This window comes from Hyla sarda, chromosome 4 (genome assembly GCF_029499605.1).
Source record: "Hyla sarda isolate aHylSar1 chromosome 4, aHylSar1.hap1, whole genome shotgun sequence".
Lineage (NCBI taxonomy): Eukaryota > Metazoa > Chordata > Amphibia > Anura > Hylidae > Hyla > Hyla sarda.
In genome coordinates this window covers 16,834,267-16,906,355 of record NC_079192.1, presented here as the reverse complement: position 1 = coordinate 16,906,355, position 72,089 = coordinate 16,834,267, and the positions used below count along the sequence as shown (strand labels likewise).

General features: G+C 47.5%; 1 protein-coding gene across 1 annotated transcript; it reads left to right on the top strand.

Annotated features, from left to right (window-relative positions):
- Positions 1–41,860: 41,860 nt before the first annotated feature.
- Positions 41,861–57,162, top strand: LOC130367291 (extracellular calcium-sensing receptor-like). Its single transcript, XM_056569697.1, has 6 exons — positions 41,861–41,949; positions 48,051–48,342; positions 49,261–50,088; positions 52,806–53,033; positions 54,889–55,012; positions 56,240–57,162. Exons 1-6 carry the CDS (start codon positions 41,861–41,863, stop codon positions 57,160–57,162), a joined length of 2,484 nt encoding a protein of 827 aa, XP_056425672.1.
- The last annotated feature ends 14,927 nt before the right edge of the window (positions 57,163–72,089 follow it).

Here is a 72,089-nt window from a genome sequence, read left to right as displayed (position 1 = left end):
GAAGCGCATGCGCGCGACACGGCCTTTTACCTGAGTCTCCACTACACGTCTGCTCCCCCGCACGCCATGCCCCTGTGGACAAAGAAATAAAGACACCAACTTTACCGGTTAGTGCTCCGCTCCTTTCTTTCTTACTATTGTGTAATGTACTGTGCTGACAAGCGTAGAGCACTGTAATACCATCTAGGTTTCTCAATAGATACGGCTGCAGGATTCACACTGCTGTATGACTGCAAAAGAAGATTGAATGCAGGAAGGTGCAGGTTTAACCTTTTCATTGCCGAATACATTATTATGTAATATGTCTTCTCAGAGCACAAGAAATATATATATATATATATATATATATATATACCACACAAAAAAAACTGGTACACCATACACAAGTGCAGCAGTGATTGTTGGAGCTCTAAAAACCCACTATTAGGCCCCTTTCACACTGCCATTGCTCCCCGTCGAGAACGGCCATCAAAGTCTCTTTTCTTTTTCTGTCTTTAACGGCCGTTCTCTTGATGGGGAGCAACCAGTAACAATGGGTCCCGGTGGCTCCCATTTACTATTATTGGGGCCGCCAGGTGCCGTTATGAAGAGCGGGAGAAAAATATGGCACGAGCAGTAATTTTTCTCCCTCTATTCTGCCCGGCTCTCCCGATGGCCGTCACACTGCTGTGTACTAACGGCAGAGTGAAAGAAGTCTTAATGAATCTGTCTGTCTTCTTCTGACTCGGACCTGAGATAGCGTATGTAGCTCACAAGCCAACACCACCACACTGCAACTGCTATAGTAGAGTGGTCCCTCAAGTTACAATATTAATTGGTTCCAGGACAACCATTGTATGTTGAGACTATACCTCTATGGAAACCTGGTAATTGGTTCTGAAGCCACCAAAATGTCATCCAGAAATAGGAAAAAGTGAGGATTAAACAAAAATAAGTAGATAACTAATATAGATAAAGCAAGTCCTTACATTTAAAAGTAAGAAAGATCTACTGGGAGCTGTAACTCTTTTTATTATGAAAATGCAAAACAAATCTGACACAAAACATTAAACAAAAACAAGCTTAACCAGCTATAACAAACATAACATAAATAAAATTGCAAAAACAAATTCTGCCTAACCGGCCAGCCCAAATTTACTCAAAAACACTTTTACTTTTCCCCCATACCAAAATAACACACACAAACACGCATTCAAAAGAAAAACATAAAAAAAAAAAAAAAAGAGCCCAACTTGGCTTATAAAAATAAAAAAATATATATATAAACATAAAATTCAGCACAACTTGGCTATAAAAACAAACCAAATGAAAAGGAACATAAAAGTAGCACAACTTGGCTATAACATAAAAATTACCCTTACCACGGGGGGGAAGAAAAAAAAAATAAAAATAAATAAATAAATAAATAAAAAAATAAAAATTTAATATATAAATAAATTGCTCAGCACAACTTGCGAAAAAAAAAAAAAAAAAAACACGCTCTGCCTCCCAGCCAGAGATCCACCGGTGAAAGAAGGGCAAGGAAAAGCAGCACGGAGACGCGGCCGGAGAGAGGGCCCAAAGAGCCCAGTCCCACGCACTGCCCCCGCACAGCCGCAAGGCCCGCAAAGCACGCCCAGCACGGCAAGGAGCAGAGGACGGCCAGAGAGGATCCGCGCGCAACCCAGAAACCGGCGAGCGCCGGAGCCAAAAAGAGCAAGCCAGAACTGAAGAAAAGGACAACACCACCGAAAAGCGAAACCGCGACGCTAGAGGCGAGGAGAGCAGAGACACCGGAGGGGAGCAGCTCCCCGAAGGAGGGAAAAAATAAAATAAAATAAAAAAAAATACACAAACATGTGTACATGCATATACACAATCAAACACACACACACATGTATATATATATATATATATATATACATATACACATACATACACATATGACACCCCTTTTTTTCCTTTTTACTGGCCCGACTGCCACTATACACTATATAATATAAAACAATATAAATACAAAACACAATATATACAAAACACAATATATACAAAATCACAGAAAATGTACAAAAATATAGTAAATACACTACAAAAAACAACAGAAAAACACCTACACTAAAACTGTCCCCTCACCCACACCACCCCTCCTGTACATGAGTCAGAGTCCATACCGTCCATACAGTTCTCAAAGTCCAGTCCTTAACTGACCCATGTCAGGTCCCCAAAACACCACAAAACCACCACCCACAAATACACCCTCCCCACCTAACACTCCTCCCAACCAACTTATATATAAACTTATACACTCTTAACCACAACCCCTTTTAGGCCCAAGTTTGGTTGCCTGTAAGCCCTTCATACCATGTCTACTAAAAACAAAACAAAAAGCTAATGTGCGCATGCATCATCCCACCACCAGGGAGAAGGATGGCAGACCTGATACATAAATCATTTTATACTCTTTCCCTAACTCCCCCTACAATTCTCCCTAATTCTATCCCTACAATAAATCTGACCCTGCCCTCACCCTATCTCTACCCCTATAACACTGCCCCTGACCAAAAATAAAAGGTACTCTACCCAAAAGGTTTAGTACCTAGGGCACATGAAATGAGAAACCTCTCCACAGGAGAGATGCCCTACTGGTACCAAGACTGCCATACTCCAAAGACCTGATCTTCCCGAGGTCACCGGTGATGTTCCTACAGACCTCCACCTCGGAGAGGATTTTCTGTTGGGTCGACACTAAGCACCGTGCGTTCCACGTGTAGTACCTAACCACTAAACTGACTAAGAATAAAGTGCCCCGATCTCGGCCACCCAGGTTCCTGAATGCCCCATAAGCCCACTCCGGATAGGCAAGGCCGGCAAGTTGACTCCAGCCGATGGAAGCGCCCACCCTGTTATAGACCCCTATATTAAAGGGACAATGAAGCAGGAAGTGGTCCATGCTTTCCAGCGTGTCCCCGCACTCTTCTCGGGGACATCCCCGGTCATCAGAGTTCCTGCACTTCAGGTTGTCCCTTACATATAGCTTCCCCTGAAAGCAGCGCCAGGCCAAGTCCCAAAACTTCTGGGGGATCCTTTTCATGTTTAAAAGATACAACCCCACCCTCAGATCCCGACCTGGGCAGTCCCTGAGCGCCAGAGGCTTCTGGAAGCGGGTCAACAGAACCCGTTTGTCAAGGAACTGCCTTGACTGGGTCCTGATCTCCCACACTCCCAGACCCCACCGACGTATCGCCTTCAGAGTCGGGGTAGCGTAAGCCGGAAGATATCCATGGGGCGTACGGAGGTCCTTCACTTGCCCTCCTGTCTCCCATTCCTGGAAGAAAGGCCGAAACCACTCCCTGCAGGAGAGTACCCACGGAGGAGCCCTCTATTTCCAGAGGTTTGCAATGTTGGCCTTCAAGAAGGTGTTCGTTAAGAAACACCACGGGGTTTACCATAGATAAGCCCCCTAGTCTCCTCGTGCGGTACGTAACCTCCCTCTTGACTAGGTTCAACCTGCTTCCCCATAACAGTTGGAAAAACAGGCTGTAGACCCTAGTGTAGTAAGCCTCTGGTAAGATACATACACTGCCCAGATAGATAAACAAGGGGAGCAGGTACGATTTGATCAGGTGTACCCTTTCCCTGAGGGTCATAGACCAACCCTTCCACTGGTTCACCCTCTGAGTGGCATCCTGGAGCTTACCGTCCCAGTTTTTGGTGGGATAATCATCCTGGCCGAATGTGATGCCCAGAATTTTTGCTGAATCTTGGAGCCCTGGAAGGGTGTCCGGGAGATCAAACGTGGGATCTCCCCCTCCCAGCCAGAGACTTTCACACTTATCCCGGTTGATCTTGGACCCGGATGCCTCCGAGTAGCGGTCCACCTCTGACATCACCACATCGACCTCCTCCCGTGAGGAGACGAAAATAGTGACATCATCAGCGTACGCCACCACTCTCTGGGCGACATCCGGCTCCGCCAGAGTCATCCCGACTCCCGCCAACGGCCCACAATCTACCCTCCGGACGAAGGGATCGATTGCGAACACGTATAACAGCGGGCTCAAAGGACAACCCTGACGGACTCCGGACCCCACCTCAAAAGAGCGGCCAGACCAACCGTTCACCAGCGGGAAACTCTCTGCCCCTGCATATAAGGTGACAAGCCAATTCACAAAAGTACTCGGTAAGCCATATCTCAGGAGGACGGACCAGAGGTACTCGTGGTTCACCCGATCAAATGCTTTGGCCTGATCCAAGGACAGCATGTACCCCTTCCAGAGACCCGCACTACTCCGCTCGACTGCCTCCCTGACACTGAGGACAGCACTTAAGGTGCTTCGGCCTGGAACAGAGCAGTGCTGGGCCCCCGAAAGGAGCCGGGGTGCAAACTTCACCAACCGATTAAACAGTATCTTGGCCAGAAGCTTCCTGTCCGTATTGAGAAGAGCTATGGGCCTCCAATTCTCAATCCGGCTAGGATCTTTACCCTTTGACAGAAGAATCAGGGCTGACCTCCTCATTGACTTTGGTAGAGTGCCCGAGGAGAGACACTCATTGAATACCTCAGTCAAGAGGGGAGCTAAAGACTCCTTAAAGGTCCTGTACCACTCGGATGTTAAGCCATCCGGGCCTGGCGACTTCTTGGGGGCGAGCCCCTCGATCGCCAGTCTCACTTCCTCTTCCCTGATTTCTTCTGCCAAAACATCAAGAGAGGGGTCTACCCCTGGCTCAGGAATAGTTTCAGCCAGGAAAGCCGACATCCCGTCTCAATTTAGATCCTTCCTTCCCAAGAGGTGCGAGTAGAAGGATCTGACGACCTCCAGGATCCCTGATCTGGACCGATTCAGAGATCCCGTACTATCAATCAGTCCTGAGACCACTTTACTACTCACTGACATCTTACAGTTCTTGTAAGGGTCGGGCGAGCGGTACCTCCCGTAATCCCTCTCAAAAACCAAAGATGCGTGCCTATCGTACTGACACCTCATCAGCAAGGATTTCACTCTGGAGATATCCTCCCGGTTACCTCCAGTCGAGACAAGGAGCTCGAGTTTCCTCCTCAGACCCCGATACAGGCGGTACCTATTCAGGGACCTGAGGCTCGAGAGCTGGCGGAAGAACCCCGCAACCCGCTTCTTGAATATCTCCCACCACTCTGACTTACTACTACAAAAGTCCAGTAAAGGTACCTGACTCTGAAGAAAGTCCTCAAAGGACTGTCTTGTCTCCGCTTCCTCCAGGAGGGACGAATTCAGCTTCCAATAACCTTTACCCATCCGGGGGGGTCTCTGAAACATTCAAGGAAAACAAAATCATACAGTGATCGGAGAATTCCACCTCAACCACGGACACTGCGGAAGAGACGGCTTCCTCCTTTAAATAAAACCTGTCTATCCTAGACCTGCAGCTACCTCGATGATAGGTGAAACCCACGTGGCCTGAGGGGCTCCGGATGTGGGCGTCCTCTAGGCGAGCTTCCCTAACTATATTATTTAGGGCCACGCTATCGTAAGCCAGCGGACCATTGGAACCTCTCCTATCTTGGGACCTCGTGACATTATTGAAGTCCCCTCCAAAAATCACTTGCCGGCTAGTAAAAAGGAAGGGCTTAATCCTCATAAAGAGATCTTTGCGGCCCCACTTGGTTTGTGGGGCGTAGATGTTAATGAGCCGGAGCTCTTGCCCCTTCATGAGGACATCTAAGATCAGGAACCTCCCCATTTCTAACTCAATAACCCGTCGGCATTCAACCGGAGCGGTAAAAAGGACCGCCACCCCACTATACGGCTCAGCCGCAAGAGACCAGTGGGAGGGCCCGCGCCTCCACTCTCTTCTGGCTTTTACCAGGGAGGCTAGATCTGACAACCTGGTCTCTTGCAGATACAAAATGTCGGCTTCAACACGGCCAAGAAAATCAAAGGCTGCGAATCTAGCCGTATCCGACTTTATGCTGGCACAGTTAATGGATGCCAGCGTCAATGGGGTGAGTGCCGCCATCATGGGTGATTAAGTTAGACGGCCTCACCTTTATTTCTTCTTCCCCTTCTTCTTCGTGCCCTCATCCCCAGAAGAAGAAGAAAGGGCAGGACCACTTTTAACCCTTTTTTTGGATTCGCTCTGATCCATATGGTCCCCGTCTCCGTCCGACCCCGGTCTAGCCCTGCACTCCGAGGAAGGTGCCTCAACAGGACAGGGCCCAGTTCCCCCCAGAGGCTCTCTCTCCCTAGGCACCCCGCCCTCACCTTCCCCCTCCAAGGAGGGGGAGGAGATGTTATCAAGGACGAGGTACCGGTTTGACAGGTCAACCAGAGGGGGGGCAGTCAGGCTTCCGCTTTGGACCCGGCCCGCAGTACGAGGGAGAGAGGGCTTGGACCTCTTCTTTCTCCCTTTCCTTTTGCCCTTGTCTTTCTTTTTGGCCTTCTCTACACTCTCCTCATCCACACTTTCATAGTGGGAGGAATCGGAAGAGTCGGCCATATTGCCTTCCTCTTCGCCCAGTCTCCTGACCTCCTCATCCAGCACGTCCTCCTCCAGGGCTTCAGTCATTTCAGGGCCAGCTTCAGGAGCAGGGGCCGGAGCTACCCCCGTCACTTGGGCACTCTCCTGCTCCCTACTCCTCCTCCGATTTTCCTCCCGCCTTAGTTTGGCGGGGCCCTTCTTCCTCACTAGCCCTGGTGCGCCCCCATCCCTGCTCGTACCCTCTCCAGCCGAGGCAACCTCACAGCTCTCCCCAGCTGGAGCGGCCGCCGCACGGGCGAAGGCGCTAGGACAACGGCTGAAAGGGTGCCCGAGGACACCACACAGATGGCAGCGGATCTGCCTACAGGATGCGGCCAGATGACCCACCCCACCACACAAAGCACAGACCTGTACAGTACAGGCTGCGCTAAAATGGGTGGGGCTACCGCACCTGTGACAGACCTTAGGCTGCCCCTGGTAGAAGACCTGGATCCTGTCACGTCCAAGGAAGGCGGCTGACGGAATGTGGGCAACCGTGTTCCCTGAACGCCTGAGTTTGACGGAAAACGTCCAGGCCCCGGACCAGATCCCGTGCTCATCAATGTTTTTCTTGGGCATGTCCGTCACATCCCCATACCGACCGAGCCAGGTCATGATGTCGTAACAAGAAATTGACTCGTTACGGGTCAAAACGGTCACCTTCTTGACCGAGTTCTGACGGGAAATTGCCTTTACGGCAAAATCCCGCCAGCCGGGCTCGTTCTTCGCCACCTCGTAGTTTGACCAGAAGAGTTCGAGACCCTCTGGCCGAACGAAACTGACGTCAAACTCAGACGTACCGTAGGGGTGGATCAGGGCAAAGATGTCACTCGCCCTGAATTCCATCTGGAGGAGGAGCTCAACCACTTTAGCGCGAGGTGGGCACGCATCCTCACCCCTCCAAATCAGACGGACCACATTCCTGCGGTTATTGTCCTGCCCGGTTGTCGGGAGGGACCAGACCACCTCCCCATTCTGCTCTCGGAAAGCCCCCAAACCGTGCCTCTCTATCCAGAAAGACAGGTCGACCTCACCCCTTCCCTCTACCTGGATCGACCTGTCTCCCCTACGCAGAGCCTCCAGGAGGCGCTGTTGCAAGTAACCCCCGGGGACGGACGGAGACGGGGACCCCCCTGGACCCCCGGCAGCGACATTAGCATAGCTCCTAGGAGCAGTCACTGCCGGGGGGGCAGCCGGGCCAGACCCAGACCCAGAACCACCATTTACACCACCACTCACATCATCCTTTTTTCCATCCATACCACTACTCCCACCAACATTCACTCCACTGACACTCCTCTCATCCACAACACTACTACACTCAGCATTCTCACTCATACCCTGCCTGACTGATTCTGGGCTTGCTGGGAATTGTAGTACCTGTCACGATGCCGGCTGGCAGGAGGTGGATCCTCTGTGCCAGAGAGGGATAGCGAGGACCGTGCTAGTGGACCGGTTCTAAGACACTACAGGTTTTCACCAGAGCCCGCCGCAAAGCGGGATGGTCTTGCTGCGGCGGTAGTGACCAGGTCGTATCCACTAGCAACGGCTCACCTCTCTGGCTGCTGAAGATAGGCGAGGTACAAGGGAGTAGGCAGAAGCAAAGTCGGACGTAGCAGAAGGTCGGGGGCAGGCGGCAAGGTTCGTAGTCAGGGGAGATAGCAAAGTTCTGGTACACAGGGTATAAACACACAAAAACGCTTTCACTAGGCTCTAGGGCAACAAGATCCGGCCAGGAAGTGCAAGGGAGGAGACTAGATATAGCCAGGAAACAGATGGGAACCAATTAAGCTAATTGGGCCAGGCACCAATCATTGGTGCACTGGCCCTTTAAGTCTCAGGGAGCTGGCGCGCGCGCGCCCTAGAGAGCGGAGCCGCGCGCGCCAGCACATGACCGCAGGAGACGGGAACGGGTAAGTGACCTGGGATGCGATTCGCGAGCGGGCGCGTCCCGCTGTGCGAATCGCATCCCCAACGGCCATGACAGGGCAGCGCTCCCGGTCAGCGCTGACCGGGGAGCTGCAGGGAGAAAGGCGCCGTGAGCGCTCCGGGGAGGAGCGGGGACCCGGAGCGCTAGGCGTAACAGTACCCCCCCCCCTTAGGTCTCCCCTTCTCTTTATCGGGTAACTGCCTCCCCTGGGATGAGGACACCGGGAAAGGAAGGAGGGATTCCTCAACGGCAGGCAGAACCGCAGGAGTAGGAATGGGGAGAGAGGGCAGAGGGCGAGACCTGGCACGGGGCAGTGTGACACCAGGACGAGGGCCATGAGGGGACACAGAAGCTTGCCTGGGAGGGGGGGAGGGGCATTTCCTGTGGCAGGCAGAGTCCTTAATGACCTTAGGGGGACCGGATACAGGAGGAACCACAGAGTTACGGCAAGGGTTACTGGGAACCGGTTTTAGACAGTTCTTGGCACAAGAGGACCCCCAACTCTTGATCTCCCCAGTGGACCAATCCAGGGTTGGGGAATGAAGTTGAAGCCAGGGAAGTCCAAGGAGAATTTCCGAGGTGCAATTGGGGAGGACCAAAAGTTCAATCCTCTCGTGATGAGATCCGATGCTCATAAGAAGGGGCTCCGTGCGGAAACGTATGGTACAGTCCAACCTGGCTCCGTTGACCGCGGAGATGCGGAGTGGCTTGACAAGACGGGTCACCGGAATATGGAATTTATTCACAAAGGACTCCCGAATAAAATTCCCAGAAGCTCCAGAGTCCAGACAGGCCACGGCTGAGAGGGGAGAGCTGGCTGAAGTGGAAATCCGAACAGGTACCGTGAGACGTGGAGAAGCCGACTTGGCATCAAGAGACGCCACACCCACGAGAGCTGAGTGTGAGCGTGCGTTTCCCAGACGTGGAGGACGGATTGGGCAATCCACCAGAAAATGTTCAGTACTGGCACAGTACAAACAAAGATTCTCTTCCTTACGGCGATTCCTCTCTTCCAGGGTCAGGCGAGACCGATCCACTTGCATGGCCTCCTCGGCGGGAGGCCTAGGCGCAGATTGCAGTGGAGACTGTGGGAGAGGTGGCCAGAGATCTAAGTCTTTTTCCTGGCGGAGCTCTTGATGCCTCTCAGAAAAACGCATGTCAATGCGAGTGGCTAGATGAATGAGTTCATGCAGGCTAGCAGGAGTCTCTCGTGCGGCCAGAACATCTTTAATGTTGCTGGATAGGCCTTTTTTAAAGGTCGCGCAGAGAGCCTCATTATTCCAGGAAAGTTCAGAAGCAAGAGTACGGAATTGTATGGCGTACTCGCCAACGGAGGAATTACCCTGGACCAGGTTCAGCAGGGCAGTCTCAGCAGAAGAGGCTCGGGCAGGTTCCTCAAAGACACTTCGAATTTCCGAGAAGAAGGAGTGTACAGAGGCAGTGACGGGGTCATCACGGTCCCAGAGCGGTGTGGCCCATGACAGGGCTTTTCCAGACAGAAGGCTGACTACGAAAGCCACCTTAGACCTTTCAGTAGGAAACTGATCCGACATCATCTCCAGATGCAGGGAACATTGGGAAAGAAAGCCACGGCAAAACTTAGAGTCCCCATTAAATTTGTCCGGCAAAGACAGGCGGAGGCTAGGAGTGGCCACTCGCTGCGGAAGAGGTGCAGGAGCTGGCGGAGGAGATGGTTGCTGCTGCTGTAGCTGAGACTGAATCTGCTGTAGCTGCGACTGGAGTTGCTGAGTCATGGTGGTCAAGTACGACAGCTGGTGATCTTGTTGGGCAATCTGTCGGGCTTGCTGGGCGACCAGTGTGGGGAGGTCGGCGACAACAGGCAGAGGAACTTCAGCGGGATCCATGGCCGGATCTACTGTCACGATGCCGGCTGGCAGGAGGTGGATCCTCTGTGCCAGAGAGGGATAGCGAGGACCGTGCTAGTGGACCGGTTCTAAGACACTACAGGTTTTCACCAGAGCCCGCCGCAAAGCGGGATGGTCTTGCTGCGGCGGTAGTGACCAGGTCGTATCCACTAGCAACGGCTCACCTCTCTGGCTGCTGAAGATAGGCGAGGTACAAGGGAGTAGGCAGAAGCAAAGTCGGACGTAGCAGAAGGTCGGGGGCAGGCGGCAAGGTTCGTAGTCAGGGGAGATAGCAAAGTTCTGGTACACAGGGTATAAACACACAAAAACGCTTTCACTAGGCTCTAGGGCAACAAGATCCGGCCAGGAAGTGCAAGGGAGGAGACTAGATATAGCCAGGAAACAGATGGGAACCAATTAAGCTAATTGGGCCAGGCACCAATCATTGGTGCACTGGCCCTTTAAGTCTCAGGGAGCTGGCGCGCGCGCGCCCTAGAGAGCGGAGCCGCGCGCGCCAGCACATGACCGCAGGAGACGGGAACGGGTAAGTGACCTGGGATGCGATTCGCGAGCGGGCGCGTCCCGCTGTGCGAATCGCATCCCCAACGGCCATGACAGGGCAGCGCTCCCGGTCAGCGCTGACCGGGGAGCTGCAGGGAGAAAGGCGCCGTGAGCGCTCCGGGGAGGAGCGGGGACCCGGAGCGCTAGGCGTAACAGTACCGCTGGCTTAACTACAGTCTTTTTTTCTGGCTTGACTGCTGCTGACGATGGCTCCTCCTTCTGAATGGACACCGATCCCGGCACCGGGACACTCCCCCCCCTCACAGGGGAGTTCCCCGCAGTGCCCGCAGAACAAACTGTACTCGGGGGACCGCCCCCCGAGCACACGGACTCAACACTCTCTGGCACCCGGACACTCCCCCCCCTCACAGGGGAGTGCCCCGCGGCGCCAGTAGTGCCCACAGTACTCGGGGAACCGCCCCCCGAGCACACGGCAGCATAACTTGCCTCTGGCACTTGGACACGCCCCCTGCCACCCTGGGGCGGTCCTGCAGTGCCAGAGCTGCCCGGCATGAGCCCATCCTGCCCTTCCCTACCGACAGGATGGGTGGGCTTCACAACTATTGCGCCCTTAGCCGTTGCTGACGCCTTACTGTACTCCCCGTGCTGGCCCCGCTCCACCACAGGAACGGGGTCTGGCAGTTTGGGGGAGCCCGCAGCCTGAACCAGCTTTGCAGCTGGCCCAGACTGCTGGAAGGGGACAAATACATATTGTACCGTCTCCTTTGTCTTCCTTTTCTTGGACCTCTGCTTGACCACCACATCTTCACACTCCTCGTCCCCAAAGGTGAAATTCTGGAGGTGGGCTGGGGACTCCTGCATCACAATTGCCCTCAGCAGACCCCCAGCCTCACCCTCCACGTCATCCTCCTCACTCTCGCTTGGCGGAAGTGCCACCTGTCCAGCCTCAATGTAGCTGTCCTGGGTCTGGGTGTCAACTGGAGTAGCTACAACTCCCACACTTTCCTCCATCTTCTCCTCTTCACCACCATCCTCACTATCTTCGCCGCCACTACTCTCCCCATCATCCACCTCCACCTTACCTGGGGATTTCGTGGCGGCAAACCGATTGCTGTTGATCAGCTTCTCCTTGAAGAGACCGCTCCCCTCCAGTATCTCCGCTCTCCTCGCCTCCAGCTTCACAATCTCGCCTTTCAGTGATGTTATCCTCCTCTTCAGTTCTGGCTTGCTCTTTCTGGATCCTGTACTCATCAGACTCTGGGTCGCACGCAGATCCTCTCTGGCCATCCTCAGCTCCCTGCCGCGCTGCTTGTACTCCGCAAACCTTGCGGCCATGCGGGAGCAGTACGTGGAACTGGACTCGCCGGGCCCACTCTCCGACCACATCTCCACACTGCTTTTCCGTGCCCTTCTTCCACCAGTGGATCTCTGGCTGGCACCCGTAGCCTGGGTAGCAGAGCCTGCATTGCTGCAGACTCTGCCCGATCTTCTCCCGGCCGGAACAATGGCTGTCGAAGTTTTCACTCCACTTCCCGCCAGCCTGGAACGGGGAGTGGAGCCACGAGGCTCCATTGCAGGAGCTTCTTCCCCAGGAATCTGCCACAAACCTGGGGAAGGCTTGTTGGAAATCTCTGCTTGGCTCTGCTCTGCTGGAAGTCTCAGGAGACACACCCGCACACACCCTGCTGGGAGCTGTAACTCTTTTTATTATAAAAATGAAAAACAAATCTGATACAAAACATAAAACAAAAACAAGCTTAACCAGCTATAACAAACATAACATAAATAAAATTACAAAAACAAAATCTGCCTAACCGGCCAGCCCAAATTTACTAAAATATACTTTTACTTTTTTCACATACCAAAAAACTAAATATCACACTCAAACACGCATTCCAAAAAGAACATAAAAATAGCCCATCTTGGCTTATAAAAATATATAAAACATAAAATAAGCACTACTTGGCTATAAAACAAAAGAAAAGGAACATAAAGGTAGCACAACTTGGCTGTAACTCAAAAATGACCCTTACCCAGGGGAAAAAAAAAAAAAAAAAGTAAAAAAAAAAAATATTTCAGCACAACTTGCTAATAAATAACACTCTGCCTCACAGCCAGAGATCCACCGGTGAAAGAAGGGCAGGGAAAAGCAGCGCGGAGACGCGGCCGGAGAGAGGGCCCAAAGAGCCCAGCCCCACGCACCGCCCCCGCACGGCCGCAAGGCCCGCGAAGCACGCCCAGCACGGCAAGGAGCCAAGGACGGCCAGAGAGGATCTGCGCGCGGCCCAGAAACCGGCGAGAGCCGGACCCAAAAAGAGCAAGCCACAACCGAAGAAAAGGACAACACCGCCGAAAAGCGAGACCGCGAAGCCGGAGGCGAGGAGAACAGAGACACCGGAGGGGAGCAGCCCCCCCAAGGAGGAAAAAATAAAATATAAAATTTTATACACAAACATGTATACATGCATATACGCAAGCATACATATACATATATACATATATATATATATATATATATATATATACATACACATGTATATACACATAAACGCACACATATACATACACATAAACACATATGACATTACTTAACTACTGGCCCGACTGCACTATACACTATATAATATAAAACAATATAAATACAAAACCCAATATATACAAAACACAATATATACAAAACTTACTGAAAATACACAAAAATATACTACAGAAAACAACGGAAAACACCTACACTAAAACTGTCCCCTCACCCACACCACCCCTCCTGTACATGGGTCAGAGTCCATACCGTCCATACAGTTCTCAAAGTCCAGTCCTTAACTGACCCATGTCAGGACCCCAAAACACCACAAAACCACCACCCACAAATACACCCTCCCCACCTAACACTCCTCCCAACCAACTTATATACAAACTTATACATTCTGAACCACCACCCCCTTTAGGCCCAAGTTTGGTTGCCTGTAAGCCCTTCATACCATGTAAATTGAAAACAAAACAAAAAGCTAATGTGCACATGCATCAGCCCACCACCAGGGAGAAGGATGGCAGACCTGATACATAAATCATTTTATACTCTTTCCCTAACTCCCCCTACAATTCTCCCTAATTCTATCCCTACAATAAATCTGACCCTACCCTCACCCTATCTCTACCCCTATAACACTGCCCCTAACCAAAAATAAAAGGTACTCTACCCAAAAGGTTTAGTACCTAGGGCACATGAAATGAGAAACCTCTCCACAGGAGAGAAGCCCTACTGGTACCAAGACTGCCATACTCCAAAGACCTGATCTTCCCGAGGTCACCAGTGATGTTCCTACAGACCTCCACCTCGGAGAGGATTTTCTGTTGGGTCGACACTAAGCACCGTGCGTTCCACGTGTAGTACCTAACCACTAAACTGACTAAAAATAAAGTGCCCCGATCTCGGCCACCCAGGTTCCTGAATGCCCCATAAGCCCACTCCGGATAGGCAAGGCCGGCAAGTTGACTCCAGCCGATGGAAGCGCCCACCCTGTTGTAGACCCCTATGTTAAAGGGACAATGAAGCAGGAAGTGGTCCATGCTTTCCAGCGTGTCCCCGCACTCTTCTCGGGGACATCCCCGGTCATCAGAGTTCCTGTACTTCAGGTTGTCCCTCACATATAGCTTCCCCTGAAAGCAGCGCCAGGCCAAGTCCCAAAACTTCTGGGGGATCCTTTTCATGTTTAAAAGATACAACCCCTTCCTCAGATCCCGACCTGGGCAGTCCCTGAGCGCCAGAGGCTTCTGGAAGTGGGTCAACAGAACCCGTTTGTCAAGGAACTGCCTTGACTGGGTCCTGATCTCCCACACTCCCAGACCCCACCGACGTATCGCCTTCAGAGTCGGGGTAGCGTAAGCCAGAAGATATCCATGGGGCGTACGGAGGTCCTTCACTTGCCCTCCTGTCTCCCATTCCTGGAAGAAAGGCCGAAACCACTCCCTGCAGGAGAGTACCCACGGAGGAGCCCTCTCTGACCAGAGGTTCGAGATGTTAGCTTTCAAGAAGGTGTTCGTTAAGAACACCACGGGGTTTACCATAGATAAACCCCCTAGTCTCCTCGTGCGGTACGTAACCTCCCTCTTGACTAGGTTCAACCTGTTCCCCCATAACAGTTGGAAAAACAGGCTGTAGACCCTAGTGTAGTAAGCCTCTGGTAAGATACATACACTGCCCAGATAGATAAACAAGGGGAGCAGGTACGATTTGGTCAGGTGTACCCTTTCCCTGAGGGTCATAGACCAACCCTTCCACTGGTTCACCCTCTGAGTGGCATCCTGGAGCTTACCGTCCCAGTTTTTGGTGGGATAATCATCCTGGCCGAATGTGATGCCAAGAATTTTTGCTGACTCTTGGAGCTCTGGAAGGGTGTCCGGGAGATCAAACGTGGGATCTCCCCCTCCCAGCCAGAGACTTTCACACTTATCCCGGTTGATCTTGGACCCGGATGCCTCCGAGAAGCGGTCCACCTCTGACATCACCACATCGACCTCCTCTCGTGAGGAGACGAAAATAGTGACATCATCAGCGTACGCCACCACTCTCTGGGCGACATCCGGCTCCGCCAGAGTCATCCCGACTCCCGCCAACAGCCAACAATCTACCCTCCGGACGAAGGGATCGATTGCGAACACGTATAACAGCGGGCTCAAAGGACAACCCTGACGGACTCCGGACCCCACCTCAAAAGAGCGGCCAGACCAACCGTTCACCAGCGGGAAACTCTCTGCCCCTGCATATAAGGTGACAAGCCAATTCACAAAAGTACTCGGTAAGCCATATCTCAGGAGGACGGACCAGAGGTACTCGTGGTTCACCCGATCAAATGCTTTGGCCTGATCCAAGGACAGCATGTACCCCTTCCAGAGACCCGCACTACTCCGCTCCACTGCCTCCCTGACACTGAGGACAGCACTTAAGGTGCTTCGGCCTGGAACAGAGCAGTGCTGGGCCCCCGAAAGGAGCCGGGGTGCAAACTTCACCAACCGATTAAACAGTATCTTGGCCAGAAGCTTCCTGTCCGTATTGAGAAGAGCTATGGGCCTCCAATTCTCAATCCGGCTAGGATCTTTACCCTTTGACAGAAGAATCAGGGCTGACCTCCTCATTGACTTTGGCAGAGTGCCCGAGGAGAGACACTCATTGAATACCTCAGTCAAGAGGGGAGCTAAAGACTCCTTAAAGGTCCTGTACCACTCGGATGTTAAGCCATCCGGACCTGGCGACTTCTTGGGGGCGAGTCCCTCGATCGCCAGTCTCACTTCCTCTTCCCTGATTTCTTCTGCCAAAACATCAAGAGAGGGGTCTACCCCTGGCTCAGGAATAGTTTCAGCCAGGAAAGCCGACATCCCATTTCGATCTAGATCCTTCCTTCCCAAGAGGTGCGAGTAGAAGGATCTGACGACCTCCAGGATCCCTGATCTGGACCGATTCAGAGATCCCGTACTATCAATCAGTCCTGAGACCACTTTACTACTCACTGACATCTTACAGTTCTTGTAAGGGTCGGGCGAGCGGTACCTCCCGTAATCCCTCTCAAAAACCAAAGATGCGTGCCTATCGTACTGACACCCCATCAGCAAGGATTTCACTCTGGAGATATCCTCCCGGCTACCTCCAGTCGAGACAAGGAGCTCGAGTTTCCTCCTCAGACCCTGATACAGGTGGTACCTATTCAGGGACCTGAGGCTCGAGAGCTGGCGGAAGAACCCCGCAACCCGCTTCTTGAATATCTCCCACCACTCTGACTTACTACTACAAAAGTCCAGTAAAGGTACCTGACTCTGAAGAAAATCCTCAAAAGACTGTCTTATCTCTGCTTCCTCCAGGAGGGACGAATTCAGCTTCCAATAACCTTTACCCATCCGGGGGGTCTCTGAAACATTCAAGGAAAACAAAATCATACAGTGATCGGAGAATTCCACCTCAACCACGGACACTGCGGAAGAGACGGCTTCCTCCTTTAAATAAAACCTGTCTATCCTAGACCTGCAGCTACCTCGATGATAGGTGAAACCCACGTGGCCTGAGGGGCTCCGGATGTGGGCGTCCTCTAGGCGAGCTTCCCTAACTATATTATTGAGGGCCACGCTATCGTAAGCCAGCGGACCATTGGAACCTCTCCTATCTTGGGACCTCGTGACATTATTGAAGTCCCCTCCAAAAATCACTTGCCGGCTAGTAAAAAGGAAGGGCTTAATCCTCATAAAGAGATCTTTGCGGCCCCACTTGGTTTGTGGGGCGTAGATGTTAATGAGCCGGAGCTCTTGCCCCTTCATGAGGACATCTAAGATCAGGCACCTCCCCATTTCTAACTCAATAACCCGTCGGCATTCAACCGGAGCGGTAAAAAGGACCGCCACCCCACTATACGGCTCAGCCGCAAGAGACCAGTGGGAGGGCCCGCGCCTCCACTCTCTTCTGGCTTTTACCAGGGAGGCTAGATCTGACAACCTGGTCTCTTGCAGATACAAAATGTCGGCTTCAACACGGCCGAGAAAATCAAAGGCCGCGAATCTAGCCGTATCAGACTTTATGCTGGCACAGTTAATGGATGCCAGCGTCAATGGGGTGAGTGCCGCCATCATGGGTGATTAAGTTAGACGGCCTCACCTTTATTTCTTCTTCCCCTTCTTCTTCGTGCCCTCATCCCCAGAAGAAGAAGAAAGGGCATGACCGCTTTTACCCCTTTTTTGGACTCACTCTGGTCCATATGGTCCCCGTCTCCGTCCGACCCCGGTCTAGCCCTGGCCTCCGAGGAAGGTGCCTCAACAGGACAGGGCCCAGTTCCCCCCAGAGGCTCTCTCTCCCTAGGCACCTCGCCCTCACCTTCCCCCTCCAAGGAGGGGGAGGAGATGTTATCAAGGACGAGGTACCGGTTCGACAGGTCAACCAGAGGGGGGGCAGTCAGGCTTCCGCTTTGGACCCGGCCCGCAGCACGAGGGAGAGAGGGCTTGGACCTCTTCTTTCTCCCTTTTCTTTTGCCCTTTTCTTTCTTTTTGGCCTTCTCTACACTCTCCTCATCCACACTTTCATAGTGGGAGGAATCGGAAGAGTCGGCCATATTGCCCTCCTCTTCGCCCAGTCTCCTGACCTCCTCATCCAGCACGTCCTCCTCCAGGGCTTCAGTAATTTCAGGGCCAGCTTCAGGAGCAGGGGCCGGAGCTACCCCCGTCACTTGGGCACTCTCCTGCTCCCTACTCCTCCTCCGATTTTCCTCCCGCCTTAGTTTGGCGGGGCCCTTCTTCCTCACTAGCCCTGGTGCGCCCCCATCCCTGCTCGTACCCTCTCCAGCCGAGGCAACTTCACAGCTCTCCCCAGCCGGAGCGGCCGCCGCACGGGCGAAGGCGCTAGGACAACGGCTGAAAGGGTGCCCGAGGACACCACACAGATGGCAGCGGATCTGCCTACAGGATGCGGCCAGATGACCCACCCCACCACACAAAGCACAGACCTGTACAGTACAGGCTGCGCTAAAATGGGTGGGGCTACCGCACCTGTGACAGACCTTAGGCTGCCCCTGGTAGAAGACCTGGATCCTGTCACGTCCAAGGAAGGCGGCTGACGGAATGTGGGCAACCGTACTCCCTGAACGCCTGAGTTTGACGGAAAACGTCCAGGCCCCGGACCAGATCCCGTGCTCATCAATGTTTTTCTTGGGCATGTCCGTCACATCCCCATACCGACCGAGCCAGGTCATGATGTCGTAACAAGAAAGTGACTCGTTACGGGTCAAAACGGTCACCTTCTTGACTGAGTTCTGACGGGAAATTGCCTTTACGGCAAAATCCCGCCAGCCGGGCTCGTTCTTCGCCACCTCGTAGTTTGACCAGAAGAGTTCGAGACCCTCTGGCCGAACGAAACTGACGTCAAACTCGGACGTACCGTAGGGGTGGATCAGGGCAAAGATGTCACTCGCCCTGAATTCCATCTGGAGGAGGAGCTCAACCACTTTAGCGCGAGGTGGGCACGCATCCTCACCCCTCCAAATCAGACGGACCACATTCCTGCGGTTATTGTCCTGCCCGGTTGTCGGGAGGGACCAGACCACCTCCCCATTCTGCTCTCGGAAAGCCCCCAAACCGTGCCTCTCTATCCAAAAAGACAGGTCGACCTCACCCCTTCCCTCTACCTGGATCGACCTGTCTCCCCTACGCAGAGCCTCCAGGAGGCGCTGTTGCAAGTAACCCCCGGGGACGGACGGAGACGGGGACCCCCCTGGACCCCCAGCAGTGACATTAGCATAGCTCCTAGGAGCAGTCACTGCCGGGGGGGCAGCCGGGCCAGACCCAGACCCAGACCCAGAACCACCATTCACACCACCACTCATATCATCCTTTTTTCCATCCATACCACTACTCCCACCAACATTCACTCCACTGACACTCCTCTCATCCACAAAACTACTACACTCAGCATTCTCACTCATACCCTGCCTAACTGATTCTGGGCTGGCTGGGAATTGTAGTACTGCTGGCTTAACTACATTCTTTTTTTCCGGCTTGGTTGCTGCTGCTGATGATGGTTCCTCCTGACTGGGCAATGATCCAGGCACCGGGACACTCCCCCCCCTCACAGGGGAGTTCCCCGCAGTGCCCGCAGAACAAACTGTACTCGGGGGACCGCCCCCCGAGCACACGGACTCAACGCTCTCTGGCGCCCGGACACTCCCCCCCCCTCACAGGGGAGTGCCCCGCGGCGCCAGTAGTGCCCACAGTACTCGGGGAACCGCCCCCCGAGCACACGGCAGCGTAACTCTCCTCTGGCACTTGGACACGCCCCCTGCCACCCTGGGGCGGTCCTGCAGTGCCAGAGCTGCCCGGCATGAGCCCATCCTGCCCTTCCCTACCGACAGGATGGGTGGGCTTCACAACTATTGCGCCCTTAGCCTTTCCTGACGCCTTACTGTACTCCCCGTGCTGGCCCCGCTCCACCACAGGAACGGGGTCTGGCAGTTTGGGGGAGCCCGCAGCCTGAACCAGCTTTGCAGCTGGCCCAGACTGCTGGAAGGGGACAAATACATATTGTACCGTCTCCTTTGTCTTCCTTTTCTTGGACCTCTGCTTGACCACCACATCTTCACACTCCTCGTCCCCAAAGGTGAAATTCTGGAGGTGGGCTGGGGACTCCTGCATCACAATTGCCCTCAGCAGACCCCCAGCCTCACCCTCCACGTCATCCTCCTCACTCTCGCTTGGCGGAAGTGCCACCTGTCCAGCCTCAATGTAGCTGTCCTGGGTCTGGGTGTCACCTTGAGTAGCTACAACTCCCACACTTTCCTCCATCTTCTCCTCTTCACCACCATCCTCACTATCTTCGCAGCCACTACTCTCCCCATCATCCACCTCCACCTTACCTGGGGATTTCGTGGCGGCAAACCGATTGCTGTTGATCAGCTTCTCCTTGAAGAGACCGCTCCCCTCCAGTATCTCCGCTCTCCTCGCCTCCAGCCTCACAATCTCACCCTTCAGCGATGTTATCCTCTTCTTCAGTTCTGGCTTGCTCTTTCTGGATCCGGTACTCATCAGACTCTGGGTCGCACGCAGATCCTCTCTGGCCATCCTCAGCTCCTTGCCGCGCTGCTCGTACTCCGCAAACCTTGCGGCCATGCGGGAGCAGTACGTGGAACTGGACTCGCCGGGCCCACTCTCCGACCACATCTCCACACTGCTTTTCCTTGCCCTTCTTCCACCAGTGGATCTCTGGCTGGCACCCGTAGCCTGGGTAGCAGAGCCTGCATTGCTGCAGACTCTGCCCGATCTTCTCCCGGCCGGAACAATGGCTGTCGAAGTTTTCACTCCACTTCCCGCCAGCCTGGAACGGGGAGTGGAGCCACGAGGCTCCATTGCAGGAGCTTCTTCCCCAGGAATCTGCCACAAACCTGGGGAAGGCTTGTTGGAAATCTCTGCTTGGCTCTGCTCTGCTGGAAGTCTCAGGAGACACACCCGCACACACCCTGCTGGGAGCTGTAACTCTTTTTATTATAAAAATGAAAAACAAATCTGATACAAAACATAAAACAAAAACAAGCTCAACCAGCTATAACAAACATAACATAAATAAAATTACAAAAACAAAATCTGCCTAACCGGCCAGCCCAAATTTACTAAAATATACCTTTACTTTTTTCCTCATACCAAAAGACAAAAAACACACACAAACACTCATTCCAAAAAAAAAAAAGAACATAAAAATAGCCCAACTTGGCTTAAAAAAATTATAAAACATAAAATAAAGCACGACTTGGCTATAAAACAAAAGAAAAGGAACATAAAAGTAGCACAACTTGGCTGTAACTCAAAAATTACCCTTACCCAGGGAAAAAAAAAAAAAAAAAAAAAAAAAAAAAATTATTTTATAATATTTCGGCACAACTTGCTACTAAATAACACTCTGCCTCCCAGCCAGAGATCCACCGGTGAAAGAAGGGCAGGGAAAAACAGCGCGGAGACGCGGCCGGAGAGAGGGCCCAAAGAGCCCAGCCCCACGCACCGCCCCCGCACGGCCGCAAGGCCCGCGAAGCACGCCCAGCACGGCAAGAAGCCGAGGACGGCCAGAGAGGACCCGCGCACGGCCCAGAAACCGGCGAGCGCCGGACCCAAAAAGAGCAAGCCAGAAGCAAAGAAGAGGACAACACCGCCGAAAAGCGAGACCGCGAAGCCGGAGGCGAGGAGAGCAGAGACACCAGAGGGGAGCAGCCCCCCCAAGGAGGAAAAAATTAAATATAAAATTTTATACACAAACATGTATTTAACATGCATATACGCAAGCATACACATACACACATATATATATATATATATACATACACATGTATATACACATAAACGCACACATATATATACACATAAACACATATGACACCACTTAACTACTGACCCGACTGCCACTATACACTATATAATATAAAATAATATAAAACAATATAAATACAAAACACAATATATACAAAAATCACTGAAAATACACAAAAATATACTACAGAAAATAACGGAAAGCACCTACACTAAAACTGTCCCCTCACCCACACCACCCCTCCTGTACATGGGTCAGAGTCCATACCGTCCATACCGTTCTCAAAGTCCAGTCCTTCACTGACCCATGTCAGGACCCCAAAACACCACAAAACCACCACCCACAAATACACCCTCCCCACCTAACACTCCTCCCAACCAACTTATATACAAACTTATACATTCTGAACCACCACCCCTTTTAGGCCCAAGTTTGGTTGCCTGTAAGCCCTTCATACCATGTCCACTAAAAACAAAACAAAAAGCTAATGTGTACATGCATCAGCCCACCACCAGGGAGAAGGATGGCAGACCTGATACATAAATCATTTTATACTCTTTCCCTAACTCCCCCTACAATTCTCCCTAATTCTATCCCTACAAGAAATCTGACCCTGCCCTCACCCTATCTCTACCCCTATAACAACCCCTAACCAAAAATAAAAGGTACTCTACCCAAAAGGTTTAGTACCTAGGGCACATGAAATGAGAAACCTCTCCACAGGAGAGAAGCCCTACTGGTACCAAGACTGCCATACTCCAAAGACCTGATCTTCCCGAGGTCACCAGTGATGTTCCTACATACCTCCACCTCGGAGAGGATTTTCTGTTGGGTCGACACTAAGCACCGTGCGTTCCACGTGTAGTACCTAACCACTAAACTGACTAAGAATAAAGTGCCCCGATCTCGGCCACCCAGGTTCCTGAATGCCCCATAAGCCCACTCCGGATAGGCAAGGCCGGCAAGTTGACTCCAGCCGATGGAAGCGCCCACCCTGTTATAGACCCCTATGTTAAAGGGACAATGAAGCAGGAAGTGGTCCATGCTTTCCAGCGTGTCCCCGCACTCTTCTCGGGGACATCCCCGGTCATCAGAGTTCCTGTACTTCAGGTTGTCCTTTACACATAGCTTCCCCTGAAAGCAGCGCCAGGCCAAGTCCCAAAACTTCTGGGGGATCCTTTTCATGTTTAAAAGATACAACCCCACCCTCAGATCCCGACCTGGGCAGTCCCTGAGCGCCAGAGGCTTCTGGAAGTGGGTCAACAGAACCCGTTTGTCAAGGAACTGCCTTGACTGGGTCCTGATCTCCCACACTCCCAGACCCCACCGACGTATCGCCTTCAGAGTCGGGGTAGCGTAAGCCGGAAGATATCCATGTGGTGTACGGAGGTCCTTCACTTGCCCTCCTGTCCCCCATTCCTGGAAGAAAGGCCGAAACCACTCCTTGCAGGAGAGTACCCACGGAGGAGCCCTCTCTTTCCAGAGGTTTGCAATGTTGGCTTTCAAGAAGGTGTTCGTTAAGAACACCACGGGGTTTACCATAGATAAACCCCCTAGTCTCCTCGTGCGGTACGTAACCTCCCTCTTGACTAGGTTCAACCTGTTCCCCCATAACAGTTGGAAAAACAGGCTGTAGACCCTAGTGTAGTAAGCCTCTGGTAAGATACATACACTGCCCAGATAGATAAACAAGGGGAGCAGGTACGATTTGATCAGGTGTACCCTTTCCCTGAGGGTCATAGACCAACCCTTCCACTGGTTCACCCTCTGAGTGGCATCCTGGAGCTTACCATCCCAGTTTTTGGTGGGATAATCATCCTGGCCGAATGTGATGCCCAGAATTTTTGCTGACTCTTGGAGCCCTGGAAGGGTGTCAGGGAGATCAAACGTGGGATCTCCCCCTCCCAGCCAGAGACTTTCACACTTATCCCGGTTGATCTTGGACCCGGATGCCTCCGAGTAGCGGTCCACCTCTGACATCACCACATCGACCTCCTCCCGTGAGGAGACGAAAATAGTGACATCATCAGCGTACGCCACCACTCTCTGGGCGACATCCGGCTCCGCCAGAGTCATCCCGACTCCCGCCAACGGCCCACAATCTACCCTCCGGACGAAGGGATCGATTGCGAACACGTATAACAGCGGGCTCAAAGGACAACCCTGACGGACCCCGGACCCCACCTCAAAAGAGCGGCCAGACCAACCGTTCACCAGCGGGAAACTCTCTGCCCCTGCATATAAGGTGACAAGCCAATTCACAAAAGTACTCGGTAAGCCATATCTCAGGAGGACGGACCAGAGGTACTCGTGGTTCACCCGATCAAATGCTTTGGCCTGATCCAAGGACAGCATGTACCCCTTCCAGAGACCCGCACTACTCCGCTCCACTGCCTCCCTGACACTGAGGACAGCACTTAAGGTGCTTCGGCCCGGAACAGAGCAGTGCTGGGCCCCCGAAAGGAGCCGGGGTGCAAACTTCACCAACCGATTAAACAGTATCTTGGCCAGAAGCTTCCTGTCCGTATTGAGAAGAGCTATGGGCCTCCAATTCTCAATCCGGCTAGGATCTTTACCCTTTGACAGAAGAATCAGGGCTGACCTCCTCATTGACTTTGGTAGAGTGCCCGAGGAGAGACACTCATTGAATACCTCAGTCAAGAGGGGAGCTAAAGACTCCTTAAAGGTCCTGTACCACTCGGATGTTAAGCCATCCGGACCTGGTGACTTCTTGGGGGCAAGCCCCTCGATCGCCAGTCTCACTTCCTCTTCCCTGATTTCTTCTGCCAAAACATCAAGAGAGGGGTCTACCCCTGGCTCAGGAATAGTTTCAGCCAGGAAAGCCGACATCCCGTCTCGATTTAGATCCTTCCTTCCCAAGAGGTGCGAGTAGAAGGATCTGACGACCTCCAGGATCCCTGATCTGGACCGATTCAGAGATCCCGTACTATCAATCAGTCCTGAGACCACTTTACTACTCACTGACATCTTACAGTTCTTGTAAGGGTCGGGCGAGCGGTACCTCCCGTAATCCCTCTCAAAAACCAAAGATGCGTGCCTATCGTACTGACACCTCATCAGCAAGGATTTCACTCTGGAGATATCCTCCCGGCTACCTCCAGTCGAGACAAGGAGCTCGAGTTTCCTCCTCAGACCCCGATACAGGCGGTACCTATTCAGGGACCTGAGGCTCGAGAGCTGGCGGAAAAACCCCGCAACCCGCTTCTTGAATATCTCCCACCACTCTGACTTACTACTACAAAAGTCCAGTAAAGGTACCTGACTCTGAAGAAAGTCCTCAAAGGACTGTCTTATCTCCGCTTCCTCCAGGAGGGACGAATTCAGCTTCCAATAACCTTTACCCATCCGGGGGGTCTCTGAAACATTCAAGGAAAACAAAATCATACAGTGATCGGAGAATTCCACCTCAACCACGGACACTGCGGAAGAGACGGCTTCCTCCTTTAAATAAAACCTGTCTATCCTAGACCTGCAGCTACCTCGATGATAGGTGAAACCCACGTGGCCTGAGGGGCTCCGGATGTGGGCATCCTCTAGGCGAGCTTCCCTAACTATATTATTGAGGGCCACGCTATCGTAAGCCAGCGGACCATTGGAACCTCTCCTATCTTGGGACCTCGTGACATTATTGAAGTCCCCTCCAAAAATCACTTGCCGGCTAGTAAAAAGGAAGGGCTTAATCCTCATAAAGAGATCTTTGCGGCCCCACTTGGTTTGTGGGGCGTAGATGTTAATGAGCCGGAGCTCTTGCCCCTTCATGAGGACATCTAAGATCAGGCACCTCCCCATTTCTAACTCAATAACCCGTCGGCATTCAACCGGAGCGGTAAAAAGGACCGCCACCCCACTATACGGCTCAGCCGCAAGAGACCAGTGGGAGGGCCCGCGCCTCCACTCTCTTCTGGCTTTTACCAGGGAGGCTAGATCTGACAACCTGGTCTCTTGCAGATACAAAATGTCGGCTTCAACACGGCCGAGAAAATCAAAGGCTGCGAATCTAGCCGTATCCGACTTTATGCTGGCACAGTTAATGGATGCCAGCGTCAATGGGGTGAGTGCCGCCATCATGGGTGATTAAGTTAGACGGCCTCACCTTTATTTCTTCTTCCCCTTCTTCTTCGTGCCCTCATCCCCAGAAGAAGAAGAAAGGGCAGGACCACTTTTAACCCTTTTTTTGGATTCGCTCTGATCCATATGGTCCCCGTCTCCGTCCGACCCCGGTCTAGCCCTGCCCTCCGAGGAAGGTGCCTCAACAGGACAGGGCCCAGTTCCCCCCAGAGGCTCTCTCTCCCTAGGCACCCCGCCCTCACCTTCCCCCTCCAAGGAGGGGGAGGAGATGTTATCAAGGACGAGGTACCGGTTTGACAGGTCAACCAGAGGGGGGGCAGTCAGGCTTCCGCTTTGGACCCGGCCCGCAGTACGAGGGAGAGAGGGCTTGGACCTCTTCTTTCTCCCTTTCCTTTTGCCCTTGTCTTTCTTTTTGGCCTTCTCTACACTCTCCTCATCCACACTTTCATAGTGGGAGGAATCGGAAGAGTCGGCCATATTGCCTTCCTCTTCGCCCAGTCTCCTGACCTCCTCATTCAGCACGTCCTCCTCCAGGGCTTCAGTCATTTCAGGGCCAGCTTCAGGAGCAGGGGCCGGAGCTACCCCCGTCACTTGGGCACTCTCCTGCTCCCTACTCCTCCTCCGATTTTCCTCCCGCCTTAGTTTGGCGGGGCCCTTCTTCCTCACTAGCCCTGGTGCGCCCCCATCCCTGCTCGTACCCTCTCCAGCCGAGGCAACCTCACAGCTCTCCCCAGCCGGAGCGGCCGCCGCACGGGCGAAGGCGCTAGGACAACGGCTGAAAGGGTGCCCGAGGACACCACACAGATGGCAGCGGATCTGCCTACAGGATGCGGCCAGATGACCCACCCCACCACACAAAGCACAGACCTGTACAGTACAGGCTGCGCTAAAATGGGTGGGGCTACCGCACCTGTGACAGACCTTAGGCTGCCCCTGGTAGAAGACCTGGATCCTGTCACGTCCAAGGAAGGCGGCTGACGGAATGTGGGCAACCGTACTCCCTGAACGCCTGAGTTTGACGGAAAACGTCCAGGCCCCGGACCAGATCCCGTGCTCATCAATGTTTTTCTTGGGCATGTCCGTCACATCCCCATACCGACCGAGCCAGGTCATGATGTCGTAACAAGAAAGTGACTCGTTACGGGTCAAAACGGTCACCTTCTTGACCGAGTTCTGACGGGAAATTGCCTTTACGGCAAAATCCCGCCAGCCGGGCTCGTTCTTCGCCACCTCGTAGTTTGACCAGAAGAGTTCGAGACCCTCTGGCCGAACGAAGCTGACGTCAAACTCGGACGTACCGTAGGGGTGGATCAGGGCAAAGATGTCACTCGCCCTGAATTCCATCTGGAGGAGGAGCTCAACCACTTTAGCGCGAGGTGGGCATGCATCCTCACCCCTCCAAATCAGACGGACCACATTCCTGCGGTTATTGTCCTGCCCGGTTGTCGGGAGGGACCAGACCACCTCCCCATTCTGCTCTCGGAAAGCCCCCAAACCGTGCCTCTCTATCCAGAAAGACAGGTCGACCTCACCCCTTCCCTCTACCTGGATCGACCTGTCTCCCCTACGCAGAGCCTCCAGGAGGCGCTGTTGCAAGTAACCCCCGGGGATGGACGGAGACGGGGACCCCCCTGGACCCCCGGCAGCGACATTAGCATAGCTCCTAGGAGCAGTCACTGCCGGGGGGGCAGCCGGGCCAGACCCAGACCCAGAACCACCATTCACACCACCACTCACATCATCCTTTTTTCCATCCATACCACTACTCCCACCAACATTCACTCCACTGACACTCCTCTCATCCACAACACTACTACACTCAGCATTCTCACTCATACCCTGCCTGACTGATTCTGGGCTGGCTGGGAATTGTAGTACCGCTGGCTTAACTACAGACTTTTTTTCTGGCTTGACTGCTGCTGACGATGGCTCCTCCTTCTGAATGGACACCGATCTTGGCACCGGGACACTCCCCCCCCTCACAGGGGAGTGCCCCGCAGTGCCCACAGAACAAACTGTACTCGGGGGACCGCCCCCCGAGCACACGGACTCAACGCTCTCTGGCGCCCGGACACTCCCCCCCCTCACAGGGGAGTGCCCCGCGGCGCCAGTAGTGCCCACAGTACTCGGGGAACCGCCCCCCGAGCACACGGCAGCGTAACTCTCCTCTGGCACTTGGACACGCCCCCTGCCACCCTGGGGCGGTTCTGCAGTGCCAGAGCTGCCCGGCATGAGCCCATCCTGCCCTTCCCTACCGACAGGATGGGTGGGCTTCACAACTATTGCGCCCTTAGCCGTTGCTGACGCCTTACTGTACTCCCCGTGCTGGCCCCGCTCCACCTCAGGAACGGGGTCTGGCAGTTTGGGGGAGCCCGCAGCCTGAACCAGCTTTGCAGCTGGCCCAGACTGCTGGAAGGGGACAAATACATATTGTACCGTCTCCTTTGTCTTCCTTTTCTTGGACCTCTGCTTTACCACCACATCTTCACACTCCTCGTCCCCAAAGGTGAAATTCTGGAGGTGGGCTGGGGACTCCTGCATCACAATTGCCCTCAGCAGACCCCCAGCCTCACCCTCCACGTCATCCTCCTCACTCTCGCTTGGCGGAAGTGCCACCTGTCCAGCCTCAATGTAGCTGTCCTGGGTCTGGGTGTCACCTGGAGTAGCTACAACTCCCACACTTTCCTCCATCTTCTCCTCTTCACCACCATCCTCACTATCTTCACCGCCACTACTCTCCCCATCATCCACCTCCACCTTACCTGGGGATTTCGTGGCGGCAAACCGATCGCTGTTGATCAGCTTCTCCTTGAAGAGACCGCTCCCCTCCAGTATCTCCGCTCTCCTCGCCTCCAGCTTCACAATCTCGCCCTTCAGCGATGTTATCCTCTTCTTCAGTTCTGGCTTGCTCTTTCTGGATCCTGTACTCATCAGACTCTGGGTCGCACGCAGATCCTCTCTGGCCATCCTCAGCTCCTTGCCGCGCTGCTCGTACTCCGCAAACCTTGCGGCCATGCGGGAGCAGTACGTGGAACTGGACTCGCCGGGCCCACTCTCCGACCACATCTCCACACTGCTTTTCCGTGCCTTTCTTCCACCAGTGGATCTCTGGCTGGCACCCGTAGCCTGGGTAGCAGAGCCTGCATTGCTGCAGACTCTGCCCGATCTTCTCCCGGCCGGAACAATGGCTGTCGAAGTTTTCACTCCACTTCCCGCCAGCCTGGAACGGGGAGTGGAGCCACGAGGCTCCATTGCAGGAGCTTCTTCCCCAGGAATCTGCCACAAACCTGGGGAAGGCTTGTTGGAAATCTCTGCTTGGCTCTGCTCTGCTGGAAGTCTCAGGAGACACACCCGCACACACCCTGCTGGGAGCTGTAATCACTGTCTATGTAGAGGACAGGAGCTTCTTCAAGGTCCTGTACAGTACACACAATGTCCTAAAAAAAAGTAAAATGGAACAACCCTTACTTGGTGTCCAAAGGAGCAGCTAATTGTGGCACAGGTAAAGAATACAGAACATGTTATACCTCCCTGTAATGTTGGGGGCGCTACCAGGGGAGCTGAAGCATATGCTTCAGTAATACAGGTGTTTTACCAGTGAATGCCCATTGGTCAGATCTGGTCTGTCCCAGTCTGGTAGCATTGTATGTTGTGTATGGTTTCAAGTTACAATGGTCCAGAAAAGACCATTGTATGTGCAAAATATTGTAACCATAGGCCATTGTAAGTGCAGTACTCCTTTTCTGGCCTCTGAATACATACACTGCCCCCAACAGAGATGTTCTCTTATCAGCCACCCTTCCTAAAATGACCACTGTAGTTCCATGCATAGGTTTTTCTAGGGCCTCTTGTTGAGACACTGAGACATGGCCCTAGGAATTTTGTTCATTTCTGCATTGCTGTGTGATTATGTAATACTTGTTATGTAAATGTTCTTCATGTTGAGAAAATGTAATAGAGAGCTTTCTGTTTTGATTTTGCCATTTTTATTAACACTTTAATGATATGCCTTTTTATGGCAGCTCAGCGTGATTGCATATAGAGCGGGATCACAAGCTGAGTCCACTCTATATGTGGCAGGTATTGGCTTTTATATACCTGTAAGGCTGGGTTCACATATATCAGTCATCCGAAAGAGTTTCCCTCCGGCGTGCACCGGATGGAAACTGATGCTAGAACTGATCCCATTCATTTGAATGGGACAGTTCACAATCATCCAGCGTCTCAATTTTGACGCCGGATGGTTGGACATGCCGGAGGGCACCAGACAGGGGAAGGCAGCTTGCTGGGTTCCCCTGTCCATTGCCCAGAAAAAATGGACGCTGCATGCCATACAACTTGTGGCATCAGTTGCGTTGAGATTTAGGCTGAGTTCACCTATGCCGGATGCTAGACATATGTGAACCCAGCCTTAGTGATAAACCTGCAATTACCACATCGGACTTAAAGGGGTACTCCACCTCTAGACATCTTATCCCCTATCCGCCGCTGGGGACCCCCGCATTCTACCATGCAGCACCCACCTGTGACGGCTTCCGGAACCGCTGAAGGCCCTCAGGCTGATACCATCCCGACCACGAGAACGGAAGATCGTGACATCATGACTCCGCCCCCGTGTGACGTCATACCCGCTCCCTCAATGCAAGTCTATGGGAGGGTCTAAACCAGAAAAAGCCATCACTGATAAATTGTAGCACACCCAGTATGATTAATTGAAAATGTTTATTGATACAAAAAATACATTAGAACATGCAATTGCACACAAGAAAGAAATTAAAAGCAATAAAGTCTCTGGCTTACTAAAGCCAGCACACAACTTAGGGGAAGGGCCATGAACCCCCTCTCCTACCTGACACCTGTCCTCAGTAATGCAATAAACGACCTGAGTGTCGGGTCTGCGGATTATATACAAGAACAGTAATGCAGAAAGCAATGATATCAATATGGGGTATGTATCACAATAATAATATAGCCAACCATACACTAACTGACTGCAACATTGCACTGTGCTAGGTTACCACACAAACCAGACATCAAGGGCCAAATAAAGATGGAGGAGTAAAGGAGGACGGGGTCACCAGATCCCCACGTGTTCAGTTGCCACACAAGGGCAACTTCCTCAGGGGTGGTTGTATGAGAAGACATTTGAGTATTCATAGATACTTTAATTAATGAACATACCTGACTAGTGTTCCCAATCTGGCCTCCATCTAAAATGCCATCTAAGCTTCCGGTCTGAAGATGTAATCACTGCCCTTCCGGAAGTTGCTATGCTCCAAGTGAAGCGCACAGTGGAACGCACTGTCTTAGACATGGCGTGCATGCAACTTCCGGTTGGAGGGTGTAGTCACCGCCCCTCCGGAAGTTCCTGCGTTCCAAATAGAGCGCATGTTGGAACGCACCGTCACTGACGTAACGTGTGTATTGTGAAAAACACTATCCATGCGCTCAACGTGCGTTCGGATCATAGAACGCACGGTGAAACGCATGACGTTTCGGGCGCATGCGCACCACCGTCGAGCTGCGCCACCCCAAACCCAAGCACACGCCCACGGAGCCAATTCGTGCGTGCATGTCCAGACAGGGGAGGCGCCGCCCACCGCCCCACCAGCCCTCATTCATTTTTTCACTGGGTAGCACCCCGCTTGCACTAGGTTGAGCCCCTCCTGTCTTTTTGTGAGTCTATGGGAGGGGGCGTGACAGAGGGCCTCCAGCAGTTCCGGAAGCCGTTACAGGTGGGTGCCGCATGGTACAATGCGAGGGGTCCCCAGCGGCGGGACCCCCGCCATAAGACATCTTATCCCCTTTACTTTGGATAGGGGATAAGATGTCTAGGGGTGGAGTACCCCTTTAAGTCCAATCCCAGAAGTTTAACCCTCTGTGATCAAATACAGATTGTAGCATACAGAGACTTAAAGGGGTACTCCGCTGCTCAGCGTTCTGAGCAATAGGTTCTGAACGCTTAGAGCCGACACCAAGGGCTCATGACATCATGGCCGAGTCTCCTCGTGTCATCAAGCCCTGCCCCCTAAATGCAAGTCTATGGAAATTTTGGACATTTTTTTCCAAACACTGAGCATCAAAGTACCCCTTTGGGTGATGTCACGTGATGTCACGAGCCCCCGGAGCCAGGTCTAACTCACACCTGTATGAGGCCCAATCAGCACCCCCATGACATAATAGCAGGCTGCCAATTGGCTACTATAATTTGTTTATACAATCTGCTTTAGGTAGGCTTTGGTAGCAGAGCGTTGATTGAACTGTATATAATATACATATATATAAGTAATGTATTTTGCTTAAAAAAGTCAGAGTGGATTGGGGGGGGGGGGGGGCTAAAAAAAAATAGTAAAAAGGAATGTTTTTAAAACATAAATGCCCCATATAAAAAAAAGTTTAAATCAACCCCCTTTTGATTTTTTTTTTTTTTTACATATTTGGTGTCATCTCATGTAAAAATATCCAAACTATTAAAATCTATATTATTTATCCCACTTTGTGAACTTTTAAAATTATTTTACATCATAATAAATAAAAAATATAATTAAAAAAATTACCAAAAAGTCTAAATGACACCAAAATGGTACCAATAAAAAGTACAGATAATGGCACATAAAAGAGCCCTCATACAACTTCATAGACAAAAATAAGGTTATAGGGATTAGAACATTTTTATTTTTCTTATTTAAATTTTAAAGTGCTTTTTTTTTTAACCCCTAGAGCATGCAGGGTGCAGAGGACACTGGTTGCCTGGGACTTGATGCACCAGGACATGCATGCATGTCCTACATCCCGTTGTGGCTATAAAACGAGTGTGGAAGCTACACTCGCATCATAGACCTTGGATCACAGCTCCAGAGACCCGCCTGTAATGGCAGACATCAGCGATCTTACTGATGTCCGCCTTTTAATCCTCAGATACCATGATCAATATTGATAACGGCATCTGCGGCAATGTGGAGGTTCCTGTGGCCGATCTGATCACCCGTGGCACGGCCGCGAGGATCAGATCAGTTAATATGTTGGACAGAGATCTCCTTACCTGCCTCCAGACGTCATCATGGGGTCTTCTTCACTGGTCTGCCTATGCATAGCACTAATCAGTATTTGCAATCTAAAGATTGCAATAAATAGTTCCCTGTGGGGACTAAGAAAGTGTAAAAAAACAAAAAGTAAAATAGTTTTAATAAAAGAGAACAAGCCCCTCCCCCAATTCATTTTTTCCCCTCTTTTCCCATTTTCAAAAAAAAGTAAACAATAAAAATAAATCAACATACTTGGTATTGCCGTGTGTGTAGCTGTCCGATCTATTAAATATAATGTTAATGACCCCAGACGGTGAACGGCGTAAACGTAAAAGAGCCCAAAAGTCAAAAATTGCGGATTTCGGTTACATGACATCCTAGAAATCTTCCTAGATCATGGCGTAAAATATGAGCCCCCATACAGCCCGGTATTTAGAAAAATAAAAAAGTTACAGGGCAATTTCAAACATAATTTTTTGGTTAAAAAAAAAAATTTACATTTTTAAAAAGTAGTACAATAATAGAAAAGCGTGTAAAAATTATTTCAGTCATATAAACCCACAGAATAAAGAAAGCGTGTTATGCTTCACCATAAAGTGCACTGCATGAAAATGAAACCCCTCAAAAGTTGCAAAATTACAGGTTTCTTATCAATTTTCCACTATATATATATATATATATATATATATATATATATATATATATATATATAGTTACATAGTTAGTATGGTTGAAAAAAGACATACGTCCATCAAGTCCAACCAGGGGATTGAAGGGAAGGATGTAAGGGGATAAGGGAAAGGGATGTAGTTTTATAATTCTGCATAAGCATTAATGTTATTTTGTTCCAGGAATGTATCTAACCCTGCTTTAAAGCTGTTAATTGTTCCTGCTGTGACCAGTTCCTGAGGTAGACCGTTCCATAAATTCACAGTCCTCACGGTAAAGAAGGCGTGCCGCCCCTTTAGACTAAACCTTTTCTTCTCCAGACGGAGGGAGTGCCCCCTCGTCCTTTGGGGGGGTTTAACCTGGAACAGTTTTTCTCCATATTTTTTGTATGGGCCATTTATATACTTATATACGTTTATCATATCCCCCCTTAAACGTCTCTTCTCAAGACTAAACAATTGTAACTCCTTTAATCGCTCCTCATAGCTAAGATGTTCCATGCCCCATATTAGTTTAGTCGCGCGTCTCTGCACCCTTTCCAACTCCGCAGTGTCCCTTTTATGAACAGGCGACCAAAACTGAACAGCATATTCCAGGTGAGGCCGTACCGATGCTTTATAAAGGGGGAGTATTATGTCCCTGCCCCTCGAGTCCATGCCTCTTTTTATACATGACAATATCCTGCCGGCTTTGGAAGCAGCAGCCTGACATTGCATGCTATTCTGTAGTCTGTGATCTACAAGTACACCCAGATCCTTCTCTACCAGTGACTCTGTCAGTTTAATCCCCCCTAAGACATACGACGCATGCAGGTTATTAGTACCCAGATGCATAACTTTACATTTATCCACATTGAACCTCATTTGCCAAGTGGATGCCCAGACACTTAGTCTATCCAAGTCATCTTGTAACTTATGCACATCCTCTATAGACTGTACTGTGCTACAAAGCTTGGTGTCATCTGCAAAGATAGAAACAGAGCTGTTAATACCATCCTCTATATCATTGATAAATAAATTAAACAGCAGCGGGCCCAGTACTGAACCTTGGGGTACACCACTAATAACCGGGGACCAATCAGAGTACGAATCATTTACCACCACTCTCTGGGTACGATCTATGAGCCAGTGTTCAATCCAGTTACAAACTAAAGTTTCCAAGCCCAAGGACCTTAACTTACCTGTCAGATGTCTGTGAGGGACAGTATCAAATGCTTTGGCAAAATCCAGAAACACTATATCCACAGCCATTCCTCTGTCAAGGCTTCTACTCACCTCTTCATAAAAGCAAATTAGATTGGTTTGACAACTTCTATCCTTAGTAAACCCATGCTGGCTATCACTTATAATACTATTATCCCCTATGTATTCCTGTATGTAATCCCTTATAAGTCCTTCAAACAATTTACCCACAATGCACGTTAGACTTACCGGTCTATAATTGCCTGGCGAAGACCTAGAGCCCTTCTTGAAGATTGGTACCACATTAGCCTTGCGCCAGTCCCTTGGCACAATACCAGACACCAGAGAATCTCTAAATATCATGAACAAGGGTACAGATATTACTGAACTTACCTCTCTAAGAACTCTTGGGTGTAGTCCATCCGGCCCTGGAGATTTGCTTACATTTACTTTACTTAACTTACCTTGTACCATCTCTACATTAAGCCAGTTCAATACATTATATGATGTGTTACCAGCACTGACCTGGCCAATGTCAACTCCTTTTTCCATAGTGTATACAGAACTAAAGAACCCATTCAGTAGCTCCGCCTTCTCTTGATCGCCCGTGACAACCTCCCCATTATCATTATTAAGGGGTCCTACATGCTCTGTCCTTGGTTTTTTTGTATTTATATATCTAAAAAAATATTTAGGATTAGTTTTGCTTTCTTCGGCCACCTGTCTCTCATTTTGAATTTTTGCTGTTTTTATTACATTTTTACAGATTTTATTAAGCTCCTTGTACTGTTTAAATGTTATCGCTGACCCATCAGATTTGTATTTTTTGAAGGCTATTTTTTTGTTGTTTATTGCTCTTTTAACCTCATTTGTCAGCCATGTAGGATTTAGTTTTAATCGTTTATATTTGTTCCCATTTGGTATATATTTAGCTGTATAGTTATTTAGAGTTGATTTAAAGATGTCCCATTTACCTTCTGTATCAGTATTTGAGAACACCTCCCCCCAGTCTATGTCCTGTAGTGCAGCCCTCAGCCCAGGGAAATTTGCCTTTTTAAAGTTATATGTTTTTGCTTTCCCCGTCTGTCTTTGTTTTCTACATTTTAAGTCAAAAGTAACTATATTGTGGTCGCTATTACCAAGGTTTTCCCGCACAGTTACATTACCAACCAGCTCTGCGTTGTTGGAAATGATCAGATCCAACAAGGCATCACTTCTTGTTGGGTCCTCCACAAACTGGCCCATAAAATTATCCTGCAATAAATTTAGGAATTTTCTCCCCTTTGTAGTTTTAGCCAACCCCCGGCCCCAATCTATATCTGGATAGTTAAAATCTCCCATTATTACCACTGTACCTGCCCGGGCGGCCCTCTCTATTTGTTTATACAGCCGACCTTCTATCTCTTCAGTGATATTAGGGGGTCTGTAAATTACACCAAATATTATTTTTTCAGTATTTCCCTCCTTTTGTAATTCTACCCACAGTGATTCCACCTCCTCAGAATCATCACACACTATGGCATCGTTCACATTGACTTTCATACCACTTCTTACATACAGACAGACTCCACCACCTTTTCTGTTCATTCTATCCTTGCGAAACAATGTAAACCCCTGCAGATTAACAGCCCAGTCATGCGAGGAGTCCAGCCATGTCTCAGTGACCCCAACTATATCCATATGTTCCTCCAGTATCAAGGCCTCAAGCTCCCCCATTTTATTTGCTAGGCTTCTGGCATTTGTGAACATACACTTTACATTTCCATTAAGTTTTACACATATAGTCTCACTAATGGGATTTTCAGAGTTATTGGGGTTAATGTCATTTTTTGAGTTATAAGGGCTAATTGTACTATTTAAGTTATTGGGGCTAATGGGATTTTTTGAGTTATTGGGTCTAACGTTATTATTTAAGTTATTGGGGCTAATGGGATTTTTTGCGTTATTGCGTCTAACGTTGTTATTTAAGTTATTGGGGCTAATGGTATTTTTTGAGTTAATGGGGCTTATTGTAGTTATTGAGTTATTGGGGCTAATGGAATTTTTTGAATTATTGGGATTACAATTTTTCGGGCTACATTTATTTTTACAGCTGGTTTGTAACGCATGAATCTCCTTATCCACTGTTCTTAACCTCCCCCCACAGGACTCCTCTCCACCCGCCATTATGTCCTGACCCCTCTCTAACCTATCCATCCCACTGTCTGCTTTCTTTGCTTTATTATCCTCCCCCCACTCACCTAGTTTAAATACTCAGCCACCCCTTCCAGGATTCTCTCCCCCAGCACAGCAGACCCCCTTCCATTCAGGTGCAAATTATCCGTAGAATAGAGTTTGTACCCCAATGAAAAGTCAGCCCAGTGCTCTAAAAACCCAAACCCTTCCCCCTCACACCACGACTTAAGCCATGCATTTAACTCCCTAAGCTCCCGCTGTCTTTCCTGCGATGCGCATGGCACAGGAAGTATTCCAGAGAACACAACCTTAGAGGTCCTTCCCTTCAGCTTGGCACCTAGTTCCTTGTAATTATTCTTCAAGGACCTCCACCTACCATGTATTCTGTCGTTGGTTCCCACATGGACCACGACAGCTGGGTCATCCCCAGCCCCCCCTAGTAATTTGTCCACCCTTTCCACCACATGCCGAACCCTGGCACCAGGGAGACAGCAAACCATTCGGTTGAGGTGGTCTTGGCGACAAATTATTCTATCCGTCTTCCTGATTATAGAGTCCCCTACCACAACTAACTGTCTTGGCCTACCTGCGTTACCATCCCCCACACTACTAGTTGAGCTGTTCCCCCGGCTGTTAGGGAGACCAGTATCCACTAGGGTTGCCATCTCTGATACTGAGGCCCTCGCATCATCGCCCAACTTGGCAATTTTACTTGGGAGATCAGAAGCAGAAGTGACCTTCCTTTTCCTTGCCCCCTTTCCAGTCCCTCTAACTACATTAACCCAGCTCCCTACTTGGGCCTCCTGGCTAGTTTCTCCAACCTCCATTTCTGCCCCACTAACTGCTTGCTCTGTAAGATTGTCAATCGCCCTCAATGTTGCATTTTGCTCCTCTAGATCTCTAATACGAGCTTCCAGGTGGGCAACATGCTCACATTTGTCACAGCGGTATTCACCCTGAAGCTGCTGCTCCAGAGATGTATACATGTGGCACAATGTGCACTGAAGAAAACCTCCAATCCTGCTGTCCATATCCTTGGTGACAAACAGCTGTTATTAACTATTAAGAAAAACTACTTTTATCAAGGGAGTGTAATACTTACAGTTACAGTGGGTCCTGCTTACAACTCCTGCTTTCTAAACTTCTGCTTATAAAACTTCTCAAATGTAACACTTAATAATACCACACTTTAGAATACAGACCCAGCTTCAGCTAGACTCAGTCAGAGCAGCAATATATATATATATATATATATATATATATATATTTATATTTATTTTATATAAATTAAACAGTAAAGAGGTCACATCTGCTTAGATATGACATCATTATTTTCCCAGGGGTCATGTAAACAGTTACCTTTTGAGAAACCCAGATCTCAGCGACTATTATAATTATATTTCATCATAATCAATCACTCATACAAGGTCCTTATGGGACTACTCTGAAATTATCCCTCCAGAGTATGTAAAACACCAATGTCTATAAAAGATTGGCAACCCGGACAAAGGTTAGAACTGGAGGAGCTGTGGACTGTGAGTATTCTTAGTGAGTCCATCATACTTACTGACATATACATACTTTGTGCCTGTATCACATTTGTATATATGGAATCATAGATTTAATTCTGCCATAACCACTTTTGCTAATTATCTAAAATATTTATATACATTTAATTGAATTGATCTTTTTATTATAGCTTTGAAATCTTTATCTTGTACATCATTTATTCAATCTTTTCTAGTAATTTTTAATAGTTTAGTTTAAGAAATACAACAAATGACCTGTTTCTATCACAGTGGAAAATGTGATATCAATTATAGATACACTATTTTCTTTTTTTGTTTTTTTCTTTTTTTTTCTTTCTTATTCAAAATATCCATATAACAAAAAATAAATACATAATTGAATATGCTCCAAAAATGAATACAAAATTATATGAACAATAATAAGAATGATGTTAATAATAATAATAATAATAATAATAATAATGTCTTAAATATAAAAAAGTAAAAATACATTCTTGGATGCAAAAAAAAAAAACTAAAATAATAAATAGATAATTTAATAAGCTCCATAAAGAAATAATAACAATAATTATAATATTGTCTTAAATGTAAAAACACATAATAGAATACATAAAATAAAAAAAAATATATATATTTCATGTTTGCTAAAAATTATATTTCACTTTTATAATTTTTTTCTTTGAAACCTTTATCTTCTTTAATATTGGCTAGAATAAAATTAACACAATAGAATAAACTGAAATAAAATTTTTATTTTCAAATGTAAATTTCCAAATATTTTATGTAGTTCTTTTAACTGAATTCTGTTCTGACCTACAAGTCTATTAAAATGTCTTTAAATATAATAGATACTTCACCACATGCTGTATGGTATCAAGGGACTCAGATTATAACCCTCTGCAGTATGTTAGACAATAATGTCTATAATAGCTTAGATATTAGCTACAAATTATCTCAAAATATAAATAATTTTTCTAAATGCAAGAACTTCATTACTAAATCTAATGTTTTAAATGTAAACTATTAAGTTGAAAGTTATTGTTTTTTTTTTTTATTGTTTTTTTTTTTTAAATACCTAAATATATAATCATATTCATCTTACATAACAAGCATAAAATATTTTCCAGTAATTTATGATATAAATTCTACAACTTAACCACTCTATAAGATCTATATATATATATATATATATATATATATATATATATATATATATATATATATATATATATATAGCAAATATTATATATCAACTTTGGTTCATTTAAATTAACTGAAATAAAATGTACATTTTTAAATGTAAATTTCCAAATAAGGTATAATCAGTCTGCAGTTTGTATGACACTAATCTCTATAAAAGATTAAAAATACAGATAAAGGTGAAACCTGAAGGAGCAAGTAGAAGGCTTAATGTTAGGCTGGGTTCACATATGTCCCGAATATGGCATAGGTGCATCAGTTGTCATCAGTTGCATGGCATCCGGTGTCCATTGTTTCTGGCATCAGACAGGTGCTGTCTGGTGCTGTCCGGCATGTCCAACCATCCGGCATCAAAATTGGGATGCTGGATGATTGTGAACTGTCCCATTGAAATGAATGGGATCAGTTCCAGCATCAGTTTCCCTTGGGTGCACGCCAGAGGTGGACTAAGCCTAGATCTCGACACAACTGATGCCGCAACTGATGACAAGTTGTCATCAGTTATATGGCATCCAGCATCCATTGTTTCTGGCACTAGACAGGGGAGCGCAGCAAGCTGCGTTATTCTGGGTTCACATATGTCCGGCATCCGGCATAGGTGAACTCAGCTTAAATCTCGACACAACTGATGCCCCAACTGATGACCACTTGCCATCAGTTGTATGGCATCTGGCGTCCAATGGCATCTGGCATCCATTGTTTCTGTCTGGTGCTCTCCGGTGTACCCAACCATCCGGTGTCAAAATTGAGACGCTGGATGATTGTGAACTGTCCTATTCAAATGAATGGGATCAGTTCTAACATCAGTTTCCCTCTGGATGCCACACATATGTGAACCCAGCCTTACCCTGTCCAGTGCCCTCTGGCGTATCCAACCACCTTGCATCAAAATTGAGACGCTTGTTGATCGTGAACTGTCCTATTAAATGAATGGGATCAGTTCTAGCATCGTTTCCCTCTGGGGCACACCTGAGGGAAACAATGCCAGATGCCTGATATATATGAACCCAGCCTAAATTCTGCTATAGCTACCTTAATCCTTCTATCCAAATTGATTCAACCTTTTGATAATTATCTCAAAATATAAAATGATTGTATCATTTTTCCTAAATTCAGGAATTTCATTATTCAATTCAATCAATAATTTTAGTAAACCTTAGCCATTTAAAACGTTTAAATTAATAACAATAAATACAACAATTAACCCATTAAGGACATAACACATTTAGTGATTGCTGATGTCCACCATTACTGGCAGGTCCCTGGCTGCTGATAGCAACAAAAAAAAAACTATGCAAAAAAGTTTTGTTTGCTAGAAATAATAATTCACAGATTACATATAATTTATCTTTAAAATATTTATCTTGTAAAACATTTCATTGATATTTACAGAAAATGCTAACTATGTTCACTAGAATAATTAAATAGTGTTGAGCACGAATATTCTTAATGGAAATTTTTATCGCGAATATCGGCACCTTGCAATTTTGCGAATATTTAGAATATAGTGCTATATATTCTTAATGCCGAATATTTTTTTTTTACATAAAAAAATTTTTATGTGAATTTTCCACGCGAATTTTCGTATGGAAAAGAAAAGTGAACAAACATAGCGAATTTTTGAATTTCCCGAACATAGGACGAATAATCGTCAATATATTTGGGAAATATTGCAAATTCGAATATGGCCGCTGCCGCTCATAACTATAATAAAGTTACCTGTTCCTACTTCTTTTAAAATTGATATATAAATTTTACATACACTATGTTTTTTCATTTCAAGTTTTTTCTTGAAATTTATATAAATAGTTTCTAAAAATGAATGCAATTATTATTATTATTGTTTTTGTTAAAAATAATAATAGTAAATAATGTGTCTTACATGTAAAAGTACATTCTTGCATAAATTGAATTAAAAAATTAAATTTGTTTGCTCGAAGTTATAATTCACTTACGTTTAATTTATCTTTGACATTTGTATCTTGTCCAACATTGGCTAGAATAAAATAAATACAATAAAATACTCTAAAATAAAATTCAAACAACAACAATGGCTAAAGAAAATAAACAGAATTAATATTTAAATATATATGAAGTTGTTTTAACTAAATTCTGTTCTGGCCTAAAAGTCTTTTGAAACTTTTCTAAATATAATGAATACTTTACCTTTTCAAACATACTGTATGGTATAATGTACATTACATGATCATTTATATTTTATATTCACAGCTAATGGATAATCACTATTATATGTTTCCTATGTATAAAACATTAATAAAGATCCTTCTGTTACACGTCTTCTTATTTATCTACTCCATGAGTCCAATGTGTAAATTGCCACCTATGTCAGATCTGGAGGGGATTAGACAACCCGGAGATATCATGATAGGAATTTTACATTCTATGAACTCTGACAAGACTATCCAAAAAAATACATTCACTGTCCGGCCACTTAAGACTACCTGCAGATTGTAAGTAGACATGTAGGTCTTGAAATAGCCTTCCTGTGTGTTCTAAGTATTGTGGTTTTTATATATTATGTGCCACTGCTATTAAGATATTTTAGAGTAATATTTTTTAATAACAGTGGTGGCATGATATAGCATTATTATTTAGCATTATATTCTTAGGATGCCCTGAACACAAAACTTTTTACAGTTTCTCGATGACTCCCCCCCATTTCTGAGAAATACAGGCAAGTTCCTAGTATGTCTGAAAATTCAGGGAATCAGTCAGATGGGTGTGAACATAATTTTTAATAATGGGAGTGAGCATCAGGTGATGGGTGGGATTATATAGTCACACCCATCTGGCTGATTTCCTGAATATCAGACAAACTATATACCCTCATTTCTCAGGAACAGCAGAATGTATAAATTGTAAAAATGTGTGTAATCAGGGTACCCTAAGTTATTTCCTTTTTGTGGGGTTAGCCACAGGTCCTCTTTAAAGGGGTTCTCCGGTGCTTAAACATCTTATCCCCTATTCAAAGGATAGGGGATAAGATGCCTGATCGCGGGAGTCCCGCAGCTGGGGACCCCTGGGATCTTGCACGTGGCACCCCGTTTTTAATCAGTGCCCGGAGCGTGTTCGCTCCGGGACTGATTACCGGCGACCGCAGGGCCGGCGGCATGTGACGTCACGCCTCCGCCCCCGTGTGATGTCACGCTCCGTGCCTCAATGCAAGCCGATGGAAGGGGGCATGATAGCTATCATGCCCCCTCCCATAGGCTTGCATTGAGGGGCGGAGCCTGACGTCACACAGGGGCGGAGGCGAGGCGTCACACGCCGCCCGCCCTGCGGTCGACCATAATCAAACCCGGAGCGAACATGCTCCGGGTCTGATTACAAACGGGGTGCCGCGTGCATGATCCCGGGGGTCCCCAGCAGCGGGACTCCCGCAATCAGGCATCTTATCCCCTATCCTTTGAATAGGGGATAAGATGTTTAACCCCTTAAGGACTCAGCCCATTTTGGCCTTAAGGACTCAGACAATTTAATTTTTACGTTTTCATTTTTTCCTCCTTGCCTTCTAAAAATCATAACTCTTTTATATTTTCATCCACAGACTAGTATGAGGGCTTTTTTTTTGCGCGACCAGTTATCCTTTGTAATGACATCACTCATTATATCATAAAATGTATGGCGCAACCAAAAAACACTATTTTTGTGGGGAAATTAAAACGAAAAACGCAATTTTGCTAATTTTGGAAGGTTTCGTTTTCACGCCGTACAATTTATGGTAAAAATGACATGTGTTCTTTATCCTGAGGGTCAATACGATTAAAGTGATACCCATTATTGCATACTTTTATATTATTGTTGCGCTTTAAAAAAATCACAAACTTTTTAACCAAATTAGTACGTGTTACGCCTAGCGCTCCGGGTCCCCGCTCCTCCCCGGAGCGCTCACGGCGTCTTTCTCCCTGCAGCTCCCCGGTCAGCGCTGACCGGGAGCGCTGCTCTGCCATGGCCGTTGGGGATGCGATTCGCACAGCGGGACGCGCCCGCTCGCGAATCGCATCCCAGGTCACTTACCCGTTCCCGTCTCCTGCGGTCATGTGCTGGCGCGCGCGGCTCCGCTCTCTAGGGCGCGCGCGCGCCAGCTCCCTGAGACTTAAAGGGCCAGTGCACCAATGATTGGTGCCTGGCCCAATTAGCTTAATTGGTTCCCACCTGTTCCCTGGTTATATCTAGTCTCCTCCCTTGCACTCCCTTGCCGGATCTTGTTGCCCTTGTGCCTTGTGAAAGCGTATTGTGTGTTTAATAGCCTGTGTACCAGTACTTTTGCTATCTCCCCTGACTACGAACCTTGCCGCCTGCCCCCGACCTTCTGCTACGTCCGACCTTGCTACTGCCTACTCCCTTGTACCTCGCCTATCTTCAGTATCTTCAGCAGCCAGAGAGGTGAGCCGTTGCTAGTGGATACGACCTGGTCACTACCGCCGCAGCAAGACCATCCCGCTTTGCGGCGGGCTCTGGTGAAAACCTGTAGTGGCTTAGAACCGGTCCACTAGCGCGGTCCTCGCCATCCCTCTCTGGCACAGAGGATCCACTACCTGCCAGCCGGCATCGTGACAGTAGATCCGGCCATGGATCCCGCTGAAGTTCCTCTGCCAGCTGCCGCCGACCTCCCTACATTGGTCGCCCGACAAGAGCACCAGCTGTCGTACTTGACCACCATGACACAGCAACTCCAGTCGCAGCTACAGCAGCAACAGTCACAGCTACAGCAAGTTCAGTCTCAGCTACAGCAGCAACAACCATCTCCTCCGCCAGCTCCTGCACCCCTTCCGCAGCGAGTGGCCACTCCTAGCCTCCGCCTGTCTTTGCCGGACAAATTTAATGGGGACTCTAAGTTTTGCCGTGGCTTCCTTTCGCAATGTTCTCTGCACTTGGAGATGATGTCGGACCAGTTTCCTACTGAAAGGTCTAAGGTGGCTTTCGTAGTCAGCCTCCTGTCTGGAAAAGCCCTGTCATGGGCCACACCGCTCTGGGACCGCAATGACCCCGTCACTGCCTCTGTTCACTCCTTCTTCTCGGAAATTCGAAGTGTCTTTGAGGAACCTGCCCGAGCCTCTTCTGCTGAGACTGCCCTGCTGAACCTGGTCCAGGGTAATTCCTCCGTTGGCGAGTACGCCATACAATTCCGTACTCTTGCTTCTGAACTATCCTGGAATAATGAGGCTCTCTGCGCGACCTTTAAAAAAGGCCTATCCAGCAACATTAAAGATGTTCTGGCCGCACGAGAGACTCCTGCTAACCTGCATGAACTCATTCATCTAGCCACTCGCATTGACATGCGTTTTTCTGAGAGGCATCAAGAGCTCCGCCAGGAAAAAGACTTAGATCTCTGGACACCTCTCCCACAGTCTCCACTGCAATCTGCGCCTAGGCCTCCCGCCGAGGAGGCCATGCAAGTGGATCGGTCTCGCCTGACCCTGGAAGAGAGGAATCGCCGTAAGGAAGAGAATCTTTGTCTGTACTGTGCCAGTACTGAACATTTTTTGGTGGATTGCCCAATCCGTCCTCCACGTCTGGGTAACGCACGCTCGCACTCAGCTCTCGTGGGTGTGGCGTCTCTTGATGCCAAGTCGGCTTCTCCACGTCTCACGGTACCTGTTCGGATTTCCACTTCAGCCAGCTCTCCCCTCTCAGCCGTGGCCTGTCTGGACTCTGGAGCTTCTGGGAATTTTATTCGGGAGTCCTTTGTGAATAAATTCCATATTCCGGTGACCCGTCTTGTCAAGCCACTCCACATTTCCGCGGTCAACGGAGCCAGGTTGGACTGTACCATACGTTTCCGCACGGAGCCCCTTCTTATGAGCATCGGATCTCATCACGAGAGGATTGAACTTTTGGTCCTCCCCAATTGCACCTCGGAAATTCTCCTTGGACTTCCCTGGCTTCAACTTCATTCCCCAACCCTGGATTGGTCCACTGGGGAGATCAAGAGTTGGGGGTCCTCTTGTGCCAAGAACTGTCTAAAACCGGTTCCCAGTAACCCTTGCCGTAACTCTGTGGTTCCTCCTGTATCCGGTCCCCCTAAGGTCATTAAGGACTCTGCCTGCCACAGGAAATGCCCCTCCCCCCCTCCCAGTTCCATCAGGCAAGCTTCTGTGTCCCCTCATGGCCCTCGTCCTGGTGTCACACTGCCCCGTGCCAGGTCTCGCCCTCTGCCCTCTCTCCCCATTCCTACTCCTGCGGTTCTGCCTGCCGTTGAGGAATCCCTCCATCCTTTCCCGGTGTCCTCATCCCAGGGGAGGCAGTTACCCGATAAAGAGAAGGGGAGACCTAAGGGGGGGGGTACTGTTACGCCTAGCGCTCCGGGTCCCCGCTCCTCCCCGGAGCGCTCACGGCGTCTTTCTCCCTGCAGCTCCCCGGTCAGCGCTGACCGGGAGCGCTGCTCTGCCATGGCCGTTGGGGATGCGATTCGCACAGCGGGACGCGCCCGCTCGCGAATCGCATCCCAGGTCACTTACCCGTTCCCGTCTCCTGCGGTCATGTGCTGGCGCGCGCGGCTCCGCTCTCTAGGGCGCGCGCGCGCCAGCTCCCTGAGACTTAAAGGGCCAGTGCACCAATGATTGGTGCCTGGCCCAATTAGCTTAATTGGTTCCCACCTGTTCCCTGGTTATATCTAGTCTCCTCCCTTGCACTCCCTTGCCGGATCTTGTTGCCCTTGTGCCTTGTGAAAGCGTATTGTGTGTTTAATAGCCTGTGTACCAGTACTTTTGCTATCTCCCCTGACTACGAACCTTGCCGCCTGCCCCCGACCTTCTGCTACGTCCGACCTTGCTACTGCCTACTCCCTTGTACCTCGCCTATCTTCAGTATCTTCAGCAGCCAGAGAGGTGAGCCGTTGCTAGTGGATACGACCTGGTCACTACCGCCGCAGCAAGACCATCCCGCTTTGCGGCGGGCTCTGGTGAAAACCTGTAGTGGCTTAGAACCGGTCCACTAGCGCGGTCCTCGCCATCCCTCTCTGGCACAGAGGATCCACTACCTGCCAGCCGGCATCGTGACAGTACGTTTATAATCCCTTTATTTTGATGACCTATAAATTTTTTATTTTTCCGTATAAGTGGCATTATGGGGGCTCATTTTTTGCGCCATGATCTGTACTTTTTTTTGATACCACATTTGCATATAAAAAACTTTTAATACATTTTTTATAATTTTTTTTTTAATAAAATGTATTAGAAAAGTAGGAATTTTGGACTTTTTTTTTTTTTTGTTCACGCCGTTAACCGTACGGGATCATTAACTTTTTATTTTAATAGTTCGGACATTTACGCATGCGGCGATACCAAATATGTCTATAAAAAATTTTTTACGCTTTTTGGGGGTAAAATAGGAAAAAACGGACGTTTTACTTTTTTATTGGGGAGGGGATTTTTCCAGAGCAGGAGACGCCGGGAGCCGGACGGAGGAAGGAGAGGGGACCTCCGTGCGGCGTTATGAATGATCGGATCCCCGCAGCAGCGCTGCGGGCGATCCGATCATTCATTCAAATCGCGCACTGCCGCAGATGCCGGGATCTGTATTGATCCCGGCACCTGAGGGGTTAATGGCAGACGCCCGTGAGATCATGGGCGTCGGCCATTGCCGGCAGGTCCCTGGCTGCGATCAGCAGCCGGGATCAGCCGCGCATGACACGGGCATCGCTCCGATGCCCGCGGTTATGCTTAGGACGTAAATGTATGTCCTGGTGCGTTAAGTACCACCGCACCAGGACGTACATTTACGTCCTGCGTCCTTAAGGGGTTAAGCACCGGAGTACCCCTTTAAGTATTATTAAGTCAATGTCTGGCATTATGATGACAACTTTCTTTATGTTGCTGATAATTTGGCTTTATATTGTGCCAATAGTAGGTACCACACGCAAGGTATTATGCAATAGTAACAGTAACGGCATAATAAATATTTTACTGGATAAAGATCATAACAAAATCCAAAATGCTGGTGAAGGAAGAACAATAACTATTATTTAAAATTATTAAGATACAGAAGAACAAGCAACTAGTCAAGGCTGGAGCATGTGTGGCCTTCATGGACTTTGGGGTATCAATGTATTTAGAGCCTTTTTTTTTTTGCATACAAAAGTCACACAAAAAGTCGCACATGGGCCTAAGCACTTTTTTGTGCAACTTTTGTGGGTAAGCAAAAAGTTACAAACAGCCATTTCTAAGCAAATTTCAGTTTTAACTTTGCAGTGGTCAGGTATTTATGCACGTAGGCAAAAAAATAAAAATTGCAAACTGCCTTCAAAAAGTGTGCTCCAGGTCTGAACTGGAGTACAAAATTTCTGTACGTAAGCAAATTTAAAAAGTTGCAAAAAAGTCTCACAAGAGTCTCAGGTGCGACTTTTTTTGTTTTGCTTATGTGCTCCAAATCAACCCCCTGTGATAGTATGATAAATATGTAGCATATAAGCAAAACTAAAGAAAAAGCAACAAGGATACAAAGCAACAAGGATACATTTCCCCCTTTATGATTAGAAAGTTAACTATAATAATAATAACATTAAAAAAAATCTATAAAATTAATTTATGTTCCCTTTTGTTTTTGAAAGATTCAACCTAGAATTTTTCCTTCGCTTCCAGTCATTCCTATTTACAGTTGGGGAGATCAACAAGGATCCCAATTTTTTGCAAAACATAACTATAGGATTCCAGTTGTATGACACCTGTAATATACCTCACTATGAATTGCAAGGAGCTTTACAGTTCCTGACTGACTCTAGTAGCACCATCACACACAACCAGTGTAATTCTAGACAACTGTTCTCTGCTGTTATTGGGTCCACAGTTTCGGCTAATTCAATCATCTTGGCTCATGTTTTGGGGGCCTTCAGATACCCACAGGTAAGAAGCTTTAACTCCTTAAGGACACAGCAAGTTTTGGCCTTGTAGACACAGACTATTTTAATTGTTTTTTTGCATTTAGTTTTTTTTTCCTCTTAGCCCTTTTATTTTTACTTCCACAGACCCATATGGGGCTTGTTTTTTGTGTGACCAGTTGTAGTTTGTAATAACACCTTTAATATTACCATAAATTGTACAGCATAACAAAAAAAAAAAAAGCTTATTTGTTGGAAAAACAAAAAACATTTAACTTTTGGAGGGTTTTGTTTCTATGCAGTGCACATTACAGTAAAATTTATGTTTTCCGTATTCTGTGGTTCAATACAATTATGATACCAATATTTATATGGATTTTCCATTATTGTTTTACTTTCAAAAAAGGTCTTACAGTTTTTATTTATTTTTTGTTTTTACAATTATTTAAATTATTTTATTTAATAAAACTAATGATGTTCTAGTTATTTTCTCCAACCCCTTAAGCATATGATGTTGTAAACCATCTCTGTTCATTTTCTTAGTTTTTGCATAATGTGCTTTCTGTCCTGTCAGATTATTTCGTTTAAGCTGTGTTGTCTTGTAATATGTGGTTCTCTCCTATTGCTTGCACATTATCTGAATCATTCTCCAAGATTACTACAACTATGGCTTTTTATTTTATTTTTGCTCCCTACGTTGATATGTGCAAGTGTTTATTTTTTATTCTGCCCTATCATAAGTCATGGGGGATTGGAGTATTTGGAGATATTGGTAGGACACAGGAAAGGTGACTGACAAAAGTAAAGCCTAGTTTAGCATTGGTAAAGCTCACTCAGTGGGATACCCTGAGATGAGCTTATCATCTGGAAATCCTTCTAGCAAAATAGTTGTAAGTTGTTCACATTCTTATCTAATTATTTCCTATATTTTTTTAATTTTCAGGTCAGTCCTTTTTCCAGTGTTTCCCTTTTAAGTAACAGGAACATGTTTCCATCCTTCTTCAGGACTTTTCCGAGTGACAAGGTTCAGTCTAAAGGAATGGCTGAGCTCATTCTTAGGTTTGGCTGGACCTGGATTGGTCTTGTGGCCATTGACAATGATTACGGCCTTCAGGGAATTCAGCCAATAAGGGAAGAAATAATCAAGGCTGGAGCGTGTGTCGCCTTTATGGAATATATTCGTCTTGGCAAACCAGATTACAATGCCCCATACATAGTGAAGGCCATAAAAGAGTCCACAGCTATGGTTATAGTTTTTTTTGCAACTGGAGTTGATATGGTTCCTATTTTGAATGAGATGGTGAAGCAGAGTGTCATGGGGAAGATTTTCATTGGGAATGTGGCTTGGGCCAGGTCTTTGTTATTGTCCATAAGTGCTTACTCTACTATATTATCTGGTAGTCTAAATTTAGCCTTCAATGATTATGTTGTCCCAGGATTAAGTCAATTTCTTTCCAAGATACATCCATCTACATTTGCATTATCAAAATGGACCAGGATGTATTGGGAGACAGTCTTCAACTGCAAATTTCTTCCTGAGAATGAAACCGTTGCTTTAGAAAACACAGTAAAGATATGCACAGGATCAGAACATCTAGAAGATATCCAGAACAATTCCAACTATATCTCCGGCTTGCAATCAACTTATGCTATGTTTGCTACTGTCCAAGTCATATCCAAAGCTTTAGATGACCTGAGAGGCTGCAAAATAGGTGAAGGGCCATTTTTTAATGGGACCTGTGCGAACATTTGGAACTTCAAACCATGGCAGGTAGTTATACATTTTTGTTGGGTCCAATTAAGGTACAGCATTCATTATATATAGTATATATACCACGGCTCACAAATTTTTTGAGCAACGCCGGATTCAGCTTCCTTGAATCTGGCAATGTACACAATAATAGCAAAAGGCATGAGGATCACATGGTATTTTGACACCTACAGGATAAGGAGGAAGTCAGAGTATACGCAGAATACTTTGCAGCTATCACATGACCCCAGGTTGTGCACTGTTTTGCTGGTATTCATGTGTTATTCACCTTTTAAGCCAATAGGACACAGTACAGGGGTGGGTTTTAGACAGATAATGCCCCATGTACTGCTTGCAGCCACCATTCTTGTGGAGGGATAGCTGAGAGGGAGCACAGTCTTCTAAAGCCAGAAAGCCTTTGCAAATTATTTTCCATGCAATACCACAGCAAGCTGAGCACAGCATTAACCTGTGGACTGATCTCAAACAGGGATTCCCTATCCTGTCCCTACCTGAAGAAGACTGTTCCCAGCCAGCAGTGATCCAGCTCAAAAATCTCATACAAGAATCTAGCAAACTGAGCAAAGCAGTGGGCTGACCTGTATTTTAGTAATATGTATAAAAAGTGTTGTGAAAGCAGCATAGCCACTAAAGTTACAGTTAATTGCATTAACTGAGTTTATCCGCACATTCATTTTTTCTACCTTGGTATAACATACCAACGCTGTTAAAGGTGTTGGTATTCAATGCAGCATCACCATTTTAGTGTTAGTTATGTGTATTTTCTGGGTTTATTTGCACACATATTTTTCTACCTTGATAAAACATAACAGCACTGTTAAGGCCATTGGAATTGAAGGCAGAACACCATCTATGTATCAGTTACTTGTATTTTCTGGGTTTAATCCTACACAAAGTATTTCTACCTTGGTGTAACTACACAGTTAACAATAGTTTTTTTCTTGTGCATACAGACCTTATGCAACTTCCATGAAGGTAGTAATTTGTATCATTGTTTGAAATGTTCAAAGGAAAATGGTCGGTTTGCGCCAAACTAGTTTTCCTCAAACTGGCAATGAAATAAGCCTCAAAACTTGTGTACACTGTGTGACACTGTCAAGCTAAAAAAATCATCCTATATTTGGGGATAATGGGTTGTTTATGTGTAAGCCTTGCTTGTAGTAGCGGTAGCAGCAAGGGTAGTGAACTAGTGGGAGTTGTATTAGCAAGGGTACAGGAGAAGGTGTAAAACTGGTGGTGTGTAGTAGCCAGCGGACAGCGGTAGGTGGTGGACTGGTGTAATTCATAATTGCCAGCAGACAATACAAGGTGTTGGACTGATGGGAGTTGTAATATCCAGCAGAAAAAATATGGTTTACGAATGGTGGGAGTTGTAGTAGCCAGCAGACTGCCGGATGTGACAGACTGTTGAGAAATGTAGTAGCCAGCAGACAGCAGAAGGTGGTGGACTAGTGGGAATTGTAGTAGGCAGCAGACAGCAGGCGCTGGCGGACTGGTAGGAGTACTAGTACCCAGCATACAGCAGGAGGAGCCAGACTGTTGGAAGTTGTATTAGGCAGCTGACAGCAGGGAGGGTGGTAGAACTGTCCAATCAGTGGCATCTGGCATAGGAGGTTTAAATTCCACATTGATCCATGCCTGATTCATTTTAACAAACATGTTTTTGCATTTTGCTGGCAGAAAATCTTGTTCGCTTAGGGTGACAACGCTGCCTGCAATGCTGAACACTCTCTCAGATGCTACACTGGAGGGTGGATAAAGTATCCTTGATTGTTAGCAGGTGCCTACTGGTGTTAAAATGCACATAGAAGTATTCAAAGATGCAATGGCTTGTCTAAGAAAAGTAGACAGTAAAGAAGTTGCTTTTTTCATTTTTAAAATGAAAAAAAATAATTTTTTTCTTTAAATTACACTTGTTTTGGAGTTGTAACAGGTCTGTACACATGAGAAATTACTTTTTGTAATTTTTAATAATAAAATATCCCTGGCAATAGCTTCTACTGCAAGTATCTAATGTGGCATGCACTGTGCTGAACACTGACAACAGCATGGAGTTGCCCACCCTTTCCACCAAAGGATTGTGCACAGTGGGGACCAGTGGTATCTGTAGCCTGTGGACAACAGGCAGTGGTGAACTAGAATTAGCTGTTGCCAGCAGGCAGCAGTCCTTGGTTAACTGGTAATTCTTCTAGCCAGGCCTTCTGATGCCTCTCCTTGTGCTTACATAGAACCATAATCCCTAAACTTAGATCCTGGCTATGCCTTAAACGGTTTATCCAGGAATCGAAAAAAAAGAGATCATTTCTTTCAAAGACCGCTCCATGTCTGTCTCTAGCTTGGGTAAGGTTCTGCAGCTCAGTTCCATTTAAGTGAATGGAGACAAGTTGTAATACCACACCTTTGAAGTGAATGGAGACAAGTTGTAATACCACACCTTTGAAAGAAAAGAGGTCTGTTTTTTTTATTCCTAGCAGTTTCTACATAGGAACTAATCTAAGGGGAGTAATGTGACCTAGGCTACATTCATCTGTACATAGGGGATACATTTTTCTAATGTGGAGTGTTGTTAAAGAAAGTTCTTAGAAATGCTCACATTCTCCTATAAGTTTCTGACTTGTAAATTCAGTACTGTTGTTAGTGTCATAGCTGTAATGTCGACTTATTATTCAGAACAGTGTGATTAATATTTTTCAATCAAATCTTTTTTCCCATTTCAGCTCACTTACTATATACGGAGGGTCCGGCTTAATATTAATGTGGAGAACGAGAAATATTTTGATGAGAATGGGGATCCTCCTGGAGTCTACCCTATTGTCAACTGGCACCTGAAGGCAGACGGGACCCTGACCCAGGTTAAGATAGGCAGCTATAATAGTAAAGTCCCTTCTCCTCAGACTCTGTCCCTAGACATGAGTGTGATTGCGTGGAACCTGGGAAGTAAACAGGTGGGTGAAAATACTAAAAATATTAATATTTAAAAGAGCTGGATGGGGAGTATATAAGGTTTATCAAAATGCCTCACATTTAGGAATGGCCAACACTATTACTGGCACAAGGAAAAGTATGAGCTTCCCTGTGTGTCTTTTGTTGCTCCCAGAAGTAAATGATAAAACAACTCACATTAAAATGAATGTATGGATAGTAAGGAGTGATCTGGAAAAGGACAAGGAAAGGAGAAGAAAATGCAACAGCCCAGGGAGTGTTGGAGAGGAGGCATGGTGGGATTGCTGGCTAGCTAATTTTAGCCTGGTGGGAAACCCCACAGCACTTGTCCACCTGTACATGGGTAAGATAATTTTTCATGTATGATGCTATGTGTATACCCAGACATATGTCCCAGATTCCTAGGAGGGAATGATCATTACACCACTGGCAGGCTCAGCCTTTGTATCTACTGGGCCACAGGCCTGGGGGGCATATGCCACACTACCCCTCAGCCCAATACTACACTAATTACTGACTGAGAGGGATGACTGAATAAAAGGAAAGGAGGACAAAAAAAGCAATAAAGAGAGATGTAGCGAAAAGGCAAGGTCCCTAAGTCCCTTTTGCCAAATAAGAAGAGGCCATTATTATAAATGAAAAAAACAAAGAGACACCAGGAGCGCTTCCTTGTGCAGAATCTTTAATAGAGGTGATTGTGTTTAAAGGAATAACAAAAAAAAAGTGCTCACCTGAATGGGTTGTGCTAATGAAAGAAATTCCCGAAATATAATCTGGCTGCTGGGGCTTTCCGCGCTGACTAGCAGGCGTACAGGTAACAGGAAACAGGAAAAGATCAAAGGGAAGGATGGAAGCTTCACTCGCACTGCCAGATCACAATAAGACTGTGGACCACGAATATAGGAATATTTTTTTATTAATTAAATACATGCAAAGCAGATGCCGGAGGAAAAGGCTGAAACAGCCTTGAAAGGAGTTGCGTGTATTATTATAATTGACATATTGTAGGTGGAGACTCTCTTATATTGTACTGGGGTCCATATTTTCAGGTTCAACCTCTAGGGAAATAGATGTAGAAATAGGAGGCAATAGGAAAGGAGGTTATAGAAGAAGGGCTAAAAAGTTATTGGTAGAGAAGGAAGTAATGGAAGAAAGCAGTAAAGGAAAGAGAGAGAAGAAAAAGAAAGGATAGAGAACAGAGAAAGTGAAGAAAGAGCTGATGAAGCAGGGAGACAGGGAGAAAGTAAAAGAAGGAAGGAATGAAATAGGTAAAGAATAAAGGTGGGAGAAAAGGAGGAAGTAAATGAAAAGTAAATAAAGGTGGGAGGGAGAGGAAGTAAGGCAGGAAAGGGAAGGGGAAGGAGGAAGAGAGACAGTGAAGGAGAGAGGAATAGAGATGTAGAAAAAACAAGGTAAGAAAATGAAAGGAGTAAAGAGAGTGAAAACTGGAGTGACTGAGGATAGAGGAAGAAAAAAGTGAAAGATTAAGTGATGAGTAATAGAAAAAGTAAATGACCAAGCAAAGAAAAGGATGGAGGGAGGACATTTTAACGAGTGCTGGTGGTAGACATCCTGCAGTGACGATACGTCAACACCCCTCCCACCCCAGTTATTGACCTACACAGTAAATCCCTGATTTATTTTATATTTTTAACAAAATAATTCAATAATATTCATATTTTTATGAAGTCACAATTTGAATGGACACCCCCCCCCCCCCCTCTGGTAAACTCAACTTAATCCTTTCGGTCTTTTATGCTTTGTGCTCATTGTATGTTGTTACTTATATGGAATTTTAATAAAGTGATTTGAACTTTTCAGTGATAATTCATGAAATAAAATGTTTATTGTTCCCAGGTCCCTTCCTCAGACTGTAGTGACAGCTGCATCATGGGATTTAGGAAGGTCGCCCTGCAAGGGAAACCTACATGTTGTTACGCCTGTGTTCCATGTCTACAGGGGGAGATTTCAAATCAGACAGGTAATATTCAGCAACAAAATATATATCCTAAAAGATAATTTTTCCCTTAAAAGGGTACTCTGGTGGGAATTTTTTTTTTCAAATCAAGTGGTGGCAGAAAGTTAAACAGATTTGTAAATTTCTTCTATTTAAAAATCTGAAACCCTCTAGTACTTATCAACTGCTGTATGCTCCAGAGGAAGTTGTGTAGTTCTTTCCAGTCTGACCACCTATATAAATTAGATATCCTTGTAACCGTATGGACCTACAGAATAAAGATAAGGCGTCATTTTTTTTATCAATTCTTTATTTGTTCAAGTTAAGTCAACAAGAGGAGGGAACATCCAAGTATAATAAATATATAGCTATTGCAGTATGAGGCGATCAAGCCTTCAAAGAAAATTACACATATTACACAAGCAATTCTCACTCAAAAAGAGTAGGGAGACAGTGATGGTTGTATCACATGAGGAGAGGGGATAACATCAACAATAAATTCAACAGAAGAATAAGGTAGAAAGACTGAGATAGTTCATCCTCATAAAAACTGAAGTAAGGCAAGGAGAATAGAAGTAGAAAAGAAGCTGGAGAAAGTTGAGGAGCAGGTAAGAGCAAGAGAGTACAGAATAGAAGAAGAAAGGGGGAGTGCGGGATAGAATTGAGGAAAGGGCAGGGGGGGAAGTCAAAATGCGGTCTGGTTATGGATAGTGATGTTAAAATGAATAAGGCAATGGGTGACGTTCAAGAGTTGCGAATGGAGAAAAGTTGCCATTATAAAGGAGTAATGGTAGAAGATGTCATGGTGGTCTTGAGAGCAGAGGTGGGAGGAGGGGTGGATGTTGAGAGATTTTTTTTTTGTTTTGCTGTAGATTTCGTGGTGAAATAATTGATGTCATTATAAAGTAAAGTTGGTGGCGCAAAAAACAAGGCCTCACATGGGTCTGTAGGTAGAAATGCGTTATTTTTAGAAGGTGAGGAGGAAAAACAAAAGTGCGAAGATAAAAAAAAAAACCAATCCTTAAGAGGTTAACTGGGTTATTCTATACAGATGCATCCAGTAAAAAAAAAATGTTTACATCTACATTGTCGTTTAACATGTATGCCAATGGGCACTGTATGCCACAGAACGTCCTTATGTTTGTCCAATCTATTGAAGGTACGTCAGGAAATCCTCCTTAGCATTCACATATACACTGTACTACAAAAATTTACAAATTCCTGCAAACAATATTTTTTTCTAATTTTTAGATTCCTTAAACTGCTTCAGATGTCCATGGGACCAATGGCCAAATCCTGAAAAATCCAGGTGTCTCCCTAAACCCACAGAGTGCCTGTCTTATGAAGATACATTAGGCGCCAGCCTAGCTGCTATCAGTATAATGTCTTCGATATTTCCAGCTCTTATCTTGGGGCTTTTCTTCAGTCGCAGGAACACTCCACTTGTGAAAGCCAGCAATTACACACTAAGTTGTCTTCTACTGATATTTCTCAGCCTTTGCTTCTTCTGCTCCTTAGGATTTATTGGTTACCCTGATCCTGATAAATGTCTTCTACGTCAGGTGTCTTTTGGTCTGGTATTCACTCTCTGTGTTGCATGTATATTGGCCAAGACGATCATGGTGGTTTTTGCTTTCATGGCCACAAGACCTGGGAGCAGTCTAAGAAAATGGACCAACCTAAGAGTCTCCTACTCAATCATTTCTATCTGCGTCCTTCTACAATTATTATTGAGTATCACTTGGATATCAGTGGCTCCTCCATTCCCACAATACAACACTGAAGATAAACCAGGACTTATTATAGTCGACTGTAATAATGGGTCACCCATCGCCTTCTGGGCCATGCTCGGCTATCTATTTCTCCTGGCTACTATTAGTTTTATAGTGGCCTTCTTAGCAAGAAAACTTCCAGACAGTTTTAATGAAGCCCAGTTTATAACATTTAGTATGTTGGCCTTTCTGTGTGTTTGGATATCATTTATTCCAGCCTATCTCAGCGCCCAGGGTAAATATTCAGTCGCCATGGAGGTATTTGCCATCCTGGCATCTAGTTGGGCATTGTTAATTTGTATGTTTTTTCCTAAATGTTTCATTTTACTGTTCAGACCTGAGATGAATTCCAAAGACTATATCATGATGAGGAATAAGAATAAAGAAACAACAAGCAGATAATAGACAGAATAAGCCTCCAACAATATAATGTCTATCAAGAGTAGAAAATTAATCTTAAAGGGGTATTCTGGCTTTAGATGTTTTATCCCCTATGCAGAGGATAGGGGATAAGATGTCTGATCTCGGAGGACATCTTAGACATGAATGGAGGGGGCGTGATGTGATATCACGAGGGGGCATGGCGTTACATCCCATCTCCAGTCCCGAAAACATCCGGTTTCCGAGCCTGGAGACTAAGCTCCGTGCATAATGCGGGTGCTGCAGGGAGATCGCGGGGTGGCCCAGTGGTGGGCCCACCCAAAATCAGACATCTTATCTTCTATTCTTTGGATAGGGATAAAATGCCTAAAGCAAGAATACCCCTTTAATATTCTGAAATCATCCTAGAACGTTTTGACAAAGCTTTAAGGAAAATGTGTCATAATTTTCTTTTGTTCATTTCTGTTTATAAGTACATTAAAAAGCAGTTAGGTGAAAGAGTCCGCACCGAACACTATTTGCATTTTTACCATTGGTGGAATAATGTTCAGCACTATTTAACTGTATGGGCCTCTATACTTGTTGTGATGTGATTCCTTCCTATAAATAGAGGTTAATCTTTAGTTATTAATGACAAATACTTTACACAGGTACTGTAGGGCAGTCACTTAGCATAGCAGATGGCTTTCAACTCTAACTGATGTAATGACGCCGTAGAGGCGGCGACCCTATATTTTGGGTGCAAACTCTGCGCACACTCATAGACTGACAAGTCTAAGTAATAAGCAGCCAACTTTTGAATATCTTCCCCAAGTGTGTCTGAATACTACCACCATAGAGTTACTGAACAAAACACGCTATACACAGACCAATGTTACCTCACATAGTGGTAGATACGAGTTCTACACAGACTCTGCAGTCTGATTAAAAGTGATTTCAGTTACATCCAGTGACTGAAAGGTGACATCTCCGATCTAAATCATACTCTTTTCTTCTCTTCTCCATCTGATCAAGACCACCATGACAACTTTTCCCATCCATAACTCATATTCTAAGAATCTGTTGGACTAGCATCTTATGGTCCTTACCTTTGCCCCTATCTATAATGTCCTAATTTGTCATGGTAACCCTCTTAATGTGGTTCCTTTTAGATATCTGCTACCTAGTAGGTTGTTGCCTCAATAAGTAGTGTCATGCCCCCAGTAGGTAGATTGATGCCCTCAGTTGGTTGCAAAGTGACCCCCTCCAGTAGATAGATAGGTGCCCCCTGTAGGTTGCTGCACCCCATTAGAGAGATATAGATTGTATCCCCAGTGTAGATATCTACAAATTTTCTAATGTTCCCGCATAAAATGTGGTGGATTTAAGCTCTGGAAAACCCGATAGCTCAGAGCATGTGTAAAAAGAGCAAAACATATGGAAAATTGCCAAACACAAATTATGATAGAAAAAAGGATGAAAACCTGTTGGAAACTAAAACCCACAAAGAAAATGCACTATACTCTTAGAAAATGAGGGCCAATATTCACAAAATCTGCTTGATACATCTCCCCCAATGTGTTCTCAACAACCACAAATCTGGCACTTTAAGTGGCTCCACACACTTTAATTAGTATCAATTTCACAATGGCCCTCATTTCTTGACTTGTTGGGGACGGAGGGCATATGGATGCGCCCTCGTATCCTATCACTTAAGGACTGAGGGCGTACCTGTATGCCTTCCGCATTTCCGATCACCGCAGCTCACCAGGCAGTGATCGGAACGTGATGCCTGCTGAAATCATTCAGCAGGCATCCCATGCCAATGCCCAGGGGGGTCCTGAGACCCCCCATGTCGGCGATCGTGGCGATTCCGAGTCATACCTGTCTCTGGTGACCTGGTGACCCAGAAAATAAGGGGGATCGGAGGTGTCCAAGACACCCCCGGTCCCCCTGAAGGGATAGGAGTTAGGTGGCAGGGGTGCCACCCCTCCTATTCCTGCTATTGGTGGGTCAGAAGCGACCAACCAATAGCAGATCGGGGGCAGGGGGGGTTAAAGTTCGGTTCCCCCGCTCTGCCCACCCACGGTAATAAGGGCAGAGCAGGGGAACCGTAGGTGACCGGTGCCGGAGGTCACTTACCATCCTAAATGTGACATGCCCCTCAAAAACCATTTCAGAAAAACTCACTCTCCAAAATCCATTGTCACTCCTTCCCTTCTGAGCCCTCTACTGTGCTCGCCAAGCACTTCACATACACATATGAGGTATTTTCTTACTCGAGAGAGATTGGGTTACACATTTTGGGGGGCTTTTTCTCCTATTACCCCTTGTAAAAATTCAAAAACTGGATTTACAAGAACATGCGAATGTAAAAAATGAAGATTTCCTGTGAAACACCTAAAGGGTTAACAAACTTTCTGAATAATGGGGTCATTTATGTGGTATTTCTAATATGAAGGGCCTTCAAAATTCACTTCAAAACTGAACTGGTCCCTGAAAAATCAAGATTTTTAAAATTTTGTGAAAAATTGCTGTTGAACTGTACACTACTCACATAGATAGACGTGCTGGAGCAGCAGTGTGTACCGAACAAAACTCTGCATAATAGTAAAATCATAAATCTTTATAAAATACACAGAGGGGGAGATTCTCAAAGAATTTTGCGCCCCAAAAAAAATTGGCGCGAAAAGTATCGACCACATTTTCAAAGAGCTTTGTGCCGCAGTTTTCACTGTTCAAGCTAGTTTTGTAAAAGTGGGCGTGTCCATGTGTATTGTCTGCTTTACATGATATTTTCAAAGGGGTGAGAGTCCAGTTAACATAAAAAATTTCACACCAGCTTTTTTATAGTGTAGAAATCACATAAATGGTTGTAGTTTTATTGTTTTTGTTTTCTTCTCATTTTAGATACGTGAATGCAAAGGACTAAGTCAGATTCGGCGGATTGTGATGATGAACAGCGGTTTTTAAATGTCAATAAAAGGGTTAATGAGGACTGTGGGGGAGTTTTTTTTTTTTAAATAAAACATTTGTTTCAATGTGTTGTGTTTTTTATAATTGCCGAGACTTAGCGTTAGCCCCAATATCAGGTAGCGCTAATCCCCAATGATTGCTCCCCGGTACCCACTGCCACAGGGGTGTCTGGGAGAGCTGGTACCAACAGGCCCGGAGCATCAAAATTGGCGCTCCTGGGCCTAGGCGGTAACAGGCTGGCGTTATTTTTGGCTGGGAAGGGCCAGTAACAATGGTCCTCGCCCACCCTGGTAACGTCAGGCTGTTGCTGCTTGGTTGGTATTTGGCTGATAATGAAAAAATCTGGCTGATAATTATATTTATTTATTTATTTTTAAATACAAAAATAAATAAAAAAACGCATAGGGTTCCGCCTATTTTCAGTATCAGCCAGATATAGACCAAGCAGCAACAGCCTGATGTTACCAGGGTGGGCGAGGACCATTGTTACTGGCCCTCCCCAGCCTAAATAACACCAGCCTGTTACCGCCTAGGCCCAGGAGCACCATTTTTGACACTCTGGGCCTGTTGGTACTGGCTCTTCCTGGCACCCCTGTGGCAGTTGGTACCGGGGTAATAATTGGAGGTTAGCGTTAACTGATTTTGGGGCTATCGCTAAGCCCCTGCTGAGCAATGGATTCAATTCAATTATAAAAAACACAACACATTGAAAAAAAATGTATTTAAAAAAAACACTCCCCCACAGCCCTCGTTAACCATTTGATTGAAATGAAAAAAAAAAAACGCTGGTCATCGTCGCAGTCCACCGAATTTGACATAGTCCTCTGCATTCAGGTCTCTGAAATGAGAAGAAAAATAAGAAATATGGGTTAGTACATTTTTTGCGCTCTCCCCTGGGGAGAGCACACATAATGCAATGAGTTCATAAATGCAGTGTGTTCATGGGGGCTGTAGTTAAGCAACAGCTGGAGTCTCCCTGTTTGGAACACACTGCCAGAAAGGCTCTGTTCCCATTATGCAAAACCCCTGATGAGAACAGAGTAAGGCCTGGACTGTGTAGCTTGATCTGTCCCTCTGCCCTTGAACTACTACTCCCATCATGGGACAGAGTCTTTCCCATGATGGGAGTAGTTGTAGTACAGCAGTGCTGAGGGATGGCACTTGCACATCCCCCAGCTGCGGGACTTGTAGGAATGCTACTCCCATCATGGACATACTCTATCCATGATGGGTGTTATAGTCCAGGGGCTGAGTTGCAGATTGCAGCAGGTCATTCTCCTGAGACCCACTGCGATCCACATTTATTAAATTAACAAGCCAGAGGCACATGCGGTTACACTGCACTCTCCACCGGCTCTAGGCTTCTGTATACATCTCTCACAATTCATAATCGCCACCGACGGGAGACCGAAGCTCTGATTGGTGAATAGCTATTCACCAATCAGAGCTCCCATCTCCTGGATGAGGTGATTATGAATTATGACAGTGTATACAGTATTCCCCACCTGGAGCTGGCGGGGAGCACAGTGTAGCCACTTGTGTTAAATTAATAAATGCGGATTGCAGCGTTTCTCTGGAGAATGACCTGCTGCGATCTGCACCTCAGCCCCTGAGTGTGTCCATGATGGGAGTAGTAGTCCTAAAAGTCCCGCAGCCGGGGGGATGTGCAAATGCCATCCCTCAGCGCTGTGATACTACAACTACTCCCATCATGGGACAGACCATGCCCATGATGGGAGTTATAGTCCAGGGGCTGAGGGGCAGATTGCACCGGGTCATTCTCCAGAGACCCGCTGCGATCCGCATTTATTAACTGTAAAATCCGGCGGCACATGCAGCTACCCTGAACTGCCCGCCGGCCCAAAATAGTCCCACAGCCGGGGGGGGGATGTGCAAGTGCCATCTCTTAGCGCTGCGGTACTACAATTACTCCCATCATGGAACAGACTCTGTCCCATGATGGTAGTAGTTTAGCAGTGTTGAGGGACGGCTCCTGCATTCCACCGCTGTCTCGGTGGAACAGTTTCCTACGTGTCCTTTTTAATGGTGTATTTTTGCGTTAAAAAAAGGATTTGCAAAAAAAAATGCATCTAAACAAAAAAAAACACACATGATAATTTAGTATCCACTGTAGAATGCATTCCACAATACACAAAAAAGAGAGTACAAAAAGGCACAAAAAAGACGCAATGAAAGTCACAGCGCAAATTTTTGCTCAAAAAAATACACAAGAAAAAGGGGTAAACTCAATGATAAATGTCCCCCATTATAACTTGGAAACCTAGGGCCAAGAAAATCAGGGACATCTGGGCACAAAGGGTAGGATCTTAGGCAGTTTCGAACAGGGTTGAGCGCAAAGAGTGGCATTAAGTGTGCAAGTGTGGGGTCTCAAACTCACGTGAGGACATGAACTCTGTCCAAGGTCTCCAAACACTATTCAATCTGTCTAATTGATTTCGGGAATCAGCAAGAAGTTCTTCCACACGGTGTAGGTGGGAAACCTCCCGAAACCAGGATGAGAGTGTGGGGGGAAGATTTCCACAGTCTGGGGATCACTGTCCTAGCTGCTAGTAAGAAAAAATGCAGGAATCTCGTCTAGGCCTTTGGTCAGCTTGTTGGGAGGATGGACAGTAAAATCAGTTTTGGTTCCTTATTGATTTGATGAGATGTCAATTTAGTCATTACCTCCAGTACCTGGGACCAAAAGGGCAGTCCAGCCAGATGTGAGTCATAGTGCCACCAGGACCTCCACAATGCCAGCATGTATCCAAGACATTCGGGAAGATTCGGGACAGTAGGGAGGGAACTCAGTACCATGTCGTCAAAATTTTGTAATTAGTTTCATGAGCTTTGCACGAGATGGAAGACCTTTGGCACCATGAGAAGGCCCAATTCCACTCTTCAACTGAGAAAGAACTATCAAGTTCCTTCTCCCAGGCCGAGCAGTAGGGTAAGGGGTTGGTTGTGAAAGCCATCAGTAAAAGAGCATATAAGGTGCTGGTGGGTTTATGTAGTGGTGTGCGAGAGGAGCAGAGGCTTTCAAAGGTTGTGAGGTCTCTATTTAATGCTAGTTGGTCTCTATGAGTCTTGTAATAGTGAGCTAGTTGGGAGTATTGAAATATTTGACTGATGGAGGGAGGAGACTCCCGAAGAAAATCCAAGAGTAACCGCAATCCACCTGAGTCCATCAAATCTCGGAACGTGGGGGCATCTGATCGGCGGAAGGACAGAAAGGTTGGGGCATGTTGGGCTGGCGGGAAGGCCGGGTTACCAAATAGGGGAGTGAGTGGGCCAGAGGAGGGAAAAAGAGGAAGTTGTGACAAGTATGTCTTGTGAGTAGCGAGCAGGGAAGCCGCGCCCGGGGGGATATCCAGGTATCCCTTCTTAGGTAGCATTTGTTTGGGTAACCACAGTAAAGACTTGATATCTATTTCACAGGCTTCACTTTCAAAGAGTACCCACTGCTTCCCGTTCCTATGATGGAAGCTATCAATTACCTTAGTGAGGGTATTGGCTAGGTAGTAAGATGTGAAGTCTGGCAACGCAAGGCCTCCCTCTCGTTTATGTCTAATTAGAATATGACTAGCAAGGCGAGGGTGACGTCAGGCCCAGACAAACTCAGTCTGCAGCGCAGAGACCTCCCGAAAGAAGGAGCGAGGTAAGTGCACCGGTATACAAGAGAAAAGGTATAATAGTGTAGGGAGCATGTTCATTTTGAACACATTGACCCTGCCCAGCCACGAGAAGTCTCTGCGCTCCCACCTGGCCAAGTCAGAGCGGAAAGTCTGCAAGAGAGGAGGGAAGTTAAGGCGGTATGTGTCTACTAGTTCTGCAGGGACGTGGATACCTAGGTATGTGAGGGATCTAGTCTGCCACTTGAAGGGGTAGGATGACCTCAGAGCTGAACACGTTTGAGGAGGTAGTGTTACATTTAGGGCTTTGCATTTGGAGGGGTTAAGTTTATAATTGCTAAATCTGGAAAAAGTGTGTATGGTGTGAAGAAGAGAGGGCAGGGACACCAGGGGGGAGGACAGGAACAGGAGGAGATCATCTGCAAATGCCGAACATTTGTAATGGGACGGGGGTAGAGATATCAGCATGTTGTCTAATGTCCACCAGTAGGTTATCCATTCAGAGAACACATAAAAGAGGGGACACTATTACAGATGGGAAAGGGGGCAGAGAGTTGGCCGTTGATACGTATCTGGGCAGAGGGATTTGTGTATATAGCTAGTATCCTGTCCATCATCAGATTACCCAGGCCTAGATGGGAGAGCCCAGCTTTCATACAGTCCCAATCCACCCGATCGAAGGCTTTCTCTGCGTCCAGGGACAGAAGGAGAAGAGGGGTCTTGCAACGCCGTGCATGATGTATGGACGAGAAGACTCTTTAGGGGACATTTATCAATGTTTGCTTATGTATTCCTTTTTTTAGTTATTTTTTTCTTACTATATTTTTTTGCTTATGTGCGACTTATTTATCAACTGCTTTCAGCCTGTTGATACATTTCTTTCACTTAAGCATTTTTTCTTTTTTTGCTTTAGTAGTGGCTTTTTCTGCTCCATGTCTGAGCTGGAGTAAATTTTTCGCACTTGATAAATCTCTGACCACTGCAAGTCAAAGAACACTTTTTGCTTAAGTAAGCAAGATTTTTATTTTTTGCTTAGGACACTGAACATGCAAAAAGTCGCAGAAAAAAGAGCATAGTCGCACGTGCGACTTTTTTGCGACAATTTTAAGCAAAAAAAAAAACTACTGAATGCTTTGATAAATGTCCCCCTTAGAGCGTTGTCTCTTGCCTCCCGTCCGTGGACAAAGCCAACTTGATCAAGGTGCATGAGGGAGCCCAAGTGCTCTGTCAGTATGTTTGCCAGTAAGTTTGCAAACAGTTTACCATCTACATTGATCAGGGAGATTGGCCTGTAGCTCAGGCAAAGGAGGGGTCTTTACCCTCTTTGGGAATGACAGTTACATAGGCCTTCATAAAGGAGGGGGGGAGTGGGGATCCCGGGGAGACATTATTAAAAACCGCGAGGAGGTGGGGCTGCAACTCCTCCCGGAGAGCCTTGTAGAATTTTGAGGTGTACCCGTCCGGGCCAGGGCTTTTGCCCGATGGGAGGGTGGAAATTGCAGACCCCAGTTCCTCAGGGGTAAATGGTAACTCTAGGGCTTGGATAGTGTCCTGTGGTAGGTGCGGAATCGCTGTGGATGCTAGGTATTGCTGTAGGGATGGGGTGAGGGCGTGGACACAGAGTATGCGGTTGGCTTGGGTAGGTTGTACAGTCTTGTGTAGTACTCATGGAAAGTGGCAAGAATGTCAGGTGTAAGATGGGAGATGGAGCCAGAAGCCATCCGAATGGCTCGTAGGAACGTGGATGAACGTTTAGATTTAAGAGCTGAGGCTAATAGGCGGCCAGACTTGTTGCTCCACTCATAGTATGTCCTACCTGTTAGCTGTTTATAGTATCGGTGTTGTTACGCCGAGCGCTCCGGGTCCCCGCTCCTCCCCGGAGCGCTCGCTTCTCTCTCGCTACCGCAGCGCTCCGGGCAGCTCCACTGACCCGGTGCGCTGCGATACCGTCTCCAGCCGGGATGCGATTCGCGATGCGGGTAGCGCCCGCTCGCGATGCGCATCCCGGCTCCCGTACCTGACTCGCTCTCCGTCTGTCCTGTCCCGGCGCGCGCGGCCCCGCTCCCTAGGGCGCGCGCGCGCCGGGTCTCTGCGATTTAAAGGGCCACTGCGCCGCTGATTGGCGCAGTGGTTCCAATTAGTGTGTTCACCTGTGCACTCCCTATTTATACCTCACTTCCCCTTCACTCCCTCGCCGGATCTTGTTGCCATTGTGCCAGTGAAAGCGTTTCCTTGTGTGTTCCTAGCCTGTGTTCCAGACCTCCTGCCGTTGCCCCCGACTACGATCCTTGCTGCCTGCCCCGACCTTCTGCTACGTCCGACCTTGCTTCTGTCTACTCCCTTGTACCGCGCCTATCTTCAGCAGTCAGAGAGGTTGAGCCGTTGCTAGTGGATACGACCTGGTCACTACCGCCGCAGCAAGACCATCCCGCTTTGCGGCGGGCTCTGGTGAAAACCAGTAGTGACTTAGAACCGATCCACTAGCACGGTCCACGCCAATCCCTCTCTGGCACAGAGGATCCACTACCTGCCAGCCGGCATCGTGACAGTAGATCCGGCCATGGATCCCGCTGAAGTTCCTCTGCCAGTTGTCGCCGACCTCACCACGGTGGTCGCCCAGCAGTCACAACAGATAGCGCAACAAGGCCAACAGCTGTCTCAACTGACCGTGATGCTACAGCAGCTACTACCACAGCTTCAGCAATCATCTCCTCCGCCAGCTCCTGCACCTCCTCCGCAGCGAGTGGCCGCTTCTGGTCTACGACTATCCTTGCCGGATAAATTTGATGGGGACTCTAAATTCTGCCGTGGCTTTCTTTCCCAATGTTCCCTGCACTTGGAAATGATGTCGGACCAGTTCCCTACTGAAAGGTCTAAGGTGGCTTTCGTAGTCAGCCTTCTGTCTGGAAAAGCTCTGTCATGGGCCACACCGCTCTGGGACCGCAATGACCCCGTCACTGCCTCTATACACTCCTTCTTCTCAGAAATTCGAAGTGTCTTTGAGGAACCTGCCCGAGCCTCTTCTGCTGAGACTGCCCTGTTGAACCTGGTCCAGGGTAATTCTTCCGTTGGCGAGTACGCCGTACTATTCCGTACTCTTGCTTCAGAATTATCCTGGAATAATGAGGCCCTCTGCGCGACCTTTAAAAAAGGCCTATCCAGCAACATTAAAGATGTTCTGGCCACACGAGAAATCCCTGCTAACCTACATGAACTCATCCATCTTGCCACTCGCATTGACATGCGTTTTTCCGAAAGGCGTCAGGAGCTCCGCCAGGATATGGACTTTGTTCGCACAAGACGTTTTTTCTCCCCGGCTCCTCTCTCCTCTGGTCCCCTGCAATCCGTTTCTGTGCCTCCCGCCGTGGAGGCTATGCAGGTCGACCGGTCTCGCCTGACACCTCAAGAGAGGACACGACGCCGCATGGAGAATCTCTGTCTGTACTGTGCCAGTACCGAACACTTCCTGAAGGATTGTCCTATCCGTCCTCCCCGCCTGGAAAGACGTACGCTGACTCCGCACAAAGGTGAGACAGTCCTTGATGTCTACTCTGCTTCTCCACGTCTTACTGTGCCTGTGCGGATATCTGCCTCTGCCTTCTCCTTCTCTACTATGGCCTTCTTGGATTCCGGATCTGCAGGAAATTTTATTTTGGCCTCTCTCGTCAACAGGTTCAACATCCCAGTGACCAGTCTCGCCAGACCCCTCTATATCAATTGTGTAAACAATGAAAGATTGGATTGTACCATACGTTTCCGCACGGAGCCCCTTCTAATGTGCATCGGACCTCATCACGAGAAGATTGAATTTTTGGTCCTCCCCAATTGCACTTCCGAAATCCTCCTTGGACTACCCTGGCTTCAACTCCATTCCCCAACCCTGGATTGGTCCACTGGGGAGATCAAGAGTTGGGGGCCCTCTTGTTTCAAGGACTGCCTAAAACCGGTTCCCAGTACCCCTTGCCGTGACTCTGTGGTTCCCCCTGTAACCGGTCTCCCTAAGGCCTATATAGACTTTGCGGATGTTTTTTGCAAAAAACAAGCTGAGACTCTACCTCCTCACAGGCCTTATGATTGTCCTATTGACCTCCTCCCGGGCACTACTCCACCCCGGGGCAGAATCTATCCTCTGTCCGCCCCAGAGACTCTTGCTATGTCGGAGTACATCCAGGAAAATTTAAAAAAAGGCTTTATCCGTAAATCCTCCTCTCCTGCCGGAGCCGGATTTTTCTTTGTGTCCAAAAAAGATGGCTCTCTACGCCCTTGCATTGACTACCGCGGTCTTAATAAAATCACGATAAAGAACCGCTACCCTCTACCCCTCATCTCTGAACTCTTTGATCGCCTCCAAGGTGCCCACATCTTTACCAAACTGGACTTAAGAGGTGCTTATAATCTCATCCGCATCAGAGAGGGGGATGAATGGAAAACGGCATTTAACACTAGAGATGGACACTTTGAGTATCTGGTCATGCCCTTTGGCCTGTGCAACGCCCCTGCCGTCTTCCAAGACTTTGTTAATGAAATTTTTCGTGATCTCTTATACTCCTGTGTTGTTGTATATCTGGACGATATCCTGATTTTTTCTGCCAATCTAGAAGAACACCGCCAGCATGTCCGTATGGTTCTTCAGAGACTTCGTGACAATCAACTTTATGCCAAGATAGAGAAATGTCTGTTTGAATGCCAATCTCTTCCTTTCCTAGGATACTTGGTCTCTGGCCAGGGACTACAAATGGATCCAGACAAACTCTCTGCCGTCTTAGATTGGCCACGCCCCTCCGGACTCCGTGCTATCCAACGTTTTTTGGGGTTCGCCAATTATTACAGGCAATTTATTCCACATTTTTCTACCGTTGTGGCCCCTATCGTGGCTTTAACCAAAAAAAATGCCAATCCCAAGTCTTGGCCTCCTCAAGCGGAAGACGCCTTTAAACGGCTCAAGTCTGCCTTTTCTTCGGCTCCCGTGCTCTCCAGACCTGACCCATCTAAACCCTTCCTATTGGAGGTTGATGCCTCCTCTGTAGGAGCTGGAGCGGTCCTTCTACAAAAAAATTCTTCCGGGCATGCTGTTACTTGTGGGTTTTTTTCTAGGACCTTCTCTCCGGCGGAGAGGAACTACTCCATCGGGGATCGAGAGCTTCTAGCCATTAAATTAGCACTTGAGGAATGGAGGCATCTGCTGGAGGGATCAAGATTTCCTGTTATTATTTACACTGATCACAAGAACCTCTCCTATCTCCAGTCTGCCCAACGGCTGAATCCTCGCCAGGCCAGGTGGTCTCTGTTCTTTGCCCGATTTAATTTTGAAATTCACTTTCGGCCTGCCGATAAGAACATTAGGGCCGATGCTCTCTCTCGTTCCTCGGATGCCTCGGAAGTTGAACTCTCTCCGCAACACATCATTCCTCCTGACTGCCTGATCTCCACTTCTCCAGCCTCCATCAGGCAAACTCCTCCAGGAAAGACCTTCGTCTCTCCACGCCAACGCCTCGGAATCCTCAAATGGGGTCACTCCTCCCATCTCGCAGGTCATACAGGCATCAAGAAATCTGTGCAACTCATCTCTCGCTTCTATTGGTGGCCGACTCTGGAGACGGATGTCGTGGACTTTGTGCGAGCCTGCACTGTCTGTGCTCGGGATAAGACTCCTCGCCAGAAGCCCGCTGGTTTTCTTCATCCTCTGCCTGTCCCCGAACAGCCTTGGTCTCTGATTGGTATGGATTTTATTACAGACCTACCCCCATCCCGTGGCAACACTGTTGTTTGGGTGGTCGTTGATCGATTCTCCAAGATGGCACATTTCATCCCTCTTCCTGGTCTTCCTTCAGCGCATCAGTTGGCTAAACAATTTTTTGTACACATTTTTCGTCTTCACGGGTTGCCCACACAAATAGTCTCGGATAGAGGCGTCCAATTCGTGTCAAAATTCTGGAGGGCTCTCTGTAAACAACTCAAGATTAAATTAAACTTTTCTTCTGCATATCATCCTCAATCCAATGGACAAGTAGAAAGAATTAACCAGGTCTTGGGTGATTATTTACGACATTTTGTTTCCTCCCGCCAGGATGATTGGGCAGATCTTCTACCATGGGCCGAATTCTCGTATAACTTTAGAGTTTCTGAATCTTCCTCCAAATCCCCATTTTTCGTGGTGTACGGCCGTCACCCTCTTCCCCCCCTCCCTACTCCCTTGCCCTCTGGTTTGCCCGCGGTAGATGAAGTGACTCGTGATCTTTCCACCATATGGAAAGAGACCCAAGTTTCTCTTTTACAGGCTTCATCTCGCATGAAAAAGTTTGCCGATAAGAAAAGAAGAGCTCCCCCCATTTTTGCTCCCGGAGACAAGGTATGGCTCTCCGCTAAATATGTCCGCTTTCGTGTCCCCAGTTACAAACTGGGTCCACGCTATCTTGGTCCCTTCAAAGTCTTGTGCCAAATTAATCCTGTCTCTTACAAACTTCTTCTTCCTCCTTCTCTCCGTATTCCTAATGCCTTTCATGTCTCTCTTCTTAAACCACTCATCATCAACCGTTTCTCTCCCAAATTAGTTTCTCCCACTCCTGTCTCCGGTTCTTCTGACGTCTTCTCAGTGAAAGAGATACTGGCCTCCAAGACGGTCAGAGGAAAAAAGTTCTTTTTGGTGGATTGGGAGGGCTGTGGACCTGAAGAGAGATCCTGGGAACCTGAGGACAACATCCTAGACAAAAGTCTGCTCCTCAGGTTCTCAGGCTCTAAGAAGAGGGGGAGACCCAAGGGGGGGGGTACTGTTACGCCGAGCGCTCCGGGTCCCCGCTCCTCCCCGGAGCGCTCGCTTCTCTCTCGCTACCGCAGCGCTCCGGGCAGCTCCACTGACCCGGTGCGCTGCGATACCGTCTCCAGCCGGGATGCGATTCGCGATGCGGGTAGCGCCCGCTCGCGATGCGCATCCCGGCTCCCGTACCTGACTCGCTCTCCGTCTGTCCTGTCCCGGCGCGCGCGGCCCCGCTCCCTAGGGCGCGCGCGCGCCGGGTCTCTGCGATTTAAAGGGCCACTGCGCCGCTGATTGGCGCAGTGGTTCCAATTAGTGTGTTCACCTGTGCACTCCCTATTTATACCTCACTTCCCCTTCACTCCCTCGCCGGATCTTGTTGCCATTGTGCCAGTGAAAGCGTTTCCTTGTGTGTTCCTAGCCTGTGTTCCAGACCTCCTGCCGTTGCCCCCGACTACGATCCTTGCTGCCTGCCCCGACCTTCTGCTACGTCCGACCTTGCTTCTGTCTACTCCCTTGTACCGCGCCTATCTTCAGCAGTCAGAGAGGTTGAGCCGTTGCTAGTGGATACGACCTGGTCACTACCGCCGCAGCAAGACCATCCCGCTTTGCGGCGGGCTCTGGTGAAAACCAGTAGTGACTTAGAACCGATCCACTAGCACGGTCCACGCCAATCCCTCTCTGGCACAGAGGATCCACTACCTGCCAGCCGGCATCGTGACAGGTGTTAAGTGTTCATCAGGTCTAATAACTCATGACGAACTCAAATCAGTTCCCTGTACACTTGGTCCTGTTCAGTACTTTTGTGTTGGGTTTCTAAATTATGGTGTTAAGTGTTCATCAGGTCTAATAACTCATGACGAACTCAAATCAGTTCCCTGTACACTTGGTCCTGTTCAGTACTTTTGTGTTGGGTTTCTAAATTATGGAGTGTCTGTAATAATAAGGCAAATTTGAAAGAGGTGTCCTTTTTCAACCTAGCCCCATGCTTCATCAGCACTCCACGAAGAACACACTTCAGCACATCCCACTTTATAGCAGAGGGTGTGGGGTCTGAGGCGTGGTCGTGCTCGATGTGAGTAATGGAGTCTTTGAGGTCTTGTAGACATAAGGCATCCAAAAGCAGAGACTCATTCAGCTTCCATGAAGAGTGGGGTTTGGTGAAGGAGGAGATGGAAAAGGTACAAAACACAGGGGCATGATCGGACTACATCATTATACCAATGGAGACAGAAGAGACAGCTGGGAGCTATAACACTGCAAAAAAAAAGTGGAAAAAAAAGTGAATAAAGATCATTTAACCCCTTCCCTAATAAAACTTCAAATCACCCTTTTCCCATTAAAAAAAACAAAAAACGGTGTAAATAAAAATAAACATATGTGGTATCGCCGCATGCGGAAATGTCCGAATTATAAAAATATATCATTAACTAAACCGCACAGTCAATGGTGTAGGCGCAAAAAAATTCCAAAATCCAAAATGGCGTATTTTTGGTCACTTTTGATATTATGAAAAAATGAATAAAAAGTGATCAAAAAGTCTGATCAATGCAAAAATGGTACCGCTAAAAACTTCCAATCACTGTTCAAAAAATGAGCCCTCATACCGA

What these genes read in the sequence shown, in the direction of transcription:
- LOC130367291 (XM_056569697.1), top strand. Translation starts at nt 41,861, where the DNA reads ATGATAGGAATTTTACATTCTATGAACTCTGACAAGACTATCCAAAAA. An exon ending in CTTAAGACTACCTGCAGATT is followed by an intron (nt 41,950 to 48,050) that starts GTAAGTAGACAT and finishes TGTTTTTGAAAG; the next exon opens with ATTCAACCTAGAATTTTTCC. An exon ending in GGAACCTGGGAAGTAAACAG is followed by an intron (nt 53,034 to 54,888) that starts GTGGGTGAAAAT and finishes TATTGTTCCCAG; the next exon opens with GTCCCTTCCTCAGACTGTAG.